Genomic DNA, 72089 nt, shown 5'->3' with positions numbered 1-72089 from the left:
TGTAACCTCAACAAGAATGTAAATTTCAGTGAGATACCCAGTCTACTTAAAAATATATAGTTTTGACAGATTGATACTAAAAAAATAAAAAAGGCTCTATTTCTGTTTAAATGGAGTGATTGCAAAAATGCTAAAAATTTTGGAAATTTTTCTCTAAAAGTCCCTGTAGTGAAGGGGTTAAAAAAATAAACACACAACGTTCTGAATTGTGGCCCGTTAAAGTGAATGTAAATTTAACGTAATGCGGTAAAGTCAAACGATAGAAGTTACAAAATCAATGAGAGTTTCATTCATGAAATCTTTACTATATACTTATCTTCAGAGATATTTCAATAGAAGCGGTCTACAGATAAGAACTGAAGTTCCGGTCCCTATATTCAACAATTGATTGACAGATTGCTCATCTACAATCAACTAATCGTTGTTTCCCCCTGGGCAGTGACGTTTGTGTAAAGCGGCTGAACACCGGGGGTGGGGGAACTGCGATTAGTTGATTGCAGATGAGTAATCTGTCAATCAATTGCTGATTATACTGGGTGGAGGATTGTCTCTTATCCGTAGAGCGTTTCTATTGAAATATCTCTGAAGATAAGTATATAGTAAAGATTTCATGAATGAAACTCTCATTAGTTTTGAAACGTCTATCGTTTGACTTTACCGCATTACGTTAACTTTACATTCACTTAGCTCATCACTTCATTTTGGCTATTTCTCCAGCTAATCTGAGATAAAAGGAATATTTCTTGAATTTACCAGTTCCAAAATGGCACATTTTGTTTTTTGAACATCCAGTTCCCTGCACTTTCAGTCAATTTTAGTTTGTGTAACCGGTTTCCCTAGGGCCACATAAACTGTCACATTCTTATTTCTGCTTTTTACCAGGGGGGCATATAAATCAGTGCAGAGGCCACAATTTTTCCAGTTTACAATAATGTTTTTTTGTTAACATATTCTTTGCACTGTGTAAATAGCATTTTTAAAAAGTTTTTTTTTTTTTTTTTTTAACATTGTATACAGTATATTGAGCCACTACAATCACACAAAACTAAGTTCTCACTGTACAGAACAGGTTTACTTCTAATATGGTCACACTGTACCAAATGTGATATTATAAACAAACACTCAAAATAGGTCCTGACTTGATTAGACTAAGAAGAAGGAAGTTAGGGGAAGGTGACCTAAAGACCTGCTAATTTCCTGGGTTTGTTGAGATGTTGCCAACTTCATACAAGTATGTACACATGTAGAACTAAGCAATATTCATTAAATTAAGTTTGTAATTTTCTTTTAGATGTCACCATTGTAATATTGGCTATCCTCATTGCAATCCTTGGATTAGTACTAGCTGCTGTCCTGCTCTGGATCTGGAAATCTCGCAAGCACTCAACATGGAGACATAGGCACCAAGGAGCTTAACGGCTAACAGACCCTTAGCTTTGGAACATATCCTAAGTGTCCTTTTCATGTGGCACCCCTGATAGAACTATGCTATCAATACTTTATTGTAATATAATAAAATTACTGTAAGCTATGTATGCATGGGCAATATATTTTAGTGTCACTTATAGTAAATAATTACACCTAAAAACATAATTTATGTAAGAACTTACCTGATAAATTCATTTCTTTCATATTAGCAAGAGTCCATGAGCTAGTGACGTATGGGATATACATTCCTACCAGGAGGGGCAAAGTTTCCCAAACCTCAAAATGCCTATAAATACACCCCTCACCACACCCACAATTCAGTTTAACGAATAGCCAAGAAGTGGGGTGATAAAAAAGTGCGAAAGCATATAAAATAAGGAATTGGAATAATTGTGCTTTATACAAAATCAAAAACCACCACAAAAAAAGGGCGGGCCTCATGGACTCTTGCTAATATGAAAGAAATGAATTCATCAGGTAAGTTCTTACATAAATTATGTTTTCTTTCATGTAATTAGCAAGAGTCCATGAGCTAGTGACGTATGGGATAATGACTACCCAAGATGTGGATCTTTCCACACAAGAGTCACTAGAGAGGGAGGGATAAAATAAAGACAGCCAATTCCTGCTGAAAATAATCCACACCCAAAATAAAGTTTAACGAAAAACATAAGCAGAAGATTCAAACTGAAACCGCTGCCTGAAGTACTTTTCTACCAAAAACTGCTTCAGAAGAAGAAAATACATCAAAATGGTAGAATTTAGTAAAAGTATGCAAAGAGGACCAAGTTGCTGCTTTGCAGATCTGGTCAACCGAAGCTTCATTCCTAAACGCCCAGGAAGTAGAAACTGACCTAGTAGAATGAGCCGTAATTCTCTGAGGCGGAGTTTTACCCGACTCAACATAGGCAAGATGAATTAAAGATTTCAACCAAGATGCCAAAGAAATGGCAGAAGCTTTCTGGCCTTTTCTAGGACCGGAAAAGATAACAAATAGACTAGAAGTCTTACGGAAAGATTTCGTAGCTTCAACATAATATTTCAAAGCTCTAACAACATCCAAAGAATGTAACGATTTCTCCTTAGAATTCTTAGGATTAGGACATAATGAAGGAACCACAATTTCCCTACTAATGTTGTTGGAATTCACAACTTTAGGTAAAAATTCAAAAGAAGTTCGCAACACCGCCTTATCCTGATGAAAAATCAGAAAAGGAGACTCACAAGAAAGAGCAGATAATTCAGAAACTCTTCTGGCAGAAGAGATGGCCAAAAGGAACAAAACTTTCCAAGAAAGTAATTTAATGTCCAATGAATGCATAGGTTCAAACGGAGGAGCTTGAAGAGCCCCCAGAACCAAATTCAAACTCCAAGGAGGAGAAATTGACTTAATGACAGGTTTTATACGAACCAAAGCTTGTACAAAACAATGAATATCAGGAAGAATAGCAATCTTTCTGTGGAAAAGAACAGAAAGAGCAGAGATTTGTCCTTTCAAGGAACTTGCAGACAAACCCTTATCTAAACCATCCTGAAGAAACTGTAAAATTCTCGGTATTCTAAAAGAATGCCAAGAAAAATGATGAGAAAGACACCAAGAAATATAAGTCTTCCAGACTCTATAATATATCTCTCTAGATACAGATTTACGAGCCTGTAACATAGTATTAATCACAGAGTCAGAGAAACCTCTTTGACCAAGAATCAAGCGTTCAATCTCCATACCTTTAAATTTAAGGATTTCAGATCCTGATGGAAAAAGGGACCTTGTGACAGAAGGTCTGGTCTTAACGGAAGAGTCCACGGTTGGCAAGAGGCCATCCGGACAAGATCTGCATACCAAAACCTGTGAGGCCATGCCGGAGCTACCAGCAGAACAAACGAGCATTCCTTCAGAATCTTGGAGATTACTCTTGGAAGAAGAACTAGAGGCGGAAAGATATAGGCAGGATGATACTTCCAAGGAAGTGATAATGCATCCACTGCCTCCGCCTGAGGATCCCGGGATCTGGACAGATACCTGGGAAGTTTCTTGTTTAGATGGGACGCCATCAGATCTATTTCTGGAAGTTCCCACATTTGAACAATCTGAAGAAATACCTCTGGGTGAAGAGACCATTCGCCCGGATGCAACGTTTGGCGACTGAGATAATCCGCTTCCCAATTGTCTATACCTGGGATATGAACCGCAGAGATTAGACAGGAGCTGGATTCCGCCCAAACCAAAATTCGAGATACTTCTTTCATAGCCAGAGGACTGTGAGTCCCTCCTTGATGATTGATGTATGCCACAGTTGTGACATTGTCTGTCTGAAAACAAATGAACGATTCTCTCTTCAGAAGAGGCCAAAACTGAAGAGCTCTGAAAATTGCACGGAGTTCCAAGATATTGATCGGTAATCTCACCTCCTGAGATTCCCAAACTCCTTGTGCTGTCAGAGATCCCCACACAGCTCCCCAACCCGTGAGACTTGCATCTGTTGAAATTACAGTCCAGGTCGGAAGCACAAAAGAAGCCCCCTGAATTAAACGATGGTGATCTGTCCACCATGTTAGAGAGTGTCGAACAATCGGTTTTAAAGATATTGTTTGAGATATCTTCGTGTAATCCTTGCACCATTGCTTCAGCATACAGAGCTGAAGAGGTCGCATGTGAAAACGAGCAAAGGGGATCGCGTCCGATGCAGCAGTCATAAGACCTAGAATTTCCATGCATAAGGCTACCGAAGGGAATGATTGTGACTGAAGGTTTCGACAAGCTGCAATCAATTTTAGACGTCTCTTGTCTGTTAAAGACAGAGTCATGGACACTGAATCCATCTGGAAACCCAGAAAGGTTACCCTTGTCTGAGGAATCAAAGAACTTTTTGGTAAATTGATCCTCCAACCATGATCTTGAAGAAACAACACAAGTCGATTCGTATGAGATTCTGCTAAATGTAAAGACTGAGCAAGTACCAAGATATCGTCCAAATAAGGAAATACCACAATACCCTGTTCTCTGATTACAGACAGAAGGGCACCGAGAACCTTTGTAAAAATTCTTGGAGCTGTAGCTAGGCCAAACGGCAGAGCCACAAACTGGTAATGCTTGTCCAGAAAAGAGAATCTCAGGAACTGATAATGATCTGGATGAATCGGAATATGCAGATATGCATCCTGTAAATCTATTGTGGACATATAATTCCCTTGCTGAACAAAAGGCAAGATAGTCCTTACAGTTACCATTTTGAACGTTGGTATCCGTACATAACGATTCAATATTTTTAGATCCAGAACTGGTCTGAAGGAGTTCTCCTTCTTTGGTACAATGAAGAGATTTGAATAAAACCCCATCCCCTGTTCCGGAACTGGAACTGGCATAATTACTCCAGTTAACTCTAGATCTGAAACACATTTCAGAAACGCTTGAGCTTTTACTGGATTTACTGGGACACGGGAAAGAAAAAATCTCTTTGCAGGAGGTCTCATCTTGAAACCAATTCTGTACCCTTCTGAAACAATGTTCTGAATCCAAAGATTGTGAACAGAATTGATCCAAATTTCCTTGAAAAAACGTAACCTGCCCCCTACCAGCTGAGCTGGAATGAGGGCCGCACCTTCATGTGGACTTAGAAGCAGGCTTTGCCTTTCTAGCTGGCTTGGATTTATTCCAGACTGGAGATGGTTTCCAAACTGAAACTGCTCCTGAGGATGAAGGATCAGGCTTTTGTTCTTTGTTGAAACGAAAGGAACGAAAACGATTATTAGCCCTACTTTTACCTTTAGATTTTTTATCCTGTGGTAAAAAAGTTCCTTTCCCACCAGTAACAGTTGAAATGATGGAATCCAACTGAGAACCAAATAATTTGTTACCCTGGAAAGAAATAGAAAGTAAAGTTGATTTAGAAGCCATATCAGCATTCCAAGTTTTAAGCCATAAAGCTCTTCTAGCTAAAATAGCTAGAGACATAAACCTGACATCAACTCTGATAATATCAAAAATGGCATCACAGATAAAATTATTAGCATGCTGTAGAAGAATAATAATATCATGAGAATCACGATGTGTTACTTGTTGCGCTAAAGTTTCCAACCAAAAAGTTGAAGCTGCAGCAACATCAGCCAAAGATATAGCAGGTCTAAGAAGATTACCTGAACACAGATAAGCTTTTCTTAGAAAGGACTCAATTTTCCTATCTAGAGGATCCTTAAACGAAGTACCATCTGACGTAGGAATAGTAGTACGTTTAGCAAGGGTAGAAATAGCCCCATCAACTTTAGGGATTTTGTCCCAAAATTCCAATCTGTCAGACGGCACAGGATATAAATGCTTAAAACGTTTAGAAGGAGTAAATGAATTACCCAATTTATCCCATTCTTTGGAAATTACTGCAGAAATAGCATTAGGAACAGGAAAAACTTCTGGAATAACCACAGGAGCTTTAAATACCTTATCCAAACGTTTAGAATTAGTATCAAGAGGACCAGAATCCTCTATTTCTAAAGCAATTAGTACTTCTTTAAGTAAAGAACGAATAAATTCCATTTTAAATAAATATGAAGATTTATCAGCATCAACCTCAGAAACAGAATCCTCTGAACCAGAGGAGTCATCAGAATCAGAATGATGATGTTCATTTAAAAATTCATCTGTAGGGAGAGAAGTTTTAAAAGATTTTTTACGTTTACTAGAAGGAGAAATAACAGACATAGCCTTCATTATGGATTCAGAAACAAAATCTCTTATATTATCAGGAACATTCTGCACCTTAGATGTTGAAGGAACTGCAACAGGCAATGGTACTTTACTAAAGGAAATATTATCTGCTTTAACAAGTTTGTCATGACAATCAATACAAACAACAGCTGGAGAAATGGCTACCAAAAGTTTACAGCAGATGCACTTAGCTTTGGTAGATTCAGCACTTGACAGCGATTTTCCTGTAGTATCTTCTGACTCAGATGCAACGTGAGACATCTTGCAATATGTAAGAGAAAAAACAACATATATATAAAGCAAAATTGATCAAATTCCTTAAATGACAGTTTCAGGAATGGAAAAAAATGCCAAGAACAAGCCTCTAGCAACCAGAAGCAATAAAAAATGAGACTTAAATAAATGAGGAGACTAAAGCGACGCCCATATTATTTGGCGCCTAAATGCTCTTGGCGCCAAAATGACGCCACATCCGGAACGCCGACATTTTTGGCGCAAAATAACGTCAAAAAATGACGTAACTTCCGGCGACACGTATGACGCCGGAAACGGAAATAGAATTTTGCGCCAAAAAAGTCCGCGCCAAAAATGACGTAATAAAATGAAGCATTTTCAGCCCCCGCGAGCCTAATAGCCCACCGGAAAGAGTCAAATTTTTGAAGGTAAGAAAAAATGATTAAATCAAAAATGCATTATCCCAAATATGAAACTGACTGTCTGAAAATAAGGAAAGTTGAACATTCTGAGTCAAGGCAAATAAATGTTTGAATACATATATTTAGAACTTTATAAACAAAGTGCCCAACCATAGCTTGGAGTGTCACAGAAAATAAGACTTACTTACCCCAGGACACTCATCTACATATGGCAGATAGCCAAACCAGTACTGAAACGAGAATCAGCAGAGGTAATGGTATATATAAGAGTATATCGTCGATCTGAAAAGGGAGGTAAGAGATGAATCTCTACGACCGATAACAGAGAACCTATGAAATAGACCCCGTAGAAGGAGATCACTGCATTCAAATAGGCAATACTCTTCTCACATCCCTCTGACATTCACTGCACGCTGAGAGGAAAACCGGGCTCCAACTTGTTGCGGAGCGCATATCAACGTAGAATCTAGCACAAACTTACTTCACCACCTCCATCGGAGGCAAAGTTTGTAAAAACTGAATTGTGGGTGTGGTGAGGGGTGTATTTATAGGCATTTTGAGGTTTGGGAAACTTTGCCCCTCCTGGTAGGAATGTATATCCCATACGTCACTAGCTCATGGACTCTTGCTAATTACATGAAAGAAATGGCTCTTCTAATGAGAGAGACTAAAGCTCTAATTCATTCTGCAAGTCTTTGTTTAACCCCCACAAAGGGGTTAAACACAGCTAAAGTACTGCTTGGGAGCCACAGAGAAAAGCTGTTCAACCAATCAACATGACCCAGATGTGTTACTGCTTATTGAGTTAGTAGAAGTTTCAGCTTTGACTCCGCAATTCTCTGCATCTCCCAAGCACTACTTTGTGTTTAACCCCTTTGTGTGAATTAATCACAAAGACTTAAATCGTGTATTTTCACTAGGTCCCAATCAGTATTGTCTACAGAAAAAGAACCCTGCTGCTATAGGGATAACTGATAATCTGTATTGGACGATAGAGGAGATGTAGGTGAAGCTTACTATGTTTAAAGGCTGGTTATGGAAATTTAATTAGCCTGCTTTTAGATTTTAAATGCTCCTGTTAAAGACAATACAATACTGCATTGTACATATTTTATATAAATAAATTGAGTTTTGTTGGAAAAATGTAGGTTATTTTACATTGGGGGAATACATATATATATTTTTTTTTACTTGCTTTAGCCACCCTGGTTTGTGTCTCCATTTTGGAATAGAGCTTTATTTATTATTATTCAGTTATAGTTTGGGAGGATTTTGTTTTTTAATATATACATACATAACGCTAATCTCCCTAACAATTTCAGTGACCACTGCTTAGTGTACTGCGTGCGCAAAATAAAGGCAAAAAAAATCTTCTCCCAAGGTTAAAATCACCAGATCCTTCAAAAAATGTAATCTTCAATCTTTTCTAATTGACATCCAGAACCTCCCCTGGCACAGATTAAACCTAATCCCTGATCTAGACTCCGTTGAATTCTTTCAGTCTGAACTCCTACAAGTTTGGAATTTACATGCCCCGCTGCGTAAAGTGAGAGTAAAAGGAGCACACTTGAATTGGTTCACAGCTGACCTCATTCAAATGTACCAGTTTCAGGATTCATTGTGGTCAAAGTTCAAGCATACAGGCTCTATGAACGATCACTGTGTATATAGACAATGGCTAAATATATGCTCTAAACAAACAAAATTGGCCAAGGCCCAATATTTCTGTGAAAATCTGAACAATAACATATCAAACCCTAGAAAGTTTTGGAAACTCATAAATAACTTACAAAATCCTCCAATCCACTCCCAACCCCCCACTGTCAATGTGGACAACCATACCCTGCAACTCCCCTTAGAAGTAGCAAATGCCTTAAATAGTTATTTTGTCAGATGCTCCACCACCCTGATTGACAAACTAATAAATGACACGCATCCTGAAACTACAAATGTGGATCAGGCCTCACTAAATCAGCAAAGACCCAATATAGAGAAGTTCAATTTTAGACCTGTACCCATCAATGTCATTAAGAAACACCTTAATAATCTAAAAATGAAAAAACAGTCTGGACCTGATCAAATCCCAGCAATGCTATTGAAGCTCAGTGCGCCGGCAATTGCTAAACCGGTCACAACCCTAATTAACGAATCCTTGGTGCCTGGATACATACCCAAACTTTGGAAAACTGCAAGAGTAGTGCCTATCCATAAAAGTGGGGAGTTAACCTTGGTTTCTAATTATCGCCCTTTATCTTTGCTCCCAGTATTGTCAAAAATCTTAGAAAAATGCATCCATACGCAATTATGTGAGTATTACCATTTATGACGGATACCCCGACTGGGTAGCTCCGCCAAACTGGTCCTGCTTCCTCCCTGTCGACTGCAGCTATGTAGCTGGCAAGTGACCACAGCCTGTAGCCACCCCTAATGCCCGACAGCATCAGTACCCAGGGTCCCACCCTGTGGCAGACTCCAGCTACCCAGACTGGGTAGCTCTGCCTGATGATCCTTTCTCTGCCTGGAACAGGCTGCTATGTAGCCCAGGAAAGTGATTTTAGCTGGAGCCCACCCAAAATAACTAGACAGACTAGCATTCAGGTTAAACAAGAACTGATTTTATTGTAAAACATACACTCCTTTTATACACACAGCTCATCTTGATAACACAAAGGACAATCCCACAATTTTCCCACCCCTCCAGACAGCCCGGCACCTCCATAGGAGCCACAGTCTCATATAATCCCAATACCTAAAAGTGGCGGTTTCGGGTGATCCCGGTGGAGCGGCGGCACTAAACCGGTCACAACCCTAATTAACGAATCCTTGGTGTCTGGATACATAATCTTTTTAATAAAGATTTTTACAGAAATACACTTGCTTTTTGGACACCTTTTATATCATTTGTATGCTGCTAACTCTCTGGCACCTGAGAGTTTTCCTGTTCTTATCTGGAGGGATCAGTCTACTGGGCGACTGTTTGGTTCCAGTTTGCAGTATATGCACCTGCTGGTGCTTTGAATCTTGTAAGTAAGATTGCTCAGTTTACCACTCACTTGCCTAAACGTTACTGGGCTATGGTTTGCATTTTTTGTGTTCATTCAGGAACCTGTTAATCACCACTACCAAGGACCACAATTTGACCCATGAAGTATACCAGTGAGCTGGACCACTGAGAGGCTCCAGACTGCTTCATAAGCACCAATGGGTGCGCCTCCTTTGTGAGTATCTAATCGTTATCTTGTGGATTTTAGTTTCTGTTTTCTGGCTATACTAGGCCATGTTTGGCGCCTCTGTGTTTTATCTTGTTTCAGTTACCCATCTATCAGGAAGACCATCCTAAGACTGAGAGCTGCCTACCGTGTCTTGGATCCATTTTTTGATTGGGACTGTACCAATATTACTCACTTGGACTTTATGTTGGTACATCCTATAATTTATGTTTAAGCATATTTGTATATTCTACAAGTAACAATTTAGGTTTTTGTTATTGCTTCAGCATTTGTTTAGTTTATATGCCTTAGGAGGCGCCCCCTAAGGGTAGTAATACACACTGGTGTGTATTACATCCTCACTTTCCCATTGGATACATACCCAAACTTTGGAAAACTGCAAGAGTAGTGCCTATCCATAAAAGTGGGGAGTTAACCTTGGTTTCTAATTATCGCCCTTTATCTTTGCTCCCAGTATTGTCAAAAATCTTAGAAAAATGCATCCATACGCAATTATGTGAGTATTACCATTTGTGACGGATACCCCCCGACTGGGTAGCTCCGCCAAACTGGTCCTGCTTCCTCCCTGCCGACTGCAGCTATGTAGCTGGCAAGTGACCACAGCCTGTAGCCACCCCTAATGCCCGACAGCATCAGTACCCAGGGTCCCACCCTGTGGCAGACTCCAGCTACCCAGACTGGGTAGCTCTGCCTGATGATCCTTTCTCTGCCTGGAACAGGCTGCTATGTAGCCCAGGAAAGTGATTTTAGCTGGAGCCCACCCAAAATAACTAGACAGACTAGCATTCAGGTTAAACAAGAACTGATTTTATTGTAAAACATACACTCCTTTTATACACACAGCTCATCTTGATAACACAAAGGACAATCCCACAATTTTCCTGCCCCTCCAGACAGCCCGGCACCTCCATAGGAGCCACAGTCTCATATAATCCCAATACCTAGGAGTGGCGGTTTCGGGTGATCCCGGTGGAGCGGCGGCACTTCCAGGGTGTCATTTTAAAGCTCTTGGTCCCCAGATGCCACAGTCTAAAAATCAGCATGATTCGTTTCTGGGGACCGTAGTTACAGTCCGTTGAAGTTATGGGGATAGGGGTGTCCAAAACCCCCGGTTCCCAAAAGAGCTCCCCTCCGGTAATTCCCCCACCTCTTGTCCTCCCTAGGGGCTACTAATCCCCAAAAGAGCGGACCTCTGGGGCACATGGTTGCTGGAACGACGAGGGGTAAAGTTAGCGGGTGTCCTGTGGCCGACCAGGAGTTCCAGGAGCCTGGACAGCCTGAGAGGGGTTAGGCGGGTGTCCGTTGTGAGGCGGCCGACCGGGAGTTCCAGGAGCTCGGCCAGCCTAGGAGGGTTTTCCTGGTCATACACCAGCTCTTCACAAGACAAGCAAACAAAAGCTTTCAGGGATTGTGGTTGCTCTGAGGAGCCCAAAACCACTGAGAAACAACAGGGGTGAGGCCGTAGGGGGGTGGGGGGTCTGGTATCCGTGACATCTCCCCCCCCCCCCCTTCAGTTCGGCAGACCCGGCTAGACCCTTAACGGGTCGGCCTCGGGCTGTCAGACGGTGGCCCTCCACTTCTCGGTTGCTGGGAGAGGTAATCACATCTCTCCAGAGCTTGGGGCATCCTGGGGGGTTCCAGCTGGTGTTTATACCCTGCGCCCTGGGCGCAGGGATAGTCACATAAGGCAACGTCCCAAACAATTGCTGCCCCACAAGTTCCAGGGCCACACTGCCTCTCTCCATGATACTCAGACCAGAGGGGGAGGTTGCTCCTTGGTGGGGCAGGCAAAGTTCGGGTGCCCAAACGTGGCACCAACTGTATAAGCTTTTCTCCTCCTTGCCTAATGCAACGCCTGCCCCCGGTGAGAAATAGTCTGGGATAAGAAAAGGGTAGAGACCCTGCCAAGCTACTGAGGGGAGAGACTGTCTGTCTCTTCTCCCGAGAAGGAGATCTACCGCTGGGGAGGGAGGTCTGCTACCTCTGCTCAATGGGAAACTGTGCTGCCACTGGGGAGAGAGACCAACTGTCTCCTCTCCCAGAAAGGGATTTGGCCGCTGGGGAGAGATATCGATACCCATCTCTCCCTGCAAGGGCTTCTGGCTCTGCCGCTGGGGAGAGAGACCGACTGTCTCCTCTCCCAGGAAGGGGTTCTGTTTACGGGGAGGGAGAACAACTACCTCTGCTCCCAGGGGATGGCTCTGCCACTGGGGAGAGAGACCGCCTGTCTCCTCTCCCAGCTCTGCCGCTGGGGAGAGAGACCGACTGTCTCCTCTCCCAGGAAGGGGTTCTGTTTACGGGGAGGGAGGACGACTACCTCCGCTCCCAGGGGATGGCTCTGCCACTGGGGGGAGAGACTGACTGTCTCCTCTCCCGGCTATGCCGCTGGGGAGAGAGACCGACTGTCTCCTCTCCCAGGAAGGGGTTCAGTTTACGGGGAGGGAGGACGACTACCTCCGCTCCCAAGGGATGGATCTGCCGCTGGGGAGAGAGACCGACTTTCTCCTCTCCCGGCTCTGCCGCTTGGGAGAGAGATCGACTGTCTCCTCTCCCGGGAAGGGGTTCTGCTGCTGGGGAGAGTTATTGACATCCATCTCTACCTGCAAGGGGTTCTCTGTAAGGGGAAGGACGACTACCTCCGCTCCCAGGAGCTGTTACAGGTGCTGGGCAGAGGCCACTTCTGCTGGGGTGGCTCCCTTGTCCAAGTCTATAAACTCAGAGCCAGACTGCTGATCAGGATCCCGCAGCCCTGGTTCCCTTTTTCTTTGCTGCCACTCCTCCACGGTCGAGCTCCATGAATCCCAGAGGGCTGCACCCCAGATCTGTATGCCCCTGGCACGCTGCTTAGCGAGATCCAGCAGCCTCTTGTATTCCTTGACCAGTGCCTCTTCCTGGTCAATTATAAAATCCAGATCGTCCAGCAGCCAGATCTCCTCCAAGAGATCCAGCAGTTCCTCTTGGAGCCCAGAGATATCTTCCAGACCCTGGTCTGTCTTGCTCCCAAACTGTGGGTCCTCTGTCCTTTTTGTAAACAGCAATCCAAGGCCGCCAAAGCCCTCTGTGGGGGAGCTTTCCTCCAGCCATGGCTGCGCTTGCATAGCGAGCCATTGGAGGGCCCGATAGCCATCCTCCACCCACATCTCTTGCTGGATCAGTCTATGTAGAACAGCTATGTATAAGGAAAAAGGGTAACTCCTCTGGATTAAAAATCCCAACTTTTATTGAACAGGATCAGACACAGAAAACACAACGTTTGGGGGTCAGTACCCCTTAGTCACATGACTAAGGGGTACTGACCTCGAAACGTTGTGTTTTCTGTGTCTGATCCTGTTCAATAAAAGTTGGGATTTTAATCCAGAGGAGTTACCCTTCTTTTTCCTTATACATTACTGTTGGTGAGTGTGGCAGTCACTCTCATGGAGTACCCTCTGTCCTGGGGCTATAGCTGGTGCTGGACTATATATATTCTACATATGTAGAACAGCTAGCCATTCCTCCTTTGGCTATTCTCCCAGGAAAGGCAATCTAACGGTCCACCAAACCCGGAATCTCGTGTCATTCGTGGGGAGGATCTTTCCATTTTCCTGCTCCTATTGCAGAGCCTCCCACCAAAGGTCTCAGAGGGCAAGGTTCCTCCATGCCAGAACGTCCTGTTCCGAACAAGGATGCATTGTTCCGGTCAGCGTCTTTTGTACTCTCCCTAGGAACTCTGCCTCCATATTTACCGGCTACTGTGGTACGTCTCCTCTGTCAGCAGGAACCTTGTAAAAGAAGCAGATCCCACCGCTGCCACTGTGACGGATACCCCGGCTACCCCGACTGGGTAGCTCCGCCAAACGGGTCCTGCTTCCTCCCTGCCGACTGCAGCTATGTAGCTGGCAAGTGACCACAGCCTGTAGCCACCCCTGATGCCCGACAGCATCAGTACCCAGGGTCCCACCCTGTGGCCGACTCCAGCTACCCAGACTGGGTAGCTCTGCCTGAAACAGGCTGCTATGTAGCCCAGGAAAGTGATTTTAGCTGGAGCCCACCCAAAATAACTAGACAGACTAGCATTCAGGTTAAACAAGAACTGATTTTATTGTAAAACATACACTCAGCTCATCTTGATAACACAAAGGACGATCCCACAATTTTCCCGCCATTCCCGCCCCTCCAGATGAGCCACAGTCTCACATAATCCCAATTCCTAGGGGTGGCGGTTTCGGGTGATCCCGGCGGCACTTCCAGGGTGTCATTTTAAAGCTCTCGGTTGCCACAGATGCCACAGTCCAAAAATCAGCACGATTCGTTTCTGGGGACCGGAGTTACAGTCCGTTGAAGTTATGGGGATAGGGGTGTCCAAAACCCCCGGTTCCCAAAGGAGCTCCCCTCCGGTAATTCCCCCACCTCTAATCCCCAAAAGCGCGGAGCTTTGGGGCACATGGTTGCTGGCGCGACGAGGGGTAAAGTTAGCAGGTGTCCTGTGGCTGACCGGGAGTTCCAGGAGCCTGGACAGCCTGAGAGGGGTTAGGCAGGTGTCCGTTGTGAGGAGGCCGACCGGGAGCCCGGCCAGCCTAGGAGGGTTTTCCTGGTCATACACCAGCTCTTCATAAGACAAGCAAACAAAAGCTTCCAGGGATTGTGGTTGCTCTGAGGAGCCCAAAACCACTGAGAAACAGGGGTGAAGCCGTAGGGGGGGTGGGGGGTCTGGTATCCATGACACCAACAATCTATCTGACCCCTGCTCAATCAGGTTTTCACCCGAATCACTCCACTACAACTGCCCTCCTAAAAGTTTGCAACAACATCCAAACTGGCATGGAACAAGGACACCTAACTGGAGCAATTTTCCTTGATTTTGCAAAGGCCTTTGACACAGTAGACCACGACATTTTACTGCTCAAACTAAAAAACTCTGGTATTGCTGATCGTCCGTTAACCTGGTTTCGATCATATGTATCGGATCGATCACAATATGTCTCCACTTCTGACAGCGACTCCCTCCCTCTCCCATTCACGTGTGGTGTACCCCAAGGTTCCATTCTTGGCCCCCTACTATTCACATTATTTATAAATGATCTGCCTAATGTCAGCAAATCCTCAACTGTAACACATGCACGCAGATGAAACGGTAATCTATGCAAACAATTCCGATCTGCCGCAGCTTGAAGCAGTGCTCCAAGACCAGTTCACAGAGGTAGAAAAGTGGATCTCAAAAAACAAACTCTTCCTAAACACTGACAAAACTGTCACAATGATCTTTGGAACGGGACCTAAATTACACAAATTACAAAATTCCCATCTTCGCATCAAAACAAAATCCAATTGCACGCTGACCGCAGTCCACTCTTTTAAATACTTAAGTATGTTGTTAGACCCCAATCTATCTTTTGGCCTCCACATAGAAAAACTTGCATCTAAACTTTATCCAAAACTAGGTGCTCTGTACAGAAACAAATCCTGCTTAGCCTTACAGTAAAGGAAAAGATTGTACAGCTGATGCATATCATGGATTACGGGGATGTAGTATATGCACCTGCACCGCAAACTCACCTTAATAAACGTAATACATTGTATAACTCGTTCTGCTACAATGTAACTACAGGACCCACCATTGTGGCATGCTAAAAGAACTAAACTGGCTGTCGCTGGAATCCAGACGCACCCTCCATCTTTCCTGCCTTGTGTTTAAGAGCCTTTCTGGGAAGCTCCCACCCTACCTAAGCAGAATGCTCTCCCCGGCTGTTCCCACCTCCAATCCAATAACAGCACATTATTTAGCTTGCCTCAATAAAAAATAAAAAAAAAAAAGCAGCTCAATCCTCCTTTGCCTACAGAGCACCACAATTATGGAATGACCTCCCTCACACTTTCAAAACTTCCCCAAGCCTAATATCCGTTAAGACATCCTCTCTACATATCTCAAAACAGAATGTGCCTGTCATGGTTGATTAAATATTTCCTACCAGTGCTAGGTTAAATGTTTACATATGTTTTTGTATTTTATTGTACAATATTGTATCAATGCAATGTTTTGTGGTCCCAGGACATACTTCAATACAAGAAAAATCTCAATGTATCCTTCCTGGATAAATATTTTATAAATAATCCAGCTTCACCATTAATACAGATAGGACAAAGATACAGGCTTTTATTCGAACTGTGAAGCATTATTACTATCAGTTATTTGTAGAGCGCCAACAGGATCCACAGTGCTAAAGACATGTCTAATATGCAAAGTGACAGTTATGAGAGACAAAAGGGATAGAGGGCCTTAAGAATTACACAGTTGTAAATCATCTCATGAAAATGATCTACAAAGCAGTCAAGTAGAGTGAGGCAGAGTTCCACAAAATAGGGGCCAGTCTGGAGAAGTCTTGTAGACAGGAATGAGAGAAGATCATGAGCAGAGCAAAGGGAACGGGGTGGCAAGTAGCTGGAGACTAGGTCAGCGTTATAGGGTGGAGCAGTGTTATTGAGAGCTTTAAAAGTTAGGATTTTATTCTGGAGGTTAGAGGAAGCCAGTGAAGGTAAAGCAGATGAGGAGTGAAATGTAAGGAAAAACAAAATGTATGCCTACCTGATAAAATGTATTTCTTTCTTGACACAATGAGTCCACGGATCATATAATTATTATTGGGAATATCACTCCTGCCCAGCAGGAGGCAGCAAAGAGCACCACAGCAAAGCTGTTAAATATCACCTCCCTTCCCTCCAACCCGTCATTCGACCGAAGCAAAAGGCAAGAAAAGAAGCAACAAGGTGCAGAGGTGCCTGAAGTTTATAACAGACCAACAAACCCTGTCCAAAAAGAACAGGGCAGGCTGTGGACTAATCGTGTTAAGAAATAAATAAAATTTCAGGTAAGCATAGATTTTTTTTTTCTTTCTAGTGACAGAGTCCACAGATCATCTCATTACTATTGGGAATCAATATCCAAGCTAGAGTACAAGAGAAGGGAGGGACAAGACAGGGAACCTAAAACGGAAGGCACCACTGCTTGAAGAACCGCTCTCCCAAAAGGCCTCACCCGAGGCAAAAGTGTTAAATTTATTAAATTTTGAAAAAAAAAAGTGTGAAGAGAGGACCAAGTTGCAGCCTTGTAAATCTGTTCCACAGAAGCTTAAAGTGAAGGTAAAGTTTTTGTACCCATCAATCCTATTTACAACCCTTTTAGTAACAAATCAAGTCGCTAGCTTTATTTTTGAAAAAACATTATTGATTTATGTAATTTTATCTCTATTTTTCTTACGCTTCCTTTCCGTTTCTCCTCCCATTCACAATTTCCTGGTTTAGGATACCTTGACGTATAGAGCGGTCCCACCCGCTCTATACGTGTATACTCAGCTCGTGCACATTGAGCATCAATTAACTGCGCATGCGCATCCTTTTTAGCCTGTCATCTTGCGCATGCGGTAATCCCGGCTGCTGCTCTAAGCTATGCCTCCAATAAATAGGGGATAATGCGCATGCGTAAAGCGTGAACGCGCGCGCTTGGGAACTGCAATATAGAAACTGTTACGCATGCGCATCACGAAGCAGACATGATGACGTAAACTAACGGCCAGTGAATCAATTGGATGGCTGCACAATGTGATCTTTGTTTTAAAAAAAAAAAAAAACTGACGGGTTGTTTTTCGGATAGCCGAGTAGATGAGAATAACATAGGATATCGCAGGTAATATTAAGATTTAGAAATAAATATAAGTTTAATTCATCAATATTTGCCTTGATATATTTAATTTTTAATAATAGAGCGTTTGTATTTACCTTCACTTTAAGCCGTAACTGTCTCAGGAGGCTGCTGGTCCAGCAGTTTCATAGGCAAACCTAGTGATACTCTTCAGCCACAAAGAGAGAAGTAGCTGTAGCTTTCTGTCCCTTACGTTTCCCAGAGAATACCACAAAGAGCAGAAGACTGACGAAAATCCTTAGTCGCCTGCAAATAGAATTTTAATGCACACACACCACGTCCAAATTGTGCAGAAGCCGTTCCTTCTGAGAAGGATTAGGACACAAGGAAGGAGCAACAATCTCCCGATTAATGTTCTGATCTGAAACTACTTTAGGGAGAAACCCTAACTTAGTACGCAAAACTACCTTATCCGAATGTAAAATAAGGTAAGGAGATGCATACTGTAATGCAGAGAGTTCTGACACTCTACGTGCAGATGAGATAGCAACTTAATATCTAAGAAATGCATAGGCTCAAACAGAGCCCCTTGAAGAACTAAATAAAGACTCCAGGGAGGAGTAACTGGCTTGAACACAGGACTGATCCTGACCAAAGCATGACAAAACGATTGTACGTCTGGGACATCCACCAGACGTTTATGTAACAAAATAGACAAGGCAGATTATTTGCCCCTTTAGGGAACTAGTCGATAAACCCTTCTCCAAACCTTCTTGGAGAAAGGACAGAATTTTAGGAATCCTAACTCTACTCCAAGAGTATAGCCCTTGGCGTCAAACCAATAAAGATATTTACGCCATATCTTGTGGTAAATCTTTCTAGTCACAGGTTTACGAGCCTGAATCATGGTCTCAATGACCGATTCCGAAAATCCACACTCGGATAAGATTAAGCATTCAATTTCCAAGCAGTCAGCTTCAGAGTAACTAGATTTGGGTGAAGGAAGGGCCCTTTAAGTAGAAGGTCTTTCCTCAACAGGAGTCTTCAAGGTGGAAGAGATGACATGTCCACCAGGTCTGCATACCAAATCCTGCGAGGCCACACCGGTGAAATTAGGATCTCCTGCTTGATTCGAGCAATGACCCGAGGTAGAGGAGCGAACGGAGGAAATAGGTATGCAAGACTGATATTCCAAGGTAGCGCCAGGGCATCTATCAGTACAGCCTGAGGGTCCCTCGACCCGTACCTCGGGAGCTTGGCATTCTGCTGCGATGCCATGAGATCCAATTCCAGCTGACCCCATTTGAGAATCAGACTGGAAAATACTTCCGGATGGAGTTCCCACTCCCCTGGGTGAAAGGTCTGCCTGCTCAGAAAGTCTGCCTCCCAGTTGTCCACTCCTGGGATGTGAATTGCCGACAGGCAGCAATTGTGGGTCTCCGCCCAATGAATTATCTTGGCTACCTCGGTCATGGCCAAGGAACTCTACGTTTCTCCCTGATGGTGGATTTAAGCCACTGAAATTATGTTGTCCGACTGGAACCTGATGAAACGGGCCAAGGCTAACTGAGGCCAGGCCTGGAGAGCATTGAAAATTGCTCTCAGCTCCAGAATGTTTATGGGTAGAACAGACTCCGACCGAGGCCATGTTCCCTGAGCCTTTAGAGAGCCCCATACTGCTCCCCATCCCAGAAGGCTGGCGTCTTGTCACAATCACCCAAGAGGGTCTGCAAAAGCAGGTTCCTTGGGAGAGATGACCCTGAGACAACCAAAGAAAATCCTTTGTCCCCTGTTCCAGCTGTAACTGCAGACAGATCCGCATAATCTTCGTTCCACTGACTGAGCATGCTTAACTGCAGAGGTCTGAGGTGGAAATGAGCGAACGGGATGTCCATTGCTGCTCCCATCAGACCAATTAACTCCATGCACTGAGCCACTGATGGCCGAGGAGAGGACTGAAGCGCTAGGCAAGAATCGAAAATCTTTTATTTCCTGACTTCTGTCAGAAAAATCTTCATTGATAAGGAATCTATTATGGTTCCCTAGAAAACTACCCTTGTAGTTGGAACTAAGGAACTCTTTTCCAGATTTACCTTCCATCCGTGAGATCGAAGGAAAGAAAACATTTCCATGTGGGATCTTGCTTGTTGAAAGGATGGGCCCGAACCAGAATGTCGTCCGGGTAAGGCGCCACTACAATGCCCCGCAATCGGAGCACCGCCAACAGAGATTCCAGAACCTTTGAGAAAATTCTGGGAGCTGTGGCAAGGCCGAATGGAAGAGCCACGAACTGGAAGTGTGTGTCTAGAAATGCAAACCATAGAAACTTGTAATGGTCCCTGTAGATGGAGGCATGCAGGTAAGCGTCCTTTAAAAAAAAATCCACCATTGTCATAAATTGACCCTCTTGGACCAAAGGAAGAATAGAACGAATAGTTTCCATCTTGAAGGATGACACTCTGAAGAATTTGTTTAGACTCTTGAGATCTAAAATTGGTCTGAAGGTTCCCTCCTTTTTGGAAACCACGAACAGATTGGAATAGAATCCCAAACCCCGTTCCTGTATCGAAACAGGAACAATCACTCCCGGTCGGAGAGGTCCTGAACACAGTGCAAGAACGCCTCTGTCTGGTCTACAGATAACTTTGAAAGCAGAAACCTGCCCCTGGGAGGAAAATGTCTTGAACTCTAGTTTGTATCCCTGGGACATGATGTCCACCGCACAGGGATCCTGAACATCTCGAACCCAAGCCTGAGTGAAGGAAAGTCTGCCCCCCACAAGATCCGGATCGGGGGCAGGCCCTTCATGCTGCTTTTGATTCGATAGCAGGCTTTTTGGACTGTTTCCCCTTGTTCCAAGACTGATTGGGTCTCCAGGAAGGTTTGGACTGCTCCTGCTTGGAAGAGGGAGTGGAAGGATTTCCCTTGAAATTTCAAAAGGAACGGAAATTACTCTGACGTCCCTTTTGTTTATGTCTATTATCCTAACGGGGGGAAATGGCCCTTTCCTCCCGCAATGTCAGAAATTATTTCTGTCAAACCCGGTCCAAACAAGGTCTTTCCCTTGTAAGGAGTCGCCAAAAGTTAAGACTCAGATGACACGACCGCAGACCAAGATTTTAACTATAAAGCTCTGCGGGCCAGCAGAGCAAAACCAGAAATCTTTGTTACTAGTTTAATAACCTGTAGGGAAGCATCCATAATAAAGGAATTGGCCAACTTAAGGGCCTTGATGCCATCCTGGATCTCTTCAAGGGGAGTGTCTGTCCTAATAGAACCAGACGATGCATCAAACTAGTATGACGCCACACTAGTGACGGTAGCAATGCACACTGCAGGTTGCCATTGTAAACCCTGATGTGCATACATCCTCTTGATTAACCCCTCTATTTTTTTGTCCATAGGATCCTTAAAAGAACAACTATCCTCTATGGGAATAGTGGTCATTTTGGCCAGAGTGGAAATTGCCCCTTCCACCTTGGGTAATGTCTGCCAAGACTCCTTAATAGAATCTGCTATAGGAAACCTCTTTTTAAAATATAGGGTATGGGGAAAAAGGGATACTGTAGCTCGATCTGGTACAGGAAAAACCTCCACCATGGAAGGTAAATCAAAATATTTGTTTAGCTGACTGGATTTCTTAGGATTGACTACAACTGGTGTCGCTGTCGTCCAGTGTAGCTAAAACCTCCTTAAGTAACAGACAGAGGTGTTCTATCTTAAACCTGAAGGATAGAACTTCAGCATCAGCAGAAGGGATTACACTGTCTGAGATTGCACCCTCAGAAGCTACCGAAGTATCCTCCTCCGGCTTCTAGGAGGGGGCATTCGAAATAGCAACAACTGCATCAGTAGCCCCGATGAATGTTTACTTTTCCTCTTGTGCTTTTCCTGCAGCATGGGAAAAGCAGACAACGCACCAGAAACCGCAGAGGACATGAGGGAAGTGATGTCTTGCATCGTAATTCCAGGTGGAGTTTGAGAGGAAGCGCAAGGCACTGCATGTGTGGGCGATAAAATTTGGGACACTCGAGGAAAAAGCTGCGGCATATATTGAACATTGCCACACTCCTGAACAGCATCCGCCTTAGACAATGTTGGCTCAGAAAAAAAAAAAGTATCTCCCTATAATTTAAAGTCCTCTCAATACATGAGGAAAAGAAAGGGGTTGGTGGTTCCACATTAGCATCAAAACAAAGAACAAGTAACTTTTTGCAGGGCCTCTTGGTCCATTCTGACTCACAATGGACCCCCCCCCCCCCAAAAAAAAGTAAATTTTTGATAAACATTAGTGTCTTTAAATTTTAAAAACTTAACTTTTACACGTTAAAGAACTAAATAGTGTTACACAAGTACTACTGACAACCTCTACACCTCAGCTTTGCTGAGGTGCCTACCTGCCCTGCTGACACTGGATAGTATTCTCCCAGTTAAAGATCCGGAACTCTACTTTCAGCACAATGAAAGCTGTCCGGTCCTAAAAGCGCAGCATTAAGTTTTATCATGCACTTTCCTGTCTGAGACTGCTATCTGACACAACCTATTGCACCCTCCTGTCACAGGAAGTGATAGGGAAAATGGCGTGCAACAGCAAACTGCCACCTCAGTTAGCCCCGCCCATCGTGGGCATCTAAAAAAAATTAACCTCCCAGTCGGCATATTTTAAAGTCAAGCCGCGGGGAGAAGTGAAACCACATCAAAATGAGCCTTAATTAACCTCCCCAGTGCTTGCCATAACCATACTGCCTTTATATGTTCCCCCAAACATAGGAGAAATTCATGTCCCTTAGTGAATAAAGTGCCCAATTTTTCTTGAGTTTCCCAGAAACATTAAAGTCAACACTTAGCTTAAATCTGCCAGGCAGCAAACTAGGTTTGAGAGGTTTTCTCCCTCACATGGACCACCACTGCTCTACTGAAGAGACTGATATGGACTACAGCTACACCCTAGGACAAAGCAGCACAATCTTGCACTACAAAAAATAAAAAATCTTGCTTGAAGAATCTTTTCGAAGACCTAAACTTTACCACTTCCTTGTTCTAACGTAGGCAAGAGAGAATGGCTGGGCAGGAGTGATATTCCCAATAGTAATTAGATTTGTGGACTCGTGTCATGTAAGGGAGATAGACTGCAGCTAGGGAGGACGGCGTAGAGGAGAGAGTTGCAATAGTCAAGACGGGGAATTATTAGAGTGGATTAAAGTCTTAGTTGTGTCTTGTGTGAGCAAGTGGCGAATTTTGGATTGATTTTTTTTTTTTTTTTTTTTTAAAAAGGTGGAGGCAGCAAGAATTGGCCAAAGACTGGATGTGGGGAGTCAGATCTGAATCAAATGTGACCCCAAGACATCGGCCATGCAGGGTTGGGGTAATGAGGTTATCAACAGTTAAGAGAAAGTTGGGAGGTAGGGATGGTCAGAAAAAAGGGAATTTGGGAAGTTTGAGAGTACAGAGATAGCTGAAAATCAGATTGAGGAAGCATCCATCTTTGTGAGCAGGAGAGTCAGACCATAGTGAAACTGTCAGAGGAAGTGAGCTGGAGAAGTTTTTTGCAGCAGGATTGTCAACAGAAAGGTTGAAATCCCCAAGACAGAGCAGCAATGTCTGAGGAGAGGAAATAAGGTAGCCAGGATGCAAAATGATCAAGAAATTGAGTTGAGGAGCCAGGACGCTATAAAATAGCAACACAGAGAGAGGAGAGAATAAGTGAATCATGTGGGTTTTGAAGTAAGAAAAATGTGAGGGAGGAGATGGGTTATATTTGTTGAAAGGTGCAACAAGAGGAAAGTAAAATATCTACGTCACCTCCTTGCCGGTTTCCAGGCCTTGGGTGTGGCTGAAGTGTAGACCCCCATGTGACACTGCAGCAGGGGAAGCTGTGTCTGAGGGTGAGAACCAGAAGTTTGAGGAAGTGGGATATGAAGAGGTCATGGATAGAAGTGAGTTTGTTGCACACAGAGCAAGAGTTCCAGAATGCACAAGTTAAGGTGGTGTCTGTTTTAGTTACAAGAGGAACTTGTATAAGGTTTCCAGGAGTTCTGGTGTTTAGGTTGAAGGCAAGGCATACATGGGTGGGGAAGTTGTGGAGGATCGGGATTGGGGGATATATCACCAGCAGTAAGAGGGAGAGTAACATAAGATGATACAGATTTGCAGTATTGAGTCTCTTTGGAATGTGAAGCAGGGAGGAGGAGTTTAGTAATATATTAAGTTCATAAAAGTTGAGGATAAAAGGAATGGGCTGATGATTGTAGTAGGTGGTGAGGGGAAAGGAGTAAATAAAAAAAAAAAAAAAAAAAAAAAGAGAAGAGGTATGGTTTAATAAAACAGACAAGAGGTAGTAAAGAAAATTGAAATTTTCTGAATTTAAATTAAAAAGTGTAGTTTAACAAATTAAAAGTAATTTTGTTACACTGCGAACATGAAATGCAGCATATATAAAAGTACATCTTATTCAGTAAATAAACTAAATTTGCTTATTAAAACATTTGTTACAAATGGAATAACAAGGTCTGTGTATGTTTTAACTGTACATGAGAACAGGTGACCACCCCCATTTTCCTCAAAAGCACCAAACCCCCTCCCCCAGATTTGCCCCTTAGCACCAATTAATACAGGTATATTACAAAATGCTTCTATTCAACATTTAAACGCATCCATGTGGATTCCAATTTTGTCTGGAATGTCCATTTAAGGTTTGCACTGATTGAAACAAGCTTACAACTGCTGAAGAAACTAAAGTGAATAATTTTTTTTTTTTTTTTAAAGAGCTTGATCAGGTGTTATTTCATCTATAAATAAAAAAAATAAAAAAGTATTGTGTATGAGGCAGAGGTTTGCAACACTTGGCTGCTAGTGAACACTTTGTGATACAGAAGCAGCACAGTTTCTGTAATGAGAAATTTGGAGGGAAAAGCAACTTGCACTCTCATTATGGCACTCATTTAATTCCATAAAGTAATTATTAATGTATTTAGGGCACATCTGGCCTGCAAGGATGTGTTTTGTCATCCTTGTAGAATTTGAAAAACATTTATTCTTGCAGGATTTGCAAATTGCAGCTTTGCTCACAGCAGCAATTGCACTGTGGAAAAGTTTCCAAATTCTAGATGTTGGTCTCACCATTTTACTGAGTGGAGGAAGAATTTATTTTTATTTATTTTTTTACTGGCAAGACTATTAGGTAAACATTGGGCTGTGATGGGGAGAATATTAATATGAATCATTAAGATAAAGGTTATAAAGAAACAAAGTGGTCAGACAAATTTAACCTTACCGGTCAATTAAGGCCTGAGAGGACAAACTCATCTACAGCAATATATACCAGCTTCTAGAAAAATGTTTTGAGTAGATGCAATGAATATACAAAGGTAAAAAACTGTTCTTCAGTAACTTGTATGAAAAATGTGGTACAAATACTATAATAACAAGAAGTTTGAGAATACAAGTAAATGCACTTTATTAGTAACATTAAAATGCAAAAGCTGTTGAATAGGGTCATTATGATAATAAAGTGAACTTCCCAGGAACAGGGTATCCAAACCTGTAAAGGAAAACAGACACATTAAGACCTGCTGAAAATTAAAATGTTAGACACTTTTAAAAAAAATGTTGATCAAATAACTTCATGGACAGCGCTTCAGAATATGTTGGCGCTCTATAAATAAAGCATAATAACTTGTCTTAAAATGTGTTTCAATAAAGGTACCCTGTGCAGCAAGTTACATTTTTATTAAAAGGGATACAAAAGCCAATTTGTGTCTTGGTGTAGTTTACTTCCATTATCTAATTTGCTACATTCTTTGTGCAATTACCTTTCCAATGGTGGGCCTTGGGGGTCTGTAGCTGCTTAGATGCCGGAGATACAGGCTTCTAAGCAACATGCCCCATTTCCCTATACTGTCTATTGTATTTTTTAAATAAAGTTGCGCGGGGACGTCAGCGCGAGAAATGTGAAGCCCCGGCGATGCCTGTCACTATGCAGGCCAGATCACCGGGGTGGGAGCCCCCAGATGATCTCCCTCAAGATGAGTACTAGCGACGGCTCTGAGCCGTCTTTAGCACCTGACAATTTGCGATGGCTCAGAGCCGTCGTTAGCACTCAAGGGGTTAAGAGCGGGTTGGGGGATCATAAGCCCACACAGCAGTATGTGCAATAAATTTATTAGCGGCACACGTACTATGCATTGGCTTGTAGTTAGTTGTGGGGTCTGCAGTGACCCAGACTACCCAGCTCAATTTTTTTGATGTACAGCGAAGACTTGCAGAGTTGATGTGGTTTGTATATAGTTTTAAGTATGAAATATTTTGTTAAACACGGCTGATTCTAATTAAATGTTTCAGAAGTCTTGAGACAACTTTCTATACCTTTAATTTTAAGTAGAAAAGGGAATAGGGATGACTGAGCATGGCCAAGGCATTTCACCTGGTATCAGGTTACATTTTAAGGGGGCCATGGTGTCTAGAATTTGACGAACCCCTTTGATGACAGATTTTACGCCAACATAAAACAAAACAAAAAAAAGTAACATAAAAACAAAGCATTTAGTCCATGAAATGCCTTTACGATAAGAGAAAATTCTGCAAATGCAAAAATATATTTTGCTATGAAATATTGTATTCTGAAATGTAAGATCACACATCTGATGACCTGCCCCCCTCAGTCCCACTGTATGTCAAGTCACAGCGGGGCACAATTCTCACTCAGATTTCAGAGCCCAGTGCTGACATCATAGGAAGAGGTCATCAGACATTTACAGTAGTGGAGTGCAGCCAAACATACCTTGAAGTGGAACATAGAATGCTTCTGATCATCTGTAAAGAAACAGCATTGTATATCAGATTTAGCACAAACAAAAGAAAAAAAAAACAAAAAAAACACTTAGTTGGCTGCATTTATGGTTTACAGTGCTTTATGAATTAAAGAGACAGCAAACGAATAGGTAAATATTGAGAGAAAAAAAAAAAAAAAAAAAAACTCTCACTAAAGTGTTTGAGCCACACTCTTCCTCAGGCACCCTATAGTTTATAACAGAGTTTTGCTATTCCCATAGACAAACACTGGTACTGCTGAAACCCAGTCATCAGGAATGCATACACCATTAATATACAAAAGGCTGCACTACTACTGCTAGAATAACGTATCCAAGTTAACTACATCTAGGTAATATTTTCTCAACATATACTCCCGTTCTCCTGACCCTCAGGCCCCCTGCATGTCAAAACAGAGGGGCACCAACATCTTTCATAGCACATCAGAGCCCAGTGCTAACATCATTGGGTCAGGGGCTACCACATCACCAGCTACGTTTATTAAAAACAGGATAAGATTTGCATTTTAACAGGGTATGCTTTGAACAAATACTCTGGATAAAGTCTGGTATACATACCTTAGATGAAACTTAATAAAGCACACAACACCTGTTAAGAAACAATTTAAGAAATTTACACAATGTATTAATATCCCCAAAGTTAATAAACATTGCTGTGAAGAAAAAATAATAATGTTTGACTATAAGTGAAGCACTCATTTACACTATGTGTAGTGTTCTCTCTAGAACCTATTTAAAAAAGGGACACTGAACAAAATTTTTATTTTTTTTGAGATTCAGATAGAGCATGCAATTTTAAGCAACTTTCTAATGTACTCCTATAATCAAATTTTCTTCATTCTCTTGGTATCTTTATTTGAAACGCAAGAATGTAAGTTAAGATGCCGGAACATTTTTAGTAAACAACCTGGGTTTTTCTTGCCGATTGGTGGATAAATTCAGTGCTGTCCAAAAGGTCTGAACCAAAAAAAAAGCTTAGATGCTATCTTTATTTGAAAAAGAGGGTAAGAAAGAAAAATTGATAATAGGAGTAAATTAGAAAGTTGCTTAAAATTGCATGCTCTATCTAAATCACGAAAAAAAAATTGGGTTCAGTGTCCCTTTAATGTTCACACTACCAGGCTAAATCCAATATTGACATTTTTAATGTTTGCCGCATAAATTATTATTTATATCAGTTTAGGTTAAGCTATAGTAAAGCACAAATTAATTGAAACCGAGCAAAAGCACTACACCGCCCCCCTCATCCTGGTGTCAGGCATTATGGTGTGTGCCTAATAGAAGCATTCCCTCAGTCTCTCTGAATGTCAAGTCAGAGAGGCACAGCTATCAGCATGACTGACTCAGAGCCCAGTGCTAACATCATAGGGAAGACAGGAAGATATTCTATAGAAACATGGGGTGGTGGGCAGCACCTACTGCTTTAACACAGCATCCATAGATCCAATTAAACTTAAAGCATTAGAAATCAAGAATACTACACAGAAAAACCAAAATGGATAATAAAAAGGTTCTATATTCTAATGTACTAAGCATAAACACACCAACATACCGGCGTCAGCAACTCCAGGAAGTGTAAGCGGTCTGCATCCAGATATTCAGAGAGCAATCTCTTGCTGTCAGATCTTGTGATCAGATATGGCTGAAAATTTAGAACATGTAATTTGAGAAGACTCTAATTTGACAAATTTCATATTTGAAGAGAGAACATTCTATACTGGTGGGTACAAATATAGATCTGTACAAACCAGACAAAATTATCTAGTTGATATAATCTTCACCAATAGGAAATTTAGTTATACAGGAAAGTTCACTATTAAACAAATGTTATGTTCTCCCAAGCAAAAGCAAAATGCTACATTGATGGCTAATCCAAAACACTTTACAGTTCTCTTGTTTTGTAACTGGCATTTCTTTATAAAATTAACATCTCCATGTGCTCAGGAAAGCAGACACTTTAACTAGCAAACAACTTATCAATAAGCACTCAAAGCATATAGAAGTCGCATCGGAGAGGAGATTTTATTACAAGGGATAACTTTAAAAAAAAAATAAAAATAAAGTATGCAATGAAGGTAATGACTTACCTTTAGTGATGTTTAACCAGCAGCCAAGGTTAAGTTTGGCCCCCAGTCCTGTGCTCCTATCCCTGGGCCTGTCACCTGCTAGAATGATAATAGATGACAATTATATTATAATTCATACAATCAAATATGGTACTACCTGTCCTTAGCATCAAGTGCAGCGCAGTTTGGTTTTGCTCTTACTGAACTTTACGGATCTTTCACTATAACTTCAAATAGAGCAGACTAAGCATGCTCTTACTGAAGTCTACGGGACAGACAGAACCATTTTTGAATTGCTAGAATCCCTGCTACATCCAAATTTTATTTAAAAAAAAATAAAAAAAAATAAAAATTGACAGCCGACGACGAGCCCAGGATAGAAGCACCAGACTACAGACTAACATTAGCAGCTGTTTTCACATAACTAAATCCTAGCGTTGTTGCAACACATTTATCATTTTAAAGTTTTGTATACTTGACAGGAATATAAGATTCAAATTTACTTTACTACAGATTTAAGGGACAGTCTACTTGATATTTTTATTGTTTAATAAGATTAAACACCTTTATTACCCATTCCCCAGCTTTCCTCAACCAACATTGTTATATTAATATACTTTATAGCCTCTAAACCTCTGCCTTTTTATAAGCCACTACAGGCTGCCTCTTATCACAGTGCATTTTATTTGCTTTTCACAGCCAGAAACTACTAGTTCATATGTTGCATATAGATAACGGTGCTAACTCCCATGGAGTTATTTAGGAGTCAGCATTGATTGACTAAAATTCAAGTCTGTCCAAATAACGGAGCTAAGAGGGCAGTCTGCAGATGCATAGATACAAGGTAATCAGAGGTAAAAAGTTTATTAACCCTTTTGCAACAGGGTTAAAGTGTCTACATTGGAACAACTGTGCCGATGTAGACAAATTGAAACCACACGATAGCGAGATTTCAATTATTGGATCGCATCTGGGGGGGTGTCCCTACAACCCTAGGAACGCCCTCCAGACCACGATCAAATCCTGGAAGCACAGAAGGCTTCAGGGCAGCCATTGGCTACAACGTTCTATTCCGTCATAACGGCTCTAAAGCCCAGTGTAATTATGACGGAATAGAACGGCATTAAAAGGTTAATATATGTGCTTGTTATGCAAAACTTGTTAATGGGTAATGTAGGGATTATTTATTTTAAAACAATATCAACAATAGATTGTCCCTTTAAAGGGACACTGAACCCAAATTTTTTCTTTCGGGATTCAGATAGAGCATGCAGGTTTAAACAACTTTCTAATTTACTCCTATTATCAATTTTTCTTCATTCTATTGCTTTCTTTATTTGAAAAATGTATCCAAGCAATTTTTTGGTTCAGACCATGGAAAGCACTTGTTTATTGGTAGGTGAATTTACCCACCAATCAGTAAGAACAGTGTGTTCACCAAAAATGGGCCGGCATCAACTTACATTCTTGCATTTCAAATAAAGATACCAAGAGAATGAAAAGAATTTAATAGGAGTAAATTAGAAAGTTGCATGCTCTATCTGAATCACGACAGAAACAATTTGAGTTCAGTGTCCCTTTAAGGATGTCTACTTTTTTGATAAATATATTTATTTGGTTTCTATTTTATTTTTTTAATTCACTGCATTGGGAGAAAAAGTGCAATATATGCAAGTTATTTACACATTTTATCCGTGTTCATTTTCTGTAATTGCTAGAAAACTAGGGGTCATCTGTAAAAAACATTTATAGATTAAAAATAAAAAGGCACCTTAGGGATGTGACCTGTCCCTCAGTCCCACTGTGTGTCAAGTCACAGAAGGGCACAGTTATCGTTCATGTATTTCAGAGCCCAGTGCTGACATCATAGGGACATTCATCGGCCCTTAAAGCAGTGTTTATCTTCAAGAACTATTAGCAGGTAAAGCCTGGCCAGGGGTACTTGAAGACTGGGGGTTAGAACACTGGTTTACAAGGGTTAAGTGAAGGAAAACATACCTATGACTCTTGAAGACATAAGATATTGCATTCATTTTGGACAATAAAACCTATAAAGAAACAGAATTAGATTTATAAAAAGATAGATTAAGCACACACACAAAAATTTTTATATATATATATATATATATATATATATATATATATATATATATATATATATATATATATATATATATATATATATATATATATATTTTCCAATTGCAGTATATTTAAGTTTTTTTAAGACTTGAAACCTGACCAGGATTATACAGATCGTTAAAGAGGACTACAATTTTATATAAATTTCATTAGGGCATTTAATATTCACTTGGTAATCAAGTGGCTTAGTGTAAAGTGCTATGCATTTTCATAAGAGTAGCCACATGCACACAGCTAGTCTGATAAGCAAACGGGTCAAGAGAGTTATATGCCTCATGAAAATGTCTGTCAACTAAATAGTGCCTTATCACAAAACCCGGATTTTACATTACTGCCCCTCAAGGTAGGTCATAGAAATAAAAAAAAAAAAACACACTTAAATGTTTCTTTAAAAGGATTACTGGGCCCAATTGTTTAAAGGGATTACTGAACCCATTTTTTTCCTCTCATGATTCAGATAGAGCATGCAATTTTAAGCAACATTCTAATTTACTCATATCTTTTTTTTAAAGTTCTATTGGTATCTTTATTTGAAAAGCAGGAATGTAAGATTACAAGCCTGCCCATCTTTGGTTCTGCACTTGTTGATTGGTGGCTAAATGTTGTTGCAATTATAACAAAATGCATTTTTATCAAGGTTTCACTTTTTTTATGTCCATTTAACAGAGGATTGCACCACTTGCACTGACAGATCAGCCACAGATTCTAAGTCACTATATTTAGTATAGCTAGAATACTAGAGCTGTCCAGCCTGTCCCTCAGGCCCACTGCATGTCAAAACAGAGGGGCACCAACATCTTTCATTGGATTTCAGAGCCCAGTGCTAACATCATTGGGTCAGGCAGCACAATATTAGCTAAGCATTAATGGGTCAGACATTGAAATTTACAGATCTGGGGAGACCATGGAAGACAATTTTCTGAAGTCTTACATACCTCTGAAGCCCGACAACAGGCTGTCCTATTCTCCTATAAAGAAAACATTGCTTGTGTTAATGTAAGGAAAGTAAAAAAGATGACTGCATATCACTGCAGCATACCCTCAGTCTCCCTGCATGTCAAGTCACAGGGAGGCACAGTTGTCAGCAGGACTGATTCAGAGCCCAGTGCTCACATCACAGGGAGGAAGCTTGTATGACTCAATCAAGTATGGTATTCCACAGAACAGGGAGCTTACAAAATGATTATCCTAAATCTAATGCATAAAATTTAAATCATCAAGCATCACAATAAAATACAGGATGTAATGTATACATAACATACACTAGGAGGTCCATACTCTGACAGGGAGCCGTGTCGGAATCTATAACACTATGTATATGTTCAAACATACCATAATTTGACCCCAGGATGCACCAGAGCCATTGTCTGTTCTTTTCCAATAAGATCTCATTCAGACGTGTCTTTAGCTTTGAGCCCTGTGAAAAGACATTTATATCTATGATATATACAAGAACATAACAGAAATATAACCTGCACACTAATGTTAAAGAATAACTGCTTCAAAACATCATACCTCGCATTTCAGTTTAAAGGGACAGTCTACAACTTAGACATCTTGACAAAGCCTTACCTTGGATAAAGTTGAAAATAGCCTCCACATTATCTATATTATGCAGCAGGAATGGTAAAAGTTATTTTAAAATAAATATTGTTTCCGACCAATATAATATGGCTGCTAAGCTCCACCCAATGATGAGATCACAATCTGGGCTGCATATGGCATCCAATCACAAAAGGCTCACTAGTTTACAGTATAGCATTGACAGCCTGTTGAATACAACTAGAGTGAGCCTTTTGTGATTGGATGCCATATGCAATTAAGATTGCAATCCCATTAGTGGGTGGAGCTTGGCAGCCATTTCAAAGTGGCCAGAAACGGTATTCATTTTAAAATATTTTTTTGCTGCATGATAGAGGGGTGAAGGAGGCTTTTTGCAGCTTAAGGTAAGACTTTAAATGACTATTGTGTAGACTGTCCCTTTAACTTCTCATACCTGAGAGCATATAGAGTCAATCTTAACTAACTGGTAAAGAAGATCCCAAACAAACTGTTAACTCCAAGATACCAAAACCCATTTATCAAATGCCAAGTGTAAAAGGTTCATTCTCAGGAACCTAATCGAAAAAAAAAAGAAAAAGAAAATTGTGACTGAAAGTGGAGAGTATATATGTAATTTGGGGGGGGGGGGGTGGGGAGAAAAAAAAAAAAAAAACCAAAAAAAAAAAAAACCATTCTCTCCAGCCAATCTAAGGAACGATAGAGATATATAGATAGAGTATATATACAATTGCACTTACAGCATACCAAAACACACACGATAACAGAAAGTTATTAAAATTTAGAAATGTTTAATATGCAAAAATATAATAAGGTTAACAAACCTATCCACTTGTGAAATTTGTATATCGAGTCATATAAAAATCCAACGTTAAAACCATTTGTAACAGTTTCTTAAAACTCCCATAAAAAAAAAAAAAAAAAAAAAAAAAAAAGTGGTGTAAAGTATTTTCTTCAAAAATCCAAAATGGTGAAGAACTTAAAGGGACAGTACACCGTAAAATTGTTTTTCAATTAATGTATTTTCAATGACTTGTTATACCAGCTGCAGAGTATAAAATGTTTTAGAGTTTGCATTTTCAGGTTTATGTATATGAATTAGCTGGTTTTGTGCTTTTAAAACACAGCCTATTACAATGGGTTGAGCTTCAGGTAATATCAGATCTCATCATGTTATTACTTTTATTCACACAGACTTGCTTCCTTATCTTATCTATTTGTAAAGACAACTCAATACTTAGAAAAATTGAAAATTAACATTTTATTACTTAAACTATCCTGCAACCCACTGAGTGTAATTTCTTCTGCTGGCTGCGTTTACATAGTCTGTCAATAGCGTATACTCTAGTATCAATTTTTATTATAGGTTGTGATACCACAGGCTAAATCAGCTATTTCATATGCTGAAATAGGTGTAAAGGAGCTACTTGTAAACAATTTAATACACTCCAGCAGGTAAAATGGATAATTGGGAACAATTTAAAGGGGAGACATTTTTTGGGTGAACTGTCCCTTTAAAAGGGACATTTTTTAAAAATGTCTAGTTTTGCTTGTTTTTTTTTAAAATATCATTGCACTGATTTTCAGACTCCTAACCAAGCACCAAAGTTTTAAAGTGCTTGGTTAGGACACTACTATAAATAATAATATTATTATTTATAGTAGTGTCTATTACATACAGCTATATACAAATGTGTGTATACTGTCCCTTTAACATCACCCTATGAAACTAGATTACGAATGGTTTTAAAGTGCCATAAAACATGTTGAGATCTGTGCATATCATAAAAGGGCTAATTAAAGGGACACTGAACCCAAATATTTTCTTTTGTGATTCAGATAGAGCATGACATTTTAAGCAACTTTCAAATTTACTCCTATTATCAAATGTTCTTTATTCTCTTGGTATCTTTATTTGAAATGCAAGAATGTAAGTTTAGATGCCGGCCCATTTTTTGTAAACAACCTGGTTTGTCCTTGCTGATTGGTGGATAAATTCACCCACCACTCAAAAACTGCTGTCCAGAGTCTGAACCAAGAAAAAAGCTTAGATGCCTTTTTCATATAAAGATAACAAGAGAAACAAGAAACATTGATAATAGGAGTAAATTAGAAAGTTGCTTAAAATTGCATGCTCTATCTGAATCACGAAAGAATTTTTTTGGGTACAGTGTCCCTTTAAGTAAAAATAGTTTGCATAAAAAAAAAAAAAAAAAAGTTTTAAAAAAAAAATTTGTCAAGAATTTTAAAATAATTTTCAAAAATAAGAAAAAAATACTTAAATAGCCATGCTGCCTGGAGCAATGTGCTCCACCCCCTCTTTCAGTGTTTAGACACAGGCATTGTATTTCAACTGAGTTCACAGCTTCTAGGCATGCTCCAGCAGATAATCCTTATGAATTTTTGTATTCTAACAAAGCAACAATAGATATAGCCATAAAAGGAATTGTGATGGGGGAGTTAGAGCTGTACAATTCAGAAACTTAAAATAAAGGGTTAATGGCAATGCACTGCAGTATAAATTTGCAGGTAAAGTAATTAAAGTACATATTTTTTGTCTCTCTCTCCAACTTGTTTTATGTCCCTTTGGACTTTTATATGACGTAAAGGGACACTGAACTCAAAATTCTCTTGTGATTCAGAGAGCATGCAATTTTAAGCAACTTTCTAATTTACTCCTATTAAATTTTCTTCATTCTGGTATCTTTATTTGAAATGCAAGAATGTAAGTTTAGATGCCGGCCCATTTTTGGTGAACGTGGGTTGTTATTGCTAATTGGTGGATAAATTCACCCACCAATAAACCAGCTCTGTCCAGGGTTCTGAACCAAAAAAGCTTAAGATGCCTTTTTTAAATAAAGATAGCAAGAGAATGAAGAAAAATGAATAGGAGTAAATTAGAAAGTTGCATGCTCTATCTGAATCACAAAAGAAAAAATTTGGGTTCAGTGCTCCTTTAATATACACATTCCACCGGTGGATAGTTTTATATGTATTAAACATTTCAATAAGTATACTTCCTTTTTATGTTATACCAGAGTGTGTGTCTGGGTATCCTGTAAGCACGAGTGATTGTTTATGCATATTGCTCTCAGAAACCTGTCCGCCCAGCATTGGCTGGTGTATAGGTTATGAAACAGTCTAATCTTGAGCGTATAAATTCAAAGACAGAGCTCTCTCTTTACAGATACACATGGGGGTGTAATATACTGTACAATTGTTACACACACACACTGCACCTCTCCAACATTTGCAAGTCTATATGGTATATGAAAATGGTACTGGCAAATACAAAAAACCCTTGTATGTCAGTAAACTATCAGTTTAGGGTCCTCATTTCATGGAAGGACTAAAAATGAACCAAATATTAGGTATTACACACAACACTAGGGAGTTACTAATCTAGCATAATTTTATTCCATATATCTTCAGCTATGTTAAGATTCCTAGCTAAGGCTGATTGCTGAAATGTGATTTAACAAACCATGTCTAATAACGACCTGCCCCTCAGTCCCACTGTGTGTCATGTCACAGAGGGGCACACTTATCGCTCATTGATTTCAGAGCCCAGTGCTAGGCATCATTGGAAGAGGTCATCAGCATTTTACAGCCGTTAAATAAAGACAAACATACCTATGGCGTTTGAAGACAACAGAAGATATTTCTTTCAACTTGGATAAGGACACCTGAAAAACAGAATAGAGTATGAGACAGATCACCTACCAAATGAACTTCAGTGCCACACCTTTGTTACACCCCCCCCGTTATGGTGAAAGGGCCATTATAATAATAAAAATTACATGCTCTAATTCGTTAGGTATGTAATTTTAAGACTAACCATCTTGCACCTCTTTGCATCAACAAATACAGAATGTTAGCGAATTAAGATGGAGTTTAATTCATTAGTTGTAATGAAGATGCGCTATAACTTACTTTTTAACATAGAGCTGAAATCCAAATATCCCGCACTCCGGTTGCCCACTTCAAAAGTATTTTTTGTGAGCAAACAGTTTGAACTGTTCGCCAATTGACACTCTAGCCAAGCAGCACTTTTGTTGTAGCTAGAGTGCTAATTGGAGAACAATTCAAACAGTCAGATCAAAAAAAAAAAAAAAAAAAAAAAAAAGTACTTTTGAAGTGAGCGGTCAGAGCGCAGGGCGTAACAATGGATTAAAAGTAGATTTAAAAGTAATTTAAAGCACATCTTTATTACTAATGATGAATTATAATTAGACCCCACCAAAAACATTTTTTGCATTCCAGATTGCATTGTAAAAAAATTTAAATTTTACCATCACTTTTTAAACACATTGTAGAAGTACCATTAAGCCCCATGCAGAGCACTTCTGGTTCAGAGTGGAAACTGCAGGTGATCCATTCAGCAGCGCTAGTCACATGACCCAGCTCTATAACTAGTACTGCTGACTGGTTCAGCAGCAGTATCTGCTCAGGACCCATAGTGCACATTAACCTGAAAGAGGGGTCCATCAGTCAGTACAACTGAATCAGCAGTGCCCATTACTTCCAGCCAAAGAAGCTGCATGTAAAGAATCTGCTATAGCCATTTATAAACACATGGATAAATAGCCACATACATCCTATATTTAAAAAGCAACCATGAAGTTTTATGCAGAACAAGATATAGGTGTAAGATTCCTCTCCTGCTTTACAAGTCTTGTGTTTGAGAGGTGGTGTCCTACCTGATACTACAGTGATCCAGCTTATTAAAAATCATATGATTTTATGTTTGAAAGTTTAAATATATATTTGCTAAACAAAATTACTCATACATTTTTTTTTAATACATTTGCTGTCTTCAGAAACCGGGTATATCATGCAGGATAGCAGTATTTTCCTTGGTGCTTTTTCTAGGCACGTGCCATTTCCCCATATTAGTCCCATTGCTCTGCCTTGTCACAGCTGTGGAGCACTCCATTCCCAAGTATTCTGCGTTTATCGTCCAACCTCCTTTTTAAAATTTAAAATAGTGTATCCGGCCATACAAAGGTTTCTAAAAAATCCCAAGGACATACTAGAACCATTATTAATTATTCTTTAAGTGTGCAAAGTTTTGTTCAAGATTCTAGTAACAGATCTTGCAAAAGGTTTCCATATTAGCTAAAAGGGATATTAAATCCATTTTTTTCTTCACGATTCAGATACAGGTATGGCTACCCACCAATCACTACCCAGGTGCTGAACCAAAAATGGGCTGGCTCCTAAGCTTACATTCCTGCTTAAAATGGCATGCTCTATCTGAATCATAAAAGAATGGTCTTCATATCCATGCAAATCCTACTATAGCACCGTTTGCCACCCAGAAAAAAAAAAGTGTAAGGACTACAAGTACTATTGGAGAGCTAGGACATTAAAATATCGCCTCGACTAGTTTGCGACAACTATGTAATTTGTATAATAAAAGTAAATTGGATGACCACGTGTACAATTACTGCCTCTGCGTGCTCCTCTCGCCAGCACGTGGTAGAGATACTTGCCACAGGAAGAGAAGTGAGGCCCTGCTCTTTGGATCCCCCTGGAGTTACGTTCTCTGCAGAACCCATAACAGTTGCGACCCTAGAACTGGCTTTCTGGACGTCGATTGAGGCGGCAGATCCGCAGCCATGTCCTCTTTCAACGAGCAACACACGTGGACTAATCTAATCTCCGCCTTACAGTGTGAATTTGTTCAGCTTGAATGCGCAACCCTATGACAGCAGTCAAACGGATATGACGACACGTCACCCCAGGAATTGGTAAGCTAAGCTTGCGAGGTTTGCATTTGATAAGTAGTCTGGTGTGGATTGTTATGACCATGTTTACGGGCAGAGGCAAACAAGTTGTTATTGCGTAGTGCAGATCCTGGCTAAGAGCGGGTGGGGGGGGGGAATCATAAGCCCACACAGCAGTATGTGCAATAAATTATTAGCGCCACATGTACTATGCATTGGCTTGTAGTTGTGGGGTCTGCAGTGACCCAGACTACCCAGCTCAATGTTTTTGATGTACAGCGAAGACTTGCAGAGTTGATGTGGTTTGTATATAGTTTTAAGTGTGAAATATTTTGTTAACCACGGCTGATTCTAATTAAATGTTTCAGAAGTCTTGAGACAACTTTCTATACCTTTAATTTTTAATTAGAAAAGGGAATAGGGATGACTGAACATGGCCAAGAAATTTCACCTGGTATCAGGTCAAATTTTAAGGGGGTCATGGTGTCTAGAATTTGACGAACCCTTTGATGACAGATTTACGCCAACATATAAAACAATTTATTTGCTAAATATTGGGATTTGTTACATGCAAAATATAACAGAAAAACAAAGCATTTGGTCCATGAAATGCCTTTACGATAAGAGAAAATTCTGCAAATGCAAAATATATTTTGCTATGAAATATTGTATTCTGAAATGTAAGATAACACATCTGATGACCTGCCCCCCTCAGTCCCACTGTATGTCAAGTCACAGCGGGGCACAATTCTCACTCAGATTTCAGAGCCCAGTGCTGACATCATAGGAAGAGGTCATCAGACATTTACAGTAGTGGAGTGCAGCCAAACATACCTTGAAGTGGAACATAGAATGCTTCTGATCTGGTCATCTGTAAAGAAACAGCATTGTATATCAGATTTAGCACAAACAAAAAAAAAAAAAAAAAACAAAAAAAAAAAAAAAAACTCAGTTGGCTGCATTTATGGTTTACAGTGCTTTATGAATTAAAGAGACAGCAAACAAATAGGTAAATATAGAGAGGAGAAAAAAAAAAAAAAAAAAAAAAAAAAAAACCTGTTTGAGCCACACTCTTCCTTAGGCCCCTTATAGTTGTTTATAACAGAGTTTGGCTATCACCATAGACAAACACTGGTACTGCTGAAACCCAATCATCAGGAATGCATACACCATTAATATACAAAAGGCTGCACTACTACTGCTAGAATAACTTATACAAGTTAACTACATCTAGGTAATATTTTCTCAACATATACTCCCGTTCTCCTGACCCTCAGGCCCCCTGCATGTCAAAACAGAGGGGCACCAACATCTTTCATAGCACATCAGAGCCCAGTGCTAACATCATTGGGTCAGGGGCTACCACATCATTTAACAGGGTATGCTTTGAACAAATACTCTGGATAAAGTCTGGTACACATACCTTAGATGAAACTTAATAAAGCACACAACACCTGTTAAGAAACAATTTAAGAAATTTACAACAATGTATTAATATCCCCAAAGTTAATAAACATTGCTGTGAAGAACTAAAAAGAAAAAAATAATAATGTTTGACTATAAGTGAAGCTCTCATTTACACTATGTGTAGTGTTCTCTCTAGAACCTATTTAAAGGGACACTGAACCAAAAAAAATTTTGTGTGTGATTCAGATAGAGCATGAAATTTTAAGCAACTTTCTAATGTATTCCTATTATCAAATTTTCTTCATTCTCTTGGTATCTTTATTTGAAACAAGAATGTAAGTTTAGATGCCGTAACATTTTTAGTAAACAACCTGGGTTTTTCTTGCCGATTGGTGGATAAATTCATCCACCAATCAAAAGTGCTGTCCAAAGGTCTGAACCAAAAAAGCTTAGATGCTATCTTTATTTGAAAAAGAGGGTAAGAAAGAAAAATTAATAGGAGTAAATTTAGAAAGTTGCATGCTCTATCTCAATCACGAAAATTGGGTTCAGTGTCCCTTTAATATACACATTCCACTGGTGGATAGTTTTATTAAACATTTAATTTATATGTAGTAAACATTTCAATAAGTATACTTCCTTTTTATGTTATATCAGAGTGTGTGTCTGGGTATGCTGTAAGCATGAGTGATTGTTTATGCATATTGCTCTCAGAAACCTGTCCGCCCAGCATTGGCTGGTGTATAGGTTATGAAACAGTCTAATCTCGAGCGTATAAATTCACTGACGGAGCTCTCTCTTTACAGATACATATGGGGGTGTAATATACTGTACAACTGTTACACACACACACTGCACCTCTCCAACATTTGCAAGTCTATCACTTCACAATACAGAGAAATAAGTTATATGAAAATGGTACTAGCAAATACAAACAACCCTTGTATGCCAGTAAACTATCAGTTTAGGGTCCTCGTTTCATGGAAGGACTAAAAATGAACCAAATATTAGGTATTACACACAACACTAGGGAGTTACTAATCTAGCATAATTTTATTCCATATATCTTCAGCTATGTTAAGATTCCTAGCTAAGGCTGATTGCTGAAATGTGATTTAACAAACCATGTCTAATAACGACCTGCCCCTCAGTCCCACTGTGTGTCATGTCACAGAGGGGCACACTTATCGCTCATTGATTTCAGAGCCCAGTGCTAGGCATCATTGGAAGAGGTCATCAGCATTTTACAGCCGTTAAATAAAGACAAACATACCTATGGCGTTTGAAGACAACAGAAGATATTTCTTTCAACTTGGATAAGGACACCTGAAAAACAGAATAGAGTATGAGACAGATCACCTACCAAATGAACTTCAGTGCCACACCTTTGTTACCCCCCCCCACACACACTGTTATGGTGAAAGGGCCACTATAATAATAAAGATTACATGCTCTAATTCTTTAGGTATGTAATTTTAAGACTAACCATCTTGCACCTCTATGTGTTTAACAACTTCAAAAGGGTTAAAGTGATGGTAAACTTTCTGCTTTGCATCAACAAATACAGAATGTTAGCGAATTTAGATGGAGTTTAATTCATTAGTTGTAATGAAGACGCGCTATAACTTACTTTTTAACATAGAGCTGAAATCCAAATATCCCACACTCTGGTTGCCCACTTCAAAAGTATTTTTTATGAGCAAACAGTTTGAACTGTTCGCCAATTGACACTCTAGCCAAGCAGCACTTTTGTTGTAGCTAGAGTGCTAATTGGAGAACAATTCAAAGTCAGAAAAAAAAAAAAAAAAAAAAAAAAAAAAAAGTGGGCGGTCTGAGCAAAGGCGTAACAATGGATTAAAAGTAGATTAAAAAGTAATTTACAGCGCATCTTTATTACAAATGATGAATTAAACTCCACCTAAAACATTTTTTGCATTCCGGATTACATTGTAAAAAATTTAAATTTTACCATCACGTTTTAACCGAATCGTAAAAGTACCACTCAGCCCCTGTAGAGCACTTCTGGTTCAGAGCGGAAACTGCGGGCGATCCATTCAGCATTGCTAGTCACATGGCCCAGCTCTATTTAGGTACCGCGGTTCCAACCCTGGCTCCCTCTCTCCCCACTCTCTTTTAAACTCTCTCCCCCCTCTCTTTTGAGCTCCTCTGTTTTGTTCTCTCCCACCGACCACGCCCCACATCACGGCACACCCGGCCACGCTCAAAGCAGGCAGCTTCCGCAGTGCGGTGTGCGCACTACTCTGCTGCTCAAGGCCAGGTATGTTTGTCCTCTGCAGCCTCTACTGCATCTGACAAACATACCTGGCATTTTATTATATAGGATGGATAAATAGCCACATACATCCTATATTTAAAAAGCAACCATGAAGTTTTATGCAGAACAAGATATAGGTGTAAGATTCCTCTCCTGCTTTACAAGTCTTGTGTTTGAGAGGTGGTGTCCTACCTGATACTACAGTGATCCAGCTTATTAAAAATCATATGATTTTATGTTTGAAAGTTTAAATATATATTTGCTAAACAAAATTACTCATACATTTTTTTTTTTTTAAATACATTTACAGTCTTCAGCAACAGGGTATATCATGCAGGATAGCAGTATTTGCCTTGGTGCTTTTCCTAGGCACATGTCATTTCCCCATATTAGCCCCATTGCTCTGCCTTCTCACAGCTTTGGAGCACTCCATTCCCAAGTATTCTGCGTTTATCATCCAACCTCCTTTCTAAATTAGTGTATCTGGCCATACAACTGTTTCCAAAAAAAACCAAGGGTATAGTAGAACCATTATTATTTTTTAAGTGCGCAAAATTTGGTTCAAGATTCTAGTAACAGATCTTGCAAAAGGTTTCCATATTAGCTAAAGGGATATTAAATCCATTTTTTTTTCTTCACGATTCAGATACATTCCTGCTTAAAATTGCATGCTCTATCTGAATCATAAAAGAATGGTCTTCATATCCCTGCAAATTGATCCTTTAGCAAAACCTACTATAGCACCGTTTGCCACCCAGAAAATGAAAGAAAAAAACTGGTAAGGACTGCAAGTACTATTGGAGAGCTAGAACGTTAAAATATCGCCTCGATTAGTTTGCGACGACAAAGTAATTCGTATAATAAACGTAAATTGGATGACCACGTGTACAATTACTACCCCTGCATGCTCCTCTCGCCAGCACGTGGTAGAGATACTTGCCACAAGAAGAGAAGTGAGGCCCTGTTCTTTGGATCCCCCTGGAGTGACGTTCTCTGCAGAACCCATAACAGTTGCAACCCTAGAACTGGCTTTCTGAATGTCGATTGAGACGGCAGATCCGCAGCCATGTCCTCTTTCAACGAGCAACACACGTGGACTTACTAATCTCCGCCTTACAGCGTGACTTTTGTTCAGCTTGTGGGCGCAACCCTATGACAGCAATCAAACGGATATGAAGAAACGTCACCCCGGGAATTGGTAAACTAAGCTCGCGAGGTTTTGCATTTGATAAGTAGTCTGGTGTGGAATGTTATGACCATGTGTACGGACAGGAGGCAAACAAGTTGTTATTGCGTAGTGCAGAGCCTGGCTTTGTGCTGTGTAAGAGGTCCAGGTGTTGTTACAGATAACTGATACAGAATAAAGCAATCGTGATGACAAATGGTTATCCTTTCTCTGATCTCCAGTGTGTGGTGTGCTCACAAACGGCTAATTGGAGTAGTGCAGGTCACATGGGTAGGTGCATATATCATAGCATTAGAGGTTGTAAACTCATGATATTCAGATCTTGTTGAGCAACTCGTAGGGATTCCACGTTCTGAAAGGGTTATTCTGTAGCTAATTTGAGAAGGTGAGCATTTCAAATGTATACAAAGGAAAATAGCCATTTGTTAGGTCAAAATTGAAATTGTGCATGGATGTATTTCAATTTGAAATGGAAGCATATTTGCAACATTCATTAATTAGCAATAATGCTTCTAGCAAAATCTATTACTGTTTTTCAGCAGCATATGCACATATCCTGTGAGGGCTCATGCACCAGCATTCAAACACCATTCCTGCTCAGAGAGCTGGTGGGGGGTGTATTGCTTCTGAAGACGTAGATTGTATCATACAAGCCACTGCTGACATTATTAGAAGGTGTGTTTGAATATTGGTGCACAGGCCCTCATAGGATATGTGCGTATGCCTCAGAAAAATAATGATATTTTTTATTAGAAGCATTTTTGCTAATAGAAGTATATTAGAAAAAGTATCCTTTTTTAAAAATAAATCTTGAATTTTTATTTACCCTTTCCTACTGGGGTTAAAGTGTCTACATCGGAGCAACTGTTCCGATGTAAACAAATTGAAATCACGCGATTGTGCACCCGATCGCAAGATTTCAATTATTGGATCGGGTCTGGGGGGCATCCCTATAACCCTAGGAACGCCCTCCAGACCGCTCTCAAATCCAGGAAGCGCAGTAGGCTTCAGGACAGCCGTTGGCTATGACGTTCTATTCCGTCATAACGGCTCTAAAGCCCATTGTAATTATGACGGAATAGAACGGCATAACAGCGTTTAAAAGGTTAAGGTCATTCAGTGAAAACATAAATAATATTGTAAACAATATATATATAAAACAAATAGATAAAAGAAATATAGATACCAAAATCTAATACGGAATATTCAAAAATATATAACAGTTTTAAGTAGAGTTTGATATGTTTTAAAGCACCATTATTTAACACTATATATACCGTCCAATGTACAATATCAGCAATATTCTCCACTGGAGGTAATTGGAATGATTAATTGGAATGATAATAAGGTGTAGATGCTAATATACATTATACAAAATAACATATAAACCAAAAAGGGTAGAAGTTAGCTCAACCTTATATTTATAAGAAAGTGATAATTTTCTTAACATACAGGAGAAAATGAGAAAAGGTTAATATATTAGAGAGAACACATTAACTCTAACTCTCTTTGTTACGAAAAGAGTAAGAAAGAGTGGGGTTAAATTAGGTCCTGACCACTTAAAATAAAAGAGGGTCGGGGGAGAAGATGGGAAAAAAATAATAATATATGAGATCCTCTTAGTCCTTATCATTTAGTCCTATGTTTTGGAGGGGAATCAGGAACTGCCTTTGTTATTAACTATTATATAATTTAATAAAGTCCAACCATTTTGAGACAAATCTATTTTGCTGTACTTCTGAGTTATTGAAATGATCAAACTGCTCAACTATGAATTGTGATTGTAGCAAGAACGTTAGATTATTGATGGTTGGTTCCCTATTTTTCTTCCAGTTCTTCAGAATAAGATATCTCCCTCCTAGAATTGTTGTATTAATGAAGTCAACATTATATACCTCATCCCTTGTATCCACTAAAAAGATGTGTTGTAACTCCAAAACAATGTTGGCAGTTGTCACCTTACTCAGCCAAAATTGTATACGTTTCCAAAATTGTTGGATTTTCGGACAACTTCAGAACATGTGGACCAAGTCACCCTCAGGGAAACAACATCTGGGACATAATTTTTGAGAAATGCGGTACCATTTATTAATTTCTGACAGGAGAGACGTAGACTCTATTTAGGATTTTAAAATGAGATTCCCACCACATTGCAGACAGTGTGGCTTTCTCTACAGATAGAATGCTGTGTTTCACTTTATCTACATCTAGAGTTGGAAGAACTAAACGCCATTTTGAGCATATTTAACTCACCTAGCTCTGCTAGGATAATTTTATACCAGTAACTAATAGAGTGCTTGCCCATTTTAATACCTAAGTGTATCCATTCCATGTTACAATATTTGGTTATTTCATAACACCAGTGCCGAACTTGCAGATATGCATAAAAATCTGTATTCCTAAATTCAAAACGTTCCTTAAGATTTTCAAAAGTATGTACACTAGAAGTTTCAGTCTCCTTAAATTGAGCTAGAAAGGACAGCCCAGAAGAGGCCCATCTGTTGCATACTTTATTATTAAGGCCACATATAAAGCGTGGATTTCCCACAATAGGTAATAAATCAGAAATAAAGGGATTACATTTTAAGGTGGACCGAATAGTCTGCCAAACTTTAATAATGTGGAATATAGTATATTTTTTCTTAATCTTCTTTGGGATAAATTTATTGGGGCAGTGCAACAAAGCACTTAAAGAGAAGGGATAGGTTAATTTTTGTTCCACTTCTAAGAACGCAACTGTCGCAACATAATCCCCACCTGTAAGCCAATCCATAGCCACTTTCGCAAGACAAATACTATTATAGATAGAAAATATAGGAAGTGCTAGTCCCACAAATTGTCTCAGTTGAGCTAATTTATACAAAGCTATACGCTTTCTACCAGCTCCCCAGATAAATGTCCTAATACAATTATCAAGAGATTTAATATCTGTTTTTGTTATAAGGATAGGGATATTTTGCATTAAATACAGAAGTTTAGGTAGAACAATCATCTTGATTAAGTTAATTCTTGCGGTAATTGACAGAGGTAAATTAGCCCATTTAATCAGATCTGATTTAATTTTCGAGAATAGAGGAGGATAATTTAAGTTATACCAGTTCAAAGGGTTTATGCTAATTTTAATTCCAAGATATGTAATACATTTTTCTGCAATTTTAAAGGGAGGTGAATAGTCAATCTGTAATGACTTTCTTAACCATAATAGCTCTGATTTAGTTACATTAATTTTGAACCCCGAAAAAGATCCAAATCTGGAGATTATATCTAGGATCTTGGGTATCTCTACATGAGTATTATTGATAAGTAGTAACAGATCATCTGCGTAGAGTAATAGTTTAAGACACTTATCTCCAAGAGGAATCCCCTTTTAATTTTTCCTAAGCGTTATAGCCAATGGTTCAATTGCAAGATTAAAGAGGAGAGGAGAAATTGGACAACCTTGTCGCGTTCCTGTAACGATAGGAAAGGAGTTTGTAGATGAGCCATTAACAAGTAACATTGAAGATGCGTTAGCGTATATAGCCCGATGTCATGTTTTGTCTCAGGATATTTTGTGAGAGCCTCATTGTCTGGAACAGTTGCTTTAAATGATGATTAGTAGAAGCCATATAGATTGAAAAGATATCAGATTTATTTAAATAGCAAAATACTTTGATTAAGCAAATCCTAGCAGGTTATTTTTAATATATACTATTCAGGTATGTTATGTCCACATACGCCAGGAGTGGAAAGAAACAAACAAGTAAGCACAGATGCAGATTCAAAAGGAAAGTCTCCTGGTAATAACTGAAGTGCAGGATTTGCACAAAGCAGGAAACAACCTTGTAAACAGGTAACAGCTTTCAAGGTAAAGTCTTTCTCCTGGTAATAACTGAAGTGCAGGATTTGCACAAAACAGTAAACAACCTTGTAAACAGGTAACAGGTTTCAAGGTAAAGTCTTTGTCCTGGTAATAACTGAAGGGCAGGATTTGCACAAAACAGTAAACAACCTTGTAAACAGGTAACAGGTTTAAAGGTAAAGTCTTTGTCCTGGTAATAACTGAAATGCTGGATTTGCACAAAGCAGGAAACAACCTTGTAAACAGGTCGCAGGTTTAAAGGTAAAGTTTTTGTCCTGGAAATGACTGAAGTGCAGGATTTGCACAAAGCAGAAAACAAACTTGTAAACAGGTGCAAGGGTGAAGCCTTCCTCCAAATATGTACAGAAGTACAGGAAACAGGTTATGGCTTGTGACAAAACAGAAACAATGTCAGGACAATATGCAGCCTTAACAGCCAGCCTTAAATAGGGAGGTTTTGTACAGGATTGGTTCTGAGTAAATCCAAAATTGAGAGCACCTGTGTTTTGCACAGGTGTAATTACAAGTAAGACAAATACTCATTTTACAGATCTTTTAAGTTGCATGCTATTGCTCTAGAAACTACTAAACTGCTAGAAGTGGCTGTGGCTCAACATACAAGCAAAACAGAGTAGTAAACACAGAGCCACAGGTTCAAATCCCTGCACAGCCCTTTCGAGCAGAATGCCTCCCAGACCTTTTCTTTTTAGTCTGGAGGCTTGGTTCATGATACCCGAATACAATTTAAAAACTGATCTCTGAATCTGAACACTCTCATGGCGTAAAATAGATAATCCTACGTAATTAAGACAAATGCTTTTTGAACGTCGACGGACAGTATAGCCACATAATGGCTAAATTAAATTTTTGAGGTTGTGAAAAAATCTAACAGAAGAAATATTTTTCGAATATTTGCAGAAGGATTCCTTTGTGACATGAAGCCAACCTGGTCCACATGAAGCAGAGAGCCAAGAATTAATTTAAGTCTATACTCTAAAATGGTTGTAAATATTTTGTAATCCACGTTTAGTAGGGATATTGGACGATAGGAGTCAATTGCTTCAGGATCTTTACCCTTTTTATGGATCAAAGTAATTTTAGAGGCAGAGAAGTAGGCTGATGGCATTATACCATTACAGAGGTAGTCATTAAATAGATTCATGAGGGGAGCATTTATCTCATTTCTAAGAATTTTATATAATTCGGCAGGCAAAAGGTCTGGGCCAGCTGCTTTATCTAGCTTGAGGCTATCTATTGCTCGATGTACTTCTAATTCAGTTATAGGAACATTTAGCATATCAGACTCATGTGTGGACAATTTAGGCAGTGAGATTTTTTTCCCAAAACTCCTTTTTATTTTGCTCATTAATTGATGGGGCAGAATATATATTTTTAAAAAATTCATGAAACTCTGATTTAATTGCCTCAACGTTAGTTAGCCGTTTTCTATCTATGGTGATACATTTTTGGATTTATTGGATCTCTGCGTATTTACGCATTTAGATAGGAGCTTCCCTATCTTATTACCTTATCTATAAAATTTGGTTCTGTATCCTGAATAGAAGCTTTCTGTAGGTTCATAATTACCCATATTTTGGCCTTAATATAGTTTTGCCAATTTGTCTGATTTGGTAATGTTTTTTGTTAAGTCTGATAGAATATTTTTTTTATCTCTCCTCTGATAACAGCCTTAGCTGTTTCCCAGAAAATCTCTTTTTTATCAGAATAGGAGATATTTTGAATGGCATATTCATGCCAAATGGAAACAAGTTGTTTTCTAAATTCAGCATTATTAAATAAGAAACGGGGGAAAGTATAACTCCTAGTTGGTTCATAGTTCGTATCTCCCCACTGCAGTTCCAATGATATGGGTGCATGATCGAAATGGTAAAATCGCCGATCTGAGCTTTTACATCAAGACCAAATATTCTATTTGATCCTAAGAAAAAGTCAATGCTTGAGAATGATCTATACTGTTTAGATTTTATTGGTAGATTTCAGGCAGAAAGATTAATTAAGTGGGAGTATAATAATTCTAGCCTATGACTTTCTAAATCTATAGTTCGAAAAAAATTATTACAATTATGGCAATTTTCTAGAATCAGACGTTATAACCTAAGAAGACAGTTGCCCTTCTAAAAAAGTTGCAACAATTTCATATTCCCAACTTAGTATATAAGGAAAATCTAATATCATGACACATCTTAAAGAGAGAGATAAACATAATTATCGTACAAGAGCCTTTGAAGAGCTAATATATCCACCATGAGTTGATTGTACAGTAATTAGTGCATACTTTATAAGTGGGTATAAAAGTTATACTTTTCATGTCTAAGAATTCCCTATATGAAGGGGTGTATTGTTTACATCAATTAACAGCGAGTATAGCTCATAAATTACTGCTCTAATAGCAACATGTTAGGCTTATACGTTAGACCCTACATACCCATTTACACTTCTCTGTTGGAGAAAATTACATCAATTTTACTCTCCCTGCTTAGTATATAACTAACTCTGGAGCCTTAGCATATCGTATAAGAAATAAAGAGAACATAAAGGTAAACAACACACTTGCATAAGAGTAAAATATGTCCCACTACAAGTAGATCATTTGATGACTGATGTGCCCCCTATACATAAATAAAAGGCTAATACTTTATGGGGCAAAAAGAGAGTCAAATTTTAAACAGGACTAGATCCCTGTAAAAAGATAGTCCACTTCAACTAGTAACAGGTGAATCTAGTATAGGGAACCCTATGACTCGTTTTGCTCTGCTTGTATGTCGACCTCTAAGGGAAAAAGACTTCAAAGTCAATAGACAATTAGCGCCAATGCATCGACACCTAAGAAATATTCTTGAGACAGAGGACCCTCATGACTGTGAAAGTCCAACTTCTGGAGATTATATTATTTGTGGACTGAAGCAGAATACAGTTCTATATAAAGATAGGTCAACCTTTTAGATTCGCTTGTTATGCCTTCTGTACGATTTTAGTTGATATTACAATGAACTTACAGCCTTATGTTATCAGTATGTTAACAGTATGTAATTGTACAGCATAAGCCAAAATTGTAATGACCTGAAAGTCTGCAGGATTATAACATACGAATAACGTGATAGTTCCATCTATAGATAGTATAGCCTTTTGGCATGTGGCAAAAAAAAAACCATGTCAAATTATCCACTCCGTCATACTTTCTGAAGATAGTGTAAAAGTGTGGCTTAACCCCTTAAACTCTTCTTACCTTCACCCTGATGTGAATCAGGGACTTACTTATAGGTTGTCCAGGGTTACTCGGTCCTTCCGTAGAATATGCCGAGAAGACCAGCCTGCTGACTCTTGTGACTACTATAGTTGGTTGCAAATAGTAATCTGAGCCACGAAAAAATATTCCTCGATCTGGTCTTCCCCAGCAACGCTCCACTTCCCCCTGAAGCGGATGCGTCCCGGGCCCTAAGATCTATGCAACTTCCTGTAGGCTTTTAAAGTTGGCCCCTAGTTCCACAGTAGGGTCTCTCGGCAGATGGCCGCAGCAAGCCGGCCACTAGCTGGAGGGAGACTTCCACACGCCAGCATCTGTTCAGTACAGGTGCCCTGCAGATTCCGGGCTGAAGTATACTTTCCTCGGCCTATGGAAGATAGCGTGTTGGCGTGGTGTCAGATACCCAGGCTGAAGAGCGCGCAGCGAATCTGCACGTAGTTGCTCCTCCCACCGGAAGTAATTTTTTTTTATTCTATTTCAAATTGAAATGCACCAATGCTCATTTTCATGTGTGATATACCCTAAATTACCCAAATCCTAATACACTCTAGCAATACAAAGTATTGCAACTGCAGCTTTATACATACAAAAAAATTCCTTGCTATGTGCCCAGAGGCAGAAGTTTTTTTCACTTTCTGTGATGAGATTTTTTTTTTTAGTGAAAATTTTTCTGCAGGTCACTTTTTTGAATAAAATTCAATTTTAAACTAGGCAGTTACACTAAGGCACCAGTTCAATTGTGTGTTGGTTAACTGAAGAATAAAGCACTTTTTAACATTTTATCATATAGTGCAGTAGTTGAAAATTGCATTGCAAATTAGCTGCAAACAAAAAAAAAATTTGTAAAATGTCTCTTGAATAAATTTGTTTGCTTTTTTCTTGGTCTAACATAGCAATAAAAAAAAGATGCAATGCTCAAACGTCTTTGCAGATTGGGAAAGGCTAGGAGCGGGTTTGAAAAAATATCTAAGAGCCAGTCAACAATCAATGTGCTGCTACTTTGCAGTGCTACTGCATTTTTTACTTCAAACAGCACTTTGCTTTGAATGCACTGTGTTATGGAAAACTTACACAGTGCAGCCAGAGTACAGCTCTGTTTGAAGAGAACTGTCAGTGCTTCAAAGTTAAAGCGCTAACAGTTCCTGCATATGTCCTGTTATATCTGTAGACATGCTGCATTTTCTACAATGACATCTCAGATCACTATATTCTGCCTTAGGGACTATGTGTAAAGCAAATCCAGGAACAATTAACCTTGAGCAGAAGTGACCAGCTGTATCCACACACCAAATTTGATGGGCTATCAGGGATTTCTCCTACTTTAGGTTTCAGATTAGCAGGTTGTCAGTATATTTATGAAAATCTTAGCAGTATTCTCTAAACTGTGTGTGAGTATATGGCAGGGAATATATTTAACAATTTTCCTTTAAACTAAAACTGCAATCAAACATACATTTGCTAAGACAATAAAATTAATCTAAATATCTGAATTCTTTATTATTAGTAAATAACTATGAACATGTTGATACATAAATATTTGTAATGATTAGAATATGAGTCAATATATGCGTTAAAACAAAAACTATTTAAAATATGCTATGCAAAGCTCATGCCAATTTACTTTAAAACCAATCTTTCATTCAGAGCTGCATTTAAAATATTACAATGAGACCTAAAATAGCAGTTACAAACATTCAGCAATATGCTATTTACAGTGTTAATTTAAGCAATAGTACAATATACACTTCTATTAAAAACATCAGAAATTGTATATATTATTTATGTAAAAAACCCAATTCTGAGTTATCACTCTATAGTTGTACAGATAAAATAATTTATCAGCAAGGATTTGTTTAACCATATACAGACTGAATATAAATTACAGCTATTATGCATATATCTGTGTTAAAATATTAATTGCAACCCTTTTTCTTTTTATATTTATACGTTACCAAAATGATATTCAGCTTCAAGACTTTTCCCACCTCATATAAAATAAGTGTAATTGCAATGGAAGAGGAGAAGTATGGCCCACTTTGTTTTATAGTTTGACTGTGTCCCACGCATACAGTTTCCGTCAGTTCCAAAACTCAGCAGCCAGTCCCTTTTTTTTCCTTCTGCATACAACTTATTGTCTAATCATTGGTGTGAAATATGGGTGGCCCTTCGAAACCTTGTCCCTTCTATTGGCTCAACTTGTGAGTGTGCGTTGCTAAGGAGATGCATTCTTTAACAGCCAATCATCTCCTGGCTGTAATACCTGTGTCGCAACACCGTACCTTGTCCATCGGGTGGCAGTATTACAAATAGACAGCACAAACAAATGCAGCATGACAAAAAAAAAATACAGCTATACATTTAAACATCTTTTTTAAAATGTGTAATAACTACCATAATTTTCTTTATATTAATAAGTTTGCAATACCAATCGCAGATGGGTAAGATCACATTACCTCTCTGGTCATTTTGATATGAAACGTGTTTAACATTATTTATATTGTATTATATTAAGGCAATTTAATATTGCTAATTATTTAGAAATTTATGGCATTTATATATCTAATATATTTTCACGTGATATAGCATGCTCTATGTCTTCGACAATCTCTGCACACATGAATTGATGCCTGCAATAGAAATGGAAACAACCGTTAGAAATGATCTAAGCATTCATATGTCTATGGTCCATCTGAAATAAGATTAAGTATTTTATATATATGCACTCCAAATATGGGACCATAAAAATGGTTATCCAATCTACACCAATTCTGAATCTATTTCCTACACAAATATCCCCTGCAGCAATTATCTATTTAATATGACGTGTTTAATTTCAATATATATATCATGAATCATTTAAAACATACATGGAAAACTGGCATTGTTCCCTTTGCAAAATGTATTTAATTCTATGTGTGTCACCTTCCCCCCAGCTGTGGGTCTGCAGTACGTATGTCTTACTTTGAATCTATAAAGCTTTAGGTGACAAATTCCAGAGGGCTCCCAAGCATATTCTCCACCCAAAACACAGATCATTTATTCTAAATAATCAAAGGGTTTTCCTGTAAGTACTATGCTTATCCAACTATTTTAGATTTTATCCTTTTAAGTGATTGTTTTAAATTGGGTAGACCAAATGTCTTAGAGTCATAAAACTCTGCATATAGTCAAATGAGCAGGTCACTGAGTTAGTTCCTTTTGGAAAATGTCTGTATTTTACACAGCAGGAGGTCTTGCTTCAAAAGCTAGGCTGATTTTCAATCCTGATAAACGTGTATTCACCCAGCTCCCATTTGGTAGGGGGTTGGGACCACCGTGGATTAGAAGCTGTGTTCAACAAACTCATGTTCAATTAATCCTGAGGTCTCATCTAACATATACAGTGTATAAAATATACATATATATGTATACATATGTAATATTCAACATAATATTCATATACTCTGACATAATTCCCCCTTCCAACTTCAAATAGATGTAGGACACATGTATTTGAATTGGCTTAAAGTCAGTGGTATTTGATGAGGATCAACCGTATACCTCATAGACAGTCTCTTATGTAGAAAGTTTGTTATGTTGAGCCTTCATGTTTATCAGTTGGGCATCTTTAAACTACAGTATGTCTTTAGTTCATTTGGGGATATGACACTTCATTCTCCCTCTATGACTTGTAGTTGGGATCTGGGATGACATGCCCGCAATTGATTGATATGGACCCATTTATCTATGAAACTTTCATTTTTGGGGATCCTTATTTTATAGGCCACTGGAGATATTTTGTCAGTAATGACGAAAGGACCTTTCCATGAGGGAAGAAATTACTTCTCCCTAACCTGATCTCTTCCAAAGTTATAAAGATAAACTTTATCATTTATTTCATATTCCTTTTTGGACGTTTTGAGATCATAATAGGTTTTAGTGGCAGTTGCGGCTTTTTCTAAATTCCTTTGAGCAAATGCATATTGCAGGTGCTTTCTTAGGTTCTCCACATATTGATGTGTATTGGCAGCGTTTATCAAGTTTTGGTCTGATGTACGGTACATGCTGAGGTAGAACCATTCTTCTACCAGTCATCAGTTCAAAAGGTGACATCTTGGTAGCATTACTTGGAGTTGCTCTTAATGCCATTAAGACTAGAGGTAGTTTTACATCCCAGTCTTTACCCGTTTCACTCACAAACTTTTTGAGGATTTTAACAATGGACTGGTTGTAACGCTCTACACCACCACTTGAGGCAGCTCTATAAGCAATATGGAGCTTTCTATTAACCCCTAGTATTTTCCACATTTTTGTCATCACTTCGCTAGTGAAGTGGGTCCCCCGATCTGACTCGATTCTTTGAGGTAAACCAAATCTGGAAAATACATGGTTGATGAGCAACGCTGCACATGTTTCAGCACTATTGTTAGGTGTACTAATGCATTCTATCCATTTAGTGAACAGGCATGTCACTGTTAACATGTATTTGTTACCTCTTGATGACCTTGTTACCGGACCAATAAAATCAATTTGTATATCTGACCATGGCATTACCATCCCCCTTTTCTGCAATGGCGCTCTATGCGTTGGCGCCGTGAGTTGGAACTGTGGACAGATTAAACAACCTTGACAGTAGGTTTGAACATCTTTCAACATGTGTGGCCAAAAAGCGTAGTCACGCAATATTTCGTACTTGAGTTTGGCACCACGATGACCAGATGTGGGAGCATTATGGGCATGTTGAAGCGTTAGACCTCTGAACTTGGTGGGTACTACCCATTGCTGAATGCCAGTTTTGGAGGTTCTAATTAACAAACCATCCTGTAACTTGAATTGTGATCGGGATTTCATTAAGATTCTAAGATCTTCTTTGCCAATACAATCCTCTTTTGAGATGGGGTTGCTTTCAGGATCTTCTATGTGTTTATAGAAGATGCCTACAATGGGGTCTTCTTTTTGACTAGTGATCAGGTCCTCACTAAGAGAATCCTGACTCCATTGTACCAAGTTAGGCTCACTCTGTTGTTTTGCCTGGTTTCTGGTAATGGCTTCTACCTGAACTGCACCCATTAAATGGTCAATATTAAGGAGTTCTCCAGTTATGGCTCCTTGTTTGGCTAATGAATCCACAAGATCATTGCCTTCCTTATCAGGACCTAGAACTCTGGAATGACCCTTGGTCTTTTTCCAGTGTATGGTTAAATCATTGGATACCACCAGATTATCAATCTCGCAGAACAACTTGCCATGCTTGACTGGTTTGTTATTGCTTTTCTGCATGCCATTTCTTTTCCAAGTTGGCAGGTATTCAACAAAACTGTCACACACATAATTTGAGTACGTTATGATCACAAATTCATGAATATTATGTTCAATAGCCATTTCAATGGTTTTGAAAACAGCAGTGAGTTCTGCAACTTGACTGGATTTTGGTCCAATGTTGAAACCTATAGATATATTTGGGAATCCATTTGCCCCAGTTATACCAATGCCAGCGACTAATCTGCGCTCATTATCAATAGTGGCATGGTAAGAGCAACCATCAACATACACCCAAGGTAATGTTTGGCAATTTTCCTCATTGTATATTTTATATGGGGAAAGCAATTGTTCCTCCATAAAATCATCTTCTGATAATCTTTCTCCAGGATCTCTAGCAGTACAGTCGTGGAGTTCAGCAAGCCCTTGTGCGACTGGATTCTTTTTATTCTGCTTGTAGCGAATTTCTAATGGCCAGCCTTGTAAGGAAAGAGTCCACGCTGTTATGCGGCTATTTGACAAATTCCCATCTCTTATTCTCTCACTTTGCAAATATAGCAAAGGCTGGTGGGCCGTTTCTACAATAATTTTCTCGCCCTGTATATAGCTGCAGAAATTTTGTAGAGCCCATACAGTAGATAAGAGCGCTTTTTCGCAAATCGCTAAATTTTATTTCTACTGGTGATAGATTTTTGCTCGCATAAGCAATGGCTTTGTTCAAATTATCATGCTTTTGGTATAAAACAGCACTCATGCTAATATCTGCGTAACCTGTCTCTAAGAAGAAAGGTTTACCACCTTCAGGGTACACTAAGCAAGGTGCTTGTGTGAGTTTTCTCTTCAGCTCTTTGATGGCTGTCTCTTGAGATTCACTCCAGTGCCATTTCACATCCTTTTTTAGAAGAAGTAGTAGTGGTTTAGCTAACTCTGCATAATTATCAATGAATTTGCGAGAATAATTCATCATACCCAGGAATGATCTCAATTCCTTTAAGTTAGTTAGGTTTTTAGAATTTACTATAGCTTCAACCTTTTTCTTCTGGGGATTTAATCCTTCAGAAGTAACTTCATGTCCCAAGAAGTTTACACGAGTGCGGCACCATTGGGCTTTTTGTAGTGATAATTTGACACCTGCCCTTTTAAGTTGGCTGAGGACGTGTTTAAGCTCTGCGACGTGTTTTTCAAAGTCTGTGCTTTTGATTAAAACATCATCAACATAAGATAAGGTCCCCCTTTCCAGTGCATCAGGCATAGCCTTATGCATGAATACAGCAAATTCATGTCCAGAATTTATGTATCCAAATGGAAGTCTCTGGAATGCATATTGGACCTTTTGGAAAGAGAATGCCATCTTATATTGGTCCTCTTCATGTACCTTTATGGTCCAGTATCCCTGTGCACAATCAATGGCAGTGAATATTTTGGATCCGTGCATTTGTGCTAGGCACTGGTCAATGTATGGTACTGGCCAACCAGACATGTACACTCGTTTGTTTAGCTGTCTTAAATCAGCACACAAACCCCATTGTCCATTGGGCTTAAGGACACCTAGAATAGGATTATTATAAGAGCTGTGCACCTGTCGTATAATACCTCTTTCTTCCAAATTCCTTATGATCTCTGCCAGAGAATCATATGAGGCTAAGGGAAGTCTGTATTGTTTGACAAATACAGGGGGTGCATCGGGATCTGTTTGTATTCTTGCAATGTGCAAGTCTGTGGTACCACAGTCATAAGAATCCTTAGCAAAAATATCCTTGTACTCCATCAGGAGTTCTCGCAGCTGTTGGCGTTCATCATCGCTGGAACAGCCATTAGCTAAGGATATTTGCTCTTCGACTATTTGCTGAAATCCTGGAAAGATTTCAGGCTGTCCTATTTCATAGGCTTCTTCCAACCTAGAGGTGAGATCCCCTTGGTTATAATTTACATTGCTCCCATGACTCTGGGTATTGGGGTAATCTTGCTGTTTGATTGGCTGATCAAACACTAGAGAGGCTTCTTCAATTTTACAGATGCCTTCCTCTGAGCTGAAGGGATAAATAGACTGAATATTAAATAGACCCTCTGGCATAGATGCAAAGGATTGTTCTATTAATTGTTTGTCAGTTAAGTATCCTTCAGGTATTAGCCCAATTACATTATTCTGGAATCCAAAAGTGTAATAACTTGATTCCAGTGCATATCCTATGGTAATTCCCTTGGATAATGTTATATCCTGTGGGGTCATGTTATGCACAACAATATGTATGGGAGCAGTTCCAATATTCACCATAGGAGTGTAGGTTACTGAGACACCCAGATTTTGTATTCTATGGAAGAGGCAAATCAGTGTTTCAGACGTTTTTAATTTCTGACCTCTCTTTACCTGTAAGGGTAAAATAAATTTATCAGCCCCAGCAGGAATTATAATATCGCTAGATACCTGCATATTCACAGCATATGGCAATTGCTGGTTTGATTTCAGGGCTGCATTTTCATCCTGAAATACTTCAGGGTCCCCCTTTAACCTGCTCCAGAGGCAAGAGTTAATCAAATCTATTTGTATGGCATATCTATGTAAGATATCATTGCCAATGTATATTTGATTATGGGGAGTATTTAAAACTAAAAACAGGTGCTTCACTGACTTATTACCAATAGAGATAGATAATAAGCAGTTAGCTGTGATGTTATAGCTTTCAGACCTGTTATCCAGGTTGTGGACACAGTGGTCTTGGGGAGAAAGATATTTAATCACTTTAGGTTCAGCTATCTGCGCTAATAAACCTTCGCTTATATAGCTAGCTTCCTGTTTTAAGTTTAATTTAGCATACTTGGTTTTACCAAGGTCATGTACTTGTATAGGGATAAATAGATCCTCTTTAACTCTCTCAATCCCTGTGAGGTATTGAGCGTGGCCTCCTCCCTTAGGGATTTTATGATCCCCCTTGTGGAGTGATATGGTTAATACATCGCCCTCTAGGGAAATGTTCGCTATCTTTCCAGGCGAAATTTTAAAAGTATTACCATCAGAGCCACTTAAAGGAGTCTGATCATCGATTTGTAGAATAGTGATTTCATGTTATTCCTGAAATGAATCTCCACAGCGTCTGGTTTCTCTTCCACCACGTGACAGCTATGTCGGGTGCGATATATACCAGATTTTTCATAATTGATAGGCCTTTTAACCTGTGACCAAATTACATTATTTATGCAATCAATTATGGTGCTTAATCGCTTCAGGAGATCACTACCAATAATTAAACGATCAGTTGGCAGATCCACTATAATGACAGGGTGTCTTATGACCCTGTTCCCCAATTTAAATTTTAACCAGGCCGTACCGTATATTTTTAGAGAATCACCCCCAACTCCTATTAGAGAACCGTCAAATTCTTTTATTTTAGGTTTGTGGGGTGTTAGCTCATTTAGCTGTGTGTAGTACTTGTGGGATAAAATAGTTGCCCTTAGATCCAGTGTCGACTAATCCCATGATAGGGTTGGAGACTGAATCTTGCAGCTCAACTAATACATAATATCTTCCTGCATTTTCTACCATTTCACACATAAAATTGGCATTCTCATACATCTGTGGGCTTCGCCACGTGTTACCTGAATTTGCCACGTTTTCCTGTGTAGAGGAAGCTTCATACCTACTTGTTTCCTCTATGACAGGGTCGGCTGGATTCTTTTGTACTGCATCTGTGGAAATAAGGTTAAGAGAGTGCTGCAAAGGAAGAGATTTGTTCATTTTTCCCAGATGAGGTTGCCTGTCATCACAGCTAAGTTGTCTGTTTTCGGTCTGTGGGGAGAGAACATGATTAGTATCATTGAAATTTATTATTTCATTTTGTATATCTCTTCCCTCCCTTTCAGGTGATACCGCAGTGTTTATGACTGTGCCTGTGGTCCACTGCTGACCACTGACTGTACCCCTAAAAAAGTATTGTTCGGTTGCTGAGCCGTAAGTTTTTGACTCATATTAGCGACTTGTTCGCTTAACCGAATTAGCTGGGTACTAAGCTGATCTACTTGATTGTACAAGTTACCCCTACTCCTGGGCCTATCTCTTGATGCCCCATAATAATGATTCTTGGACCATTGGTTCCCCTCAGAATTAGAGCTGCTATTTCTATCCTGGCGTGGTTGTTCCTGGGGTGCAATTTGTTCAGCATTATTATTTTGGGGAGCATTATTTACTTGGGGTGTCTGGTTATCCTGAGAATACCTTCGCCGTCTATTGTATCTACCTTTGCGGGAGTACCCATTATTCTGTGGGTATTCTCTTTGGGCGTAATTATTCGCCTGAGTATGTCCCCCGCTTTGGCTATAGTCTCTCTGCGCTTCATCCCGTGCTGGGGAGGGGGCAGAGTTAAACCTCTGTGGAGATGGCCTGTTTTGACTGGCCACCTCCGCATAGGTTTTCTGTTTAGACTCCAAATTTAGGGGTTCAGGTGACACCCTAGTTTCGGCCACTATTTTAGGATTGGGCTTTTTCTCCCTTTTATCCCCCTGTTCACTGGACTGCTGAATAGAGTATAATTTCGTACTCTCTTTTATCAGCCATTCCAATGAACAGTTCTCCTCAAAATCTCTAGCTAAGTTGATTTTGATGGGTGTGGGTAGCGCTTCAAAAAATATATTCACAAACTCTGAACCTTCAAATATGGGATCATCTTCAGCCATGCTGTACGCATTCTTCAATATAGAAAGGAATTCGATTGGACTTTGATTCGCACTACATTTTAAACCATATACAGCTATTCTCGCTGCCGTTTTAGTGCGATGTTGTCCGAATTCCTTTCTGCATTGTCGTTTTGTTTCACTCCAGGAACGAATATTCATATCCTTTAGTGAAGCAAAGAATTTGTGATGCTTACTTTCAAATACCCAGGGTAGAAATTCAATTTTTAATTGCTCACTTGTAACACTCATTATAGATAATGCGTTTTCAAAGGCCTCTAAGTAGTCAATTATGGAAGTGGCCCCCCCTTTAGAAAATGGGCGTACTGTATTCTTTAGGAATTTAATTATTGTGGGGGTGTCATACACTTTATTTGGTACATCACTGGATTTTACTGGGGACTTATTGTTTGAGCTAGAGTGTCTTTCATCTGAGGCGTAATAATTTTCTGGTCCCCCAGAGTTATGTAGTTGCCTAGGGGAAAAAGTAACCTCTGGGCCTGAATTAGGGCTATAGTTTGGGTATCTTTGTCTATCCTCCCGCCTGGGATCTTGACTCTCATTTCTGTCCCAGTCCTTATAGCTGCTAATTTGTCTCTCTAATTTATTTATTGCCTGCTCGTATGCTTTTTCAGCCTCATGATATCTAGCTTTTAAAGTTTTATTTTCATCTTGGCACTTTTGATATTCTTCTTCGAAAGTTTTAAAATCAGCCATTAATTCCTGATTATATTTATCTAAGTCAGAAGCCTTTTGGCTAACATGGAAAACCTCTGTCTTTGCCTGAATAAATGCATCTTGAAAGTCTCGTAATGAATTATTTTCATCCCTTAGCCGCCCTAATTGTCTGTTCTGTCCTGCCATTTGGTTAGACATCTCACAGCTCAAATACATTAGGATCGGCCAAGTTTCGAAAATTAACTCATCACGCCCCCCAATTCCGTGCATCTATTAAGTTGCAGTAACATTTGGTATAATTCCCCATCTTCAAACCACATATCTTTAACTAAATCTTTGGCCTTATCTTTACACTCATTAATATACCTGGAGACATCGTCCCCAACATCAAGTCTAGTCATGATGTGACTCATGGCGTCTAATTTGAGCGTTTTTTTCTGAATCACTTCATCGACGGAGGACCTTGGGGAGGACACAATTTCATCTTGCACAGAAACGCTAGCATTACTTTTTGCTGAAGACATCGTTATTTTAGTGTTGTACTTAATAAGATAAAACGCTAATACAATTTTGACCAATAAGAGAAAGGGAGGAAAAAAAAAATTATATCTTCAAAATATCAATATCAATTTTGAAATATGACAAAATTAATATTTTTATGAATTTTGAAATATGAAAAATTAATATTTCATAGTTGCCAACATTTAAAAAAAAATTCCAGGGACACTTTGCAGCAGAGCAAGCAAGCGGGTTACTGGAGTATTGACGACCTACTGTTCAACTCCTCCGCCCACTCAGTTCTGCAATCAAAACACACCCATTTAAAAGTAATAGTATAATTTAGACTTATCCATAGTTTATTATACAGATTACAGCACCAAGCTTTTATACCTACCCAGTCTCTGGAACACATTCTGGGCATATGGTTATTTTTACAACACAGCATCAAAATTAGAAAGACAAATAATATGTGAACCCATTCAATAATAATAACAATATTCCATTAGGAATGAATTATATTTAAATAATACACTATATCTATTTATCATCTATCTATCTGTATATATATGTGTGTATATATATATATATATATATATATATATATATGCAAGCAACAAATGTTGTGCAAAAGAGATTTTTAGGGACATTTCCAGGGACAAAAAAAATCCAGGGACATACAACAAAATCCAGGGACTGTCCCTGGAAATCAGGGACTGTTGGCAACTATTATATTTTTGATTAATTTCGAAATATGAAAAATTAATATTTTTATGAATTTTGAAATATGAAAAATTAATATTTTTATGAATTTTTAAATATGAAAAATTAATATTTTTATGAATTTTGAAATATGAAAAATTAATATTTTTATAAATTTTTCAAAAATTAATTTTTAATAATATTTCAAAATATTAATATCAATCTTGAACACGAAAATCAATATTTAAATTTTCAAAAAAAAACTTTTATATTTTCAAAATATCAATTCGAAATATGAAATTTCTTCTCTCTTCTATAATAATTTCTATTTACCACAAATATACTATATCAATATGATAATTATTTATAATATCTTACGCAAGTGCCTCCATACAATATGTCAGTATATTTATGAAAATCTTAGCAGTATTCTCTAAACTGTATGTGAGTATATGGCAGGGAATATATTTAACAATCTTCCTTTAAACTAAACCTGCAATCAAACATACATTTGCTAAGACAATAAAATTAATCTAAATATCTGAATTATTTATTATTAGTAAATAACTATGAACATGTTGATACATAAATATTTGTAATGATTAGAATATGAGTCAATATTATATGCGTTAAAACAAAAACTATTTAAAATATGCTATGCAAAGCTCATGCCAATTTACTTTAAAACCAATCTTTCATTCAGAGCTGCATTTAAAATATTACAATGAGACCTAAAATAGCAGTTACAAACATTCAGCAATATGATTTACAGTGTTAATTTAAGCAATAGTACAATATACACTTCTATTAAAAACATCAGAAATTGTATATATTATTTATGTAAAAACCCAATTCTGAGTTATCACTCTATAGTTGTACAGATAAAATAATTTATCAGCAAGGATTTGTTTAACCATATACAGACTGAATATAAATTACAGCTATTATGCATATATCTGTGTTAAAATATTAATTGCAACCCTTTTTCTTTTTATATATATACGTTACCAAAATTATATTCAGCTTCAAGACTTTTCCCACCTCATATAAAATAAGTGTAATTGCAATGGAAGAGGAGAAGTATGGCCCACTTTGTTTTATAGTTTGACTGTGTCCCACGCAAACAGTTTCAGTCAGTTCCAAAACTCAGCAGCCAGTCCCTTTTTTTTCTTCTGCATACAACTTATTGTCTAATCATTGGTGTGAAATATGGGTGGCCCTTCGAAACCTTGTCCCTTCTATTGGCTCAACTTGTGAGTGTGCGTTGCTAAGGAGATGCATTCTTTAACAGCCAATCATCTCCTGGCTGTAATACCTGTGTCGCAACACCGTACCTTGTCCATCGGGTGGCAGTATTACAAATAGACAGCACAAACAAATGCAGCATGACAAAAAAAAATACAGCTATACATTTAAACATCTTTCTTTAAAATGTGTAATAACTACCATATTTTTCTTCATATTAATAAGTTCGCAATACCGATCGCAGATGGGTAAGATCACATTACCTCTCTGGTCATTTTGATATGAAACATGTGTTTAACATTATCTATATTGTATTATATTAAGGCAATTTAATATTGCTAATTATTTTGAAATTTATGGCATTTATATATCTAATATATTTTCACGTTATATAGCATGCTCTATGTCTTCGACAATCTCTGCACACATGAATTGATGCCTGTAATAGAAATGGAAACAACCGTTAGAAATGATCTAAGCATTCATATGTCTATGGTCCATCTGAAATAAGATTAAGTATTTTATATATATGCACTCCAAATATGGGACCATAAAAATGGTTATCCAATCTACACCAATTCTGAATCTATTTCCTACACAAATATCCCCTGCAGCAATTATCTATTTAATATGATGTGTTTAATTTCAATATATATATCATGAATCATTTAAAACATACATGGAAAACTGGCATTGTTCCCTTTGCAAAATGTATTTAATTCTATTTGTGTCACCTTCCCCCCAGCTGTGTGTCTGCAGTACGTATGTCTTACTTTGAATCTATAAAGCTTTAGGTGACAAATTCCAGAGGGCTCCCAAGCATATTCTCCACCCAAAACACAGATCATTTATTCTAAATAATCAAAGGGTTTTCCTGTAAGTACTATGCTTATCCAACTATTTTAGATTTTATCCTTTTAAGTGATTGTTTTAAATTGGGTAGTCTAAATGTCTTAGAGTCATAAAACTCTGCATATAGTCAAATGAGCATGGTCACTGAGTTAGTTCCTTTTGGAAAATGTCTGTATTTTACTCAGCAGGAGGTCGTGCTTCAAAAGCTAGGCTGATTTTCAATCCTGATAAACGTGTATTCACCCAGCTCCCATTTGGTAGGGGGTTGGGACCACCGTGGATTAGAAGCTGTGTTCAACAAACTCATGTTCAATTAATCTTGAGGTCTCATCTAACATATACAGTGTATAAAATATACATATATATATATACATATATATGTATACATATGTAATATTCATCATAATATTCATATACTCTGACAAGGTATTGGTGCCAACACTGACTTGGGCAAAGTTGGTGTAGCACAGGATCAGACCAGGGCTGTTGAGTCAGAACAGAAAAACTTTTTTAAGTCTTTGACTCCAACTCCTTCATAAAAGTGCATTATATATTAAAAATTGCATTGTTTTGCTGTGATATTATGATATTTCACAGTAAACGTCCTTAACGGCGATAGGACGTTCATGCCGTCCTAACCGCGCTGGGCTTAAGAGTCATCAGGACGGCATGGAACGTCCAAGCCATTCTGTTTTACTGAAGCAGCTACGGCTTCCTAACTGGGATCGCGGATTGGAGGGTGTGCCTAGCGTCATAGGTACTCCCCCAAGACCCGATCCCATCATTGAAATCACGCGATCGCGTGATTTCAATTTTTTACTTATTTACATCTTAACTTTGTTCCGATGTAACAAATAAGTACCGTCAGAAAAGGGTTTAACTGAATAGGAAAATAACATAACTGTGCCTGCACATGCTAGATGCACACTCCCTTGGAAGTCCTGGGACTAAAAGTCTCTTTACAGTGGTTTGCGAATACTTAGTATATTTTGAGGTAAATATCTTTATTTTTTACATAGAGATGTTCAGGTGATATTTTCTAGTCAGCTTTTCACAGCTACACTGCGTCACTTTCATGTGCTTCAACATTTGGATATCATGTCCCTTTAAGTATGTGTTTAACCTAAATGAAGGGGGTTAAACGCACAGATAGATGCATTCATTTAACAACAAAATGCTCTAACAAATCAGAATATTTTTTTTATCATGCTGTAATGTCCCTTTATTTTGTTCATATAAGAATTTAAGAAGCAGAGAACGTGAAAAATGTTTTATGTCTTCAAATTTCTCACAGAAGAAACAACAAACAAAAAAAATCAACACAGCAGTGCTTGTTTTTTTTGTCACATCCTACTGTACACACACAAAGTAAATATGATTATGGGAAATATAATCCTATACACTTACAGTTACCAGCACTGCTCCAGACACTTGTTTCCTCACTCAGCAGTTACCTAGTAATTGTATCTGTTATTAACTGGTTAATTAACTGAATACTTTTAAAATAGGTTTAACCAATCTTGTCAGAGGGACACACAGGGGTCGATTTTTCAAAGGCTTTCCACAGACCCCCTATGACTGCAGGTTCTCACAAGAAAACCCTCAGACTGTATTTAACAAGCAGCAGTCATCAGACCGCTGCTTCCCTAACCCTTTGCCACCTCTTAGGTGGCGAATTTCAATCTCCCCGGTCTCATCCGACTGGGGAAATTGACAGCTCCTGCCCATGCGTGATTGACTGTGCGCCCCTGTCCACCACAACTTGATAAATCGACCCCATAGTAGTATTTTTCACTTATCAGATTTAACCCTTAGTGACCACAGCACTTTTGAATTTTTGACCGTTTGGGACAAGGGCTATTTATACATTTCTGCAGTGTTTATGTTTAGCTGTAATTTTCCTCTTACTCATTTACTGTACCCACACATATTATATACCGTATTTCTCGCCATTAAATTGACTTTCTAAAGATACCATTATTTTCATCATATCTTATAATTTACTATAAAAAAAATGAAAATATAATGAAAAATGGAAAAAAAAACACTTTTTCTAACTTTGACCCCAAAATCTGTTTCACATCTACAACCACCAAAAACACCCATGCTAAATAGTTTCTAAATTTTGTCCTGAGTTTAGAAATACCCAATTTACATGTTCTTTGCTTTTTTTTTTTTACAAGTTATAGGGCAATAAGTACAAGTAGCACTTTGCTATTTCCAAACTATTTTCCCCCCCCAAAATTAGTGATAGTTACATTGGAACACTGATCTCTGTCAGGAATCCCTGAATAACCCTTCACATGTATATATTTTTTAAAAGACCTAAGGTATTAAACTTGGGGTATTTTAACTCTTTTCATGCAAACATTTTACCACCAATCTATGCCAAAGTTTAAGAAAAAAAAAGTGGTGATTTTTTGACAAAATAGCAATTTAGGAATATATCTAATAAGAACGTTAAGGGTTACTGCCAAATAACACCCCAATATGTGTTCAGCAACATCTTCTGAGTACAGTGATACCACTCATGTATAGGTGTGTTGGGTTCTCTGGGGGCTAAAAGGCCTTATTTTTAGGGGGCGCATTCCAGTTTTCCAACTTGAAATTTTCACCTGTCATTATGCACCCATGTCCTATTTGGGGTATTTCTGAAGCCGGCCAATGTAATTTACCCCCATCAAACCATATCTTTTTGAAAAGTAGACACCCTAGGGTATTTGAAATGCTGGTATTTTAACACTTTCCATGCACTAATTCAGCCACAAGTCTTTGTCAAACTTTTGGGTAGTCATTCTTTTGTGTTATTTTTCACACACGTACTTTAGGCATGGATTATCTTCCTGTTATGTGTTACTGCTAAAGAATACCCTAATATTTGTTCAGCAAGATCTCCTGAGTACAGTGATACCACCTATGCATAGGTTTATTGGGTTGCTTGGGGTTTTCAATGCCAAACTTCTCACATGTGTTTGTGATTTTATGGTGGTGGTTTTATATGGTGTCCTTTCTCTGTCCCCTCTTGGTACAGACTCTATTTTTTTTAGGTTTTTGCTTTGCGGCAGTAGGGGGGGATTTTAAAAATAAAATGGGTAGCCCCAACTCTGCTCTCTTATATCACCACCCGGGAAGCAGGTGCATCTTGGTACAAAATCCCCAAAATGATCTGGAGCTGAAACTGTAAAAAAGTCTGTTTCATTCCCCGGGTTTGCTTTTTTTGAACAACAAAAAAAGCATTGTGGGTTGCAATCTGCATTAAGTAAATTGCAACATTTTTGTACCAGACCCTTGTCTTCCGCATAATTAGGTAGAGCTGCAGCAGCTGATCTGCCAAATCCACCCCACCCATAAGCTGGTTATAAGGCTTGATCTACACTGGCTTCATTATGCTTTCAGCTCTGCCACATACAGAGACCTCCACAGTCTTCTCTGTGTGGATGGTGGTAAGAAGTTATACATTCTTCTTGTCTCTGTACTTAACTGCCAACAGCTCCTCTTGGTGCAGAGCTGAGGTCTCCCCCTTTGTAGCTGGGTGCTTGCAAGTTGTCCTGGGAAACCTGTGCGGTTCTTTTTAATTGTACCGCAAGCTACTGTATCAAAGCAATACAGTAGCTTGAACAAAAGGACACGTGTATAGAAATGATCTAAATACAAGTGGTACCCTTTGCTCTTTAGGGGTAATATCAGGTCCCAGACAATCTTGCCAGTGGTTCCCATATGTTCTGGGCAACCTTGAGGGTTAAGGTGGTTATCCTTTCCCTCATACACCCGGAAGGCCTGAGTATACCCTGTCTCGCTCTCACAGAGCTTATACGCCTATCCCACTTGGAAGGAATATACTGCTTGAATCCCAGCCTTCCCTTATACTTCGTCAGGGATTTATCAACGCATATATTCCTTCCAGGTGTATAAGACTCTGCAAACCTGGCAGCAAAGTGGGTAATCAGGGGGCGGATTTTATACATCCTGTCAAATTGGGGATGCTCCCTAGGGGGGCACTGGCTGATGTCGCTAAAGTGCATGAAAAGTAGAATCATTTCATACTTTTTCCTTGACATACACTGGGAGAAAATGGGGGTAGAGCAGATGGGGCTACTGCTCCAGTAGGAGCAAATGGAGGGTTTCTTTATGATGCCCATCAGCATAGTCAATGCCCAGATTTTTTTAATTCTGGCACATCGATGGGGGCCCATTGCTGCTTTGCCAAATATGAGTCAGGCTTTGCAGCACGAAGCTGATGGGCATATAAATTAGTTTGGACAACAATGTTCCCCAACACATCATCACCCAGAACCCCCCCCAGAAACTGTTGGGGGCTAAATCCTGCAACATCCATATTGATGCCAGGATTTGCTGTGAAGGGTGGGATATCTGGCCTCTGGTGATGAGGCGTTACCCACTCTTCAGCGGCAATGGCAGCAACACGTGTCCTTCTGGCAGGGGGGCTAGCAGCCACAGATACAGTCTCAACTGATAGTGATGTATCTAATGATATATCTGAGCATATAGCAGGGTCAAAATTGGTGTCTGAGTCAGACATAGAGGCGTCTGACTCTGATGCAAGGATGGCATAAGCCTCCTCAGAACTATATATTCTCTGTGACATTATTTATTTTATCTGTCACAGAAAAAAAAATACTAAAAAAAAAAGCAACACAAAATTTAAATTCACTAAATTAACTAAATGGCTCTGAATAGAGCCTTGGGGTCTCACCAAAAAAAAAGAAGTGCAGCTGTGCTACTGCCAGTGATTTATAGTGATCACTGGCAAGCTAGGGGTTAATGACTCTGAAAAGAACCTTTGTGTCTCACAATTTTTAACAAATATATTAGATAAATCTCTCTCTCCTAAACACAGATCTCTCTCTCCCACAAAAACGCAAGTGAGGAGAGGGAGGGAGATCCACACATTTACAAATATTGACATGATCAGACAAATGGGATATTTTATTATTAAAAAATAAATTATAGAGCAAGCTCAGATTGGATGACCCTAGCCTGCCCCTATGATGAGGCAGGCTAGGGACACCCCCAGAAGCCCCATGATGCACTGGGCATCACCATCTTTAAAGCCTCATGGGGGTGAGGGAGGGGGGGGGCTATATGGGGCTTATAATATAAAAAAAATATTTAATTTTTATATAAACTTAATACACACTGAGTGCCTCGACCCACCGAGGCACTCAACACACAAGCAGAGCATCGGAAGCGTGTCCGATAGCTTCCGATGCTCTGCTGGACTGTCGTGCTCCACGTGAAGCGAAACCGGAAGTGATCACTCATGGGTAGTGATCAATCCAGGGCCCGAGGCATCGCTGCAATACTGTAAGAGCGGCTGGAAGCGAATTGGTAATTAAGAGATTATCTATCTTTTAAAACAGCAAAAATTCTGTTGTTGACTGTCCCTTTAAGTAGGAATTCTGGAACTGTTCGAAGGATAACTTTGTCCTGATGAAAGGAAAGGCATGATTCTCTTATAGAAAGTGCTTAAAGCTCAGAAACTCGCTGAGCTGAAGTAATAGACATTAGGAATACAGTCTTCAAAGTCAAGAACCAGAAGGAACCCTTACAAAGCGGCTCAAATGGATCCTTCATAAGAACTTCTAGGACTAAAGGTAAATCCTAGGAAGGCACAGCTGTTTTAGTAGAGGGTTGGATATGAGCCAAGATTTGAAAAATAAAATAATAAATAATAATTATCAATGCAATAAAGTCTCAATAACAGAGGATGAGATATTCATTTGATGTAATCTGGAGATTTCAGTGACCATGCCGTCAACTTGAACTCTTGGGGTCTTGGATGGAGAACTGGACCCTGAGATAGCATATCACAAGAAACTGAAAGGTGCCAGTAAGGAAGAATTGCCATACTCTGAACCAGATGTAAACCATGGTTTTGTGGCCAAAAAGGTAGGACTAGTATCAAATTGCTTTTTCTATTCAAATTCTCTTTAACCCTTTGAGTGCTAAGCACTTTCCCACCTGGGTGCTAAGGTTTTTTAATGTTTTTTTATTTTTTTTTTATTTTTTGAACAATTTTTTTTAAAAAAAAAATTTCAGACCCCCAAGACTTACACTATTGGAAAGGTTGGGTGATTACCTTTCCAATAGTGGGTCTTGGGGGTCTGTAGCTGCTTAGATGCCTGAGATACAGGCTTCTAAGCAGCATACCCCTGCTCCTATACTTAACATTGTTAAGTATAAATAAAGTTGCGCTGTGACGTCATCATGTTATTGCGCGTGACGTCACCATGCAAAACAGGAAGCCCCGGCGATGCCTGTCACTCTACAGGCACGATCGCCGGGGTAGGAGCGGGTGGGAGCCCCCAGATCTCCTTCAAGGTGGGAGAGTGCTAGCGACGGCTCTGAGCCGTTGTTAGCACCAGAGTGGGAAACTCTGCGATGGCTCAGAGCCGTCATTAGCACTCAAGGGGTTAATAACCAAGGAATCAGAGGGATTGGAGGAAAAACATAAATCAGGTTAAATGGCCAATCCTGAAGAAGGTCATCCACCCTTAATGCTCGCAGTGTTGGCTGTCGGCTGAAAAACCTGGAAACTTGATGTCCTTGGAAGCCATAAGGTATATGTCTGGCATCCCCCATCTGTTGGTGATCATTTGAAATAACTGACAGTGTTGCCACTCTGGTAGAGATATTTTCTTTCTTTACTGATCTCCCCTTCAATTGGCTTTGAAAATGCAGAAGTGCAAGTTAAATTGCTCTTATTTCCAAAAAATTGGATGGAAGGGACTGAGTTTGTCTTCCCCAGAAGCCCTGGATGAAAGCCCTATTGCAGATGGCTCCCCATCATGACTTGTTTACATCTGTCTGAAGCAGAATCCAGTCTGGTTCGTTTAAAGGAAGGCCTCTGGATAGATCCAGATTCTGAACCCACCAACGAAGAGACTTTCTTAAGGTTTCTGGAAATGGAATTCAAAGAGTCAGTCTTGATCTCTTCCTGAAATTACTCAGGAAATGACTTTGAAAATGATGCATTCTCCATCTTGCCTATTTGACAACATGAATAACCGAGGCCATGTGACCCAAAAACCTCATCCACTGGCATCTGACAGATACCTAATACCTAATTTTTCGAAGAAAATACTTCTTCAGGAACTGAATATGTGGCTGAGGAAGAGATACTATCCCTTTTTATGGTTTTGAAGTGAGTTCCCAGGGACACTAGATTCTGAGAAGAATTAAATTACTCAGAATTTCTCTGTGAGAGTTTGCTTGATGAAGATCTAAGTAATGGATGACAAACAAGCCCTATAGACGTAATTCTGCCACAAGAGGGACAAGGACCTTTGTAAATACTCTTGGAGCCGTTGATATTCCATAGGGTAATGCTGCAAACTGAAAGTGTTGAATGTCCACTGTAAACCTTAGATATTTCCTGTGTGTCTGCAATAGTAGTGTGAAAATAAGCATCCTTGAGATCCACAGACTGAAGAAATGTCCCTAAAGACATAAGGTTGATAACAGAAATGGCAGTCTCCATCCTTAAAGTCTGTGTTGCTAGAAAGGAATTTAGCTTCCAAAGATCTAGAATTGATCTACAACAACACCCATACTTTTTTTTTTGTTATCAGAAAGAGTGGAGTAAAACCCCTGATTCATTCTGTCAATAAACAGGAATTTTTTGAATTACTTGATCATTTAATAATTTAATGACAAATTGATTAATGGCTTCCATCTTTGTTGCATCCCTCGGGAGTGGGGAATTCTCCAAGTGAGGTACAGGAGGCTTTTTCTTAAACTCTAGGTAGTAACCTTCTGAAAAAGGATTGAGGATCCATTTGTTGGAAATGCTGGTTGCCCAAACCTCCCTGAAGCTTGCAAGTCTGCCTCCAAACAGAGGAGCTTTGGCAGGGAAACCATCATAACTTCCTGGATTGCTAGTTTGGAAAGGATTTACCACGACCTCTGCCTTTCTGCTGTGTCTGTGATTTTCATCTTGAGTACGAAAGGAATCCCTCCTAGGTGAACGTTTAAAATTCTGATAGGAGGATTGTTGCTTGTGATCAAAAGAAACATTTATTTGTGTCTTAGAAGCAGTAAGGAGAAAAGGACTCTTACCTCCAGACCTTTTAGAAATTAGAAACAGCATATTGCCTTCAAATGGGAGGCCCAAAAGGTTACTCTTGGATCCAGGATCAGAATCCCAATGGCGTAACCACAAGGCTTTGCAAACCAGGTTAGAGGTAATCATAGATTTAAGCTCTAATATCTCTGAAAATGTAATGAGACAAAATTAAGTTACTGTCTTAAGATCTGAATTGAA

At 39.1% G+C, this 72089-nt stretch overlaps 1 protein-coding gene and 9 non-coding genes across 10 annotated transcripts in view; 1 reads left to right on the top strand and 9 right to left on the bottom strand.

The window, feature by feature from the left end:
- LOC128638691 (testicular acid phosphatase homolog) overlaps positions 1-1531 on the top strand; it is a 259980-nt gene extending 258449 nt beyond the window's left edge. Inside the window, exon 11 of the mRNA XM_053690813.1 lies at positions 1292-1531. Coding sequence (XP_053546788.1) covers positions 1292-1416 — 125 coding nt within the window. The 3' untranslated portion in view covers positions 1417-1531. The remainder of the gene's footprint in view (positions 1-1291) is intronic.
- A 24746-nt stretch (positions 1532-26277) lies between these two features.
- LOC128639331 (small nucleolar RNA SNORD88) lies at positions 26278-26366 on the bottom strand. Its single transcript, XR_008399195.1, has one exon. It is a non-coding gene; the product is annotated as a small nucleolar RNA SNORD88 (small nucleolar RNA).
- Positions 26367-26820: 454 nt separating this feature from the next.
- LOC128639322 (small nucleolar RNA SNORD88) lies at positions 26821-26910 on the bottom strand. Its single transcript, XR_008399187.1, has one exon. It is a non-coding gene; the product is annotated as a small nucleolar RNA SNORD88 (small nucleolar RNA).
- An 830-nt stretch (positions 26911-27740) lies between these two features.
- On the bottom strand, positions 27741-27830 carry LOC128639327 (small nucleolar RNA SNORD88). Its single transcript, XR_008399190.1, has one exon. It is a non-coding gene; the product is annotated as a small nucleolar RNA SNORD88 (small nucleolar RNA).
- A 2477-nt stretch (positions 27831-30307) lies between these two features.
- LOC128639324 (small nucleolar RNA SNORD88) lies at positions 30308-30398 on the bottom strand. The gene has a single exon (XR_008399188.1). It is a non-coding gene; the product is annotated as a small nucleolar RNA SNORD88 (small nucleolar RNA).
- A 1017-nt stretch (positions 30399-31415) lies between these two features.
- LOC128639325 (small nucleolar RNA SNORD88) lies at positions 31416-31505 on the bottom strand. The gene has a single exon (XR_008399189.1). It is a non-coding gene; the product is annotated as a small nucleolar RNA SNORD88 (small nucleolar RNA).
- A 4219-nt stretch (positions 31506-35724) lies between these two features.
- Positions 35725-35816, bottom strand: LOC128639329 (small nucleolar RNA SNORD88). The gene has a single exon (XR_008399193.1). It is a non-coding gene; the product is annotated as a small nucleolar RNA SNORD88 (small nucleolar RNA).
- A 2841-nt stretch (positions 35817-38657) lies between these two features.
- On the bottom strand, positions 38658-38746 carry LOC128639330 (small nucleolar RNA SNORD88). The gene has a single exon (XR_008399194.1). It is a non-coding gene; the product is annotated as a small nucleolar RNA SNORD88 (small nucleolar RNA).
- Positions 38747-39219: 473 nt separating this feature from the next.
- Positions 39220-39309, bottom strand: LOC128639321 (small nucleolar RNA SNORD88). The gene has a single exon (XR_008399186.1). It is a non-coding gene; the product is annotated as a small nucleolar RNA SNORD88 (small nucleolar RNA).
- A 1191-nt stretch (positions 39310-40500) lies between these two features.
- LOC128639328 (small nucleolar RNA SNORD88) lies at positions 40501-40592 on the bottom strand. Its single transcript, XR_008399192.1, has one exon. It is a non-coding gene; the product is annotated as a small nucleolar RNA SNORD88 (small nucleolar RNA).
- Between the last annotated feature and the right edge of the window lie 31497 nt (positions 40593-72089).

Source organism: Bombina bombina, chromosome 8, assembly GCF_027579735.1.
Source record: "Bombina bombina isolate aBomBom1 chromosome 8, aBomBom1.pri, whole genome shotgun sequence".
Lineage (NCBI taxonomy): Eukaryota > Metazoa > Chordata > Amphibia > Anura > Bombinatoridae > Bombina > Bombina bombina.
Note: the sequence above shows the minus strand (reverse complement) of the source record. Positions and strands in the feature narration are given on the sequence as shown.